We start from the raw sequence: 72,089 nt of genomic DNA, 5'->3' as shown, positions 1-72,089 counted from the left end.
CACAAAAATAATAGTTGTAGATTTAGTACATTTGCTCACAAATACATTTTTCTGTAAATCTGGATTGAAATTACCAAAAAAAATGTTTTTGGACTGCAGCTCCTATAGAATTGAAAATCACTCTCAGTGCCCAAAGATGTTATAAAAGAAAGAACAATAAGGATGATAATGATTCATGTTAACACATCTTTCATCAAAAGCATTCTGATAACGTTTTAGGCTCCATGTAGGGATAACACAGGGTGTTTCTGGTCGTCACTGTCTTGGGGTGACTACTACAACTGTTTAATGATTTAATGCCTGGTGATTACAGCATAGGGAAGCACTAAAGGATCTAGTCTCCAAAAGCAATGCTGAGGAGCATAAAGTAATTCTGGGCAGTATTACATATATTCTAGGACCTAGGAATACTGTTTTCAGTATCATTGGACTCTTTAAAAAGCATCAAGTCAATGTCGTGCATGAGAGGGGTTTCCTTTGCCCCTCTTGCCCCCTAACATGCTAGAGTTTTGTTTGTTTTGAACTCAAAGGATGACAGTTTCCTTCCGAAGAGGCATCTCATGTGAGTTTGCATTTAGGCTTGGGACTTAAGTGGCAGACACACACCAAATATCCAACTCAATGGGTGCTGAGAGGATTAGAAGAATGTAGAAGATGTAGCATTATTATTATTATTTTAATTAAGTGTAATTGCCTTATTAATCCTCATTTGCATAATACTTGGTAAAGCACTTAGCTAATACATAGCTATATTTGCAATTTATTCATCCAGAATATTCCTATTCAGCATTTAAATAGCACCTATTGGTTTATGATGCTAATATACTAGATTCATGTTTCTGTTAAGGCTTAAATGAAAGAAGTTGAAAGCCAAGTCCATTATATTACCTTCTTTATATAGAACCTTTCATCATGAAGGATTCCAAATTGCTTTACAAAGTACAGTGAAACCTTTTACAATGAATTCCTAAGGGGACAGCTATAGCAGTGTTAGCTGCGGCATTTCATTGTATGAGCATTGTATTCAGCATTATGGGATTGATGGGGAAGGGGTAGATTTTAAAATCTTACAGCCCTTGGGAACTCAGATTTTGTTATCTGCCAAGGTGTCTACAGTCCAGAGCAAAGGAAAAATTAAACTCTACTATTGATCTATTGTTAAATGAGATGTTAGTCTTAAAATATAAAGAAAGTATGCACAAGGAATATATTTAATGCAAAAAACCCTTCCTTAATACAATAAGTGAGGAATATGTCATATGCAAAGAACATGCTCATAAATACCAAGTATCTGATAATTAATACATTTCTCAAGAACACAATTTTCTTTCTTTTGAATAGTTTGTTGAAGTATAATATTCAGGAAAGTGCACAAGCTACAAAATGACAACTCAGTGAATTTTCAAAAAGTGAGCTCATCTGTGACCGTTGTCCTCTTGGAGAAATTGAATGTTGTCAGGACCCTACAGGTCCCCATATCCTCCCAGTTATTACCCAATATCCTAAAGGGAACTGCTCCCCTGACTTATAACACAGTAGATCAGTTTTGCCAATTTTTAAACTGTATGCAGATGAAGTTACATAGTATATATTCTTTTTTAATAGTATATACTCATTTATGTTGGCTTCTTTTGCTCATTATTATGTCTATGCATTTATCTACATACGTAGCAATAGTGCATTCACTTTGATCGCTGTGTGGTAGTCCATTTATGAATATTGTAGAGGAGGGAAAATTATGTTTTTCCTCCACCCCTTTAAGTTCTCTACTGGGACCTCTACAAAAGACAGATTAACCAGAAAAAAGTATACAAATTTGTTTAACGTAAGTTTTACGTGACACAGAAGCCTTCATTAAAAAATGAAGATCCAAAGTAAATCTGAGTATTTTTATGGTAGGGTTGATGTAGAGTGGAAAGTTGTGGAAAAATGTGATAGAACAAAGATAATGAAGTAAGTGTGGTAGGCTGTGGGAAACTTAGCAAGGCCTGTTCATTCAGATTTCTCTTTGTGTCTCTCTATTTTTGAAGATAAGGATGTTCCTTTCCTTGGAAAGTGAAGGGCACTTCTCCCATGAGGATTTTATGACCTGCTTCAGGGAAAGGACAGAAAGTCCTTCCTGCACATGCCATTTCTCAAATTTCTTAGTTTGAAATATTTAGTAGACCAAGGTGCTATATTTTGCAGTACTGTGTTCTGAACCCCATCAATACTATAATTTATGGGATTCCTGGGTGGCGCAGCGGTCTGGCGCCTGTCTTTGGCCCAGGGCGTGATCCTGGAGACCCGGGATCGAATCCCACATTGGGCTCCCGGTGCATGGAGCCTGCTTCTCCCTCTGCCTGTGTCTCTGCCTCTCTCTCTCTGTATCTGTCATAAATAAATAAAATATTTTTAAAAAATACTATAATTTATTTGACAAAGGACATATACCTAGAATATATAAAGAGCTGAGGTCAATAAGGAAAAAGCAGACAACCAACAGAAAGGGTGACAAAAATTTGTATAGTCAGTTGGACAGAAGTGAAAAGGTGAAAAGTCCCATTAATTATTATAGAAATGCAAACTAAAACCAGAAAACACCACCATTCTCCTTAGCAAAAGGGCTAAATGGAAAAAGACTGACAATATCAAATGTGTGGGTGGGGGGGATGGTTCATAAATTTCTGATTGGAGTGTAAAATGGTACAACTTCTTTGCAAAACTGTTCTAGTTTTTATATTAAAAAGCAAGACATCAGGCCCTAATCAGTCACTCATGCTAAGCTTTGTATGAACAAACTGAGACATAATATAGTTTTGGCTCGCCCAGAAATGGAATCTTAACCAGTCAATCAGGAATTGCCTGATCAGCACTGGTGAGATAAGCTGCCTGATAGATCCCTGCCACCCTCTGAAGGAAAGTAGCTTTGCAATAACCAACCCACATTTTGCCTAGTGTAACTTCCTTTTTCCTGCTCCCTTCACCTCTAAAAGTCATTCATTTTGTACAGTTCTTTGGAGCTCCTACCCATCTGCTAGACCAGATGCTGCCTGATTTGAATTAATTTTTGTTCAAATATATTCTTAACATATTTAATATGCCTCTATTTATCTTATAACTGATAAAGTCAAACATACATCTATCTCATTTCCATTCCATTCTTAGATATTTACCCGAGAGAAATGAAAATACATGTTCATATAAGTACATGTGAGAGATGTTCATACAACTTTATACATAATAGTTCAATCTGGAAACAATCCAAATGACCACCAAAAGTATATTGGATAAATAATTTTTTCTTCTTTTCAATAGGTCAAAAATAGCTTTGCTAGCAAACAGAAAGAAGGCAATAACAAGCATTAGAGCAAAAATCAATGAAATAGAGATAGAAAAACAATAGAGAAAAATCAATGAAGCCAAAGTTGATTCTTCAAAAGATCAACAAATTAGATAGCTTGCTGATATGGACAAATTTTGGGGAAGAAAAAACTTCCAAATTTATTCAAGAAGAAGTAGAAAGAGATTGAATTAGTATCAAAAAAACCTTCCACAGGAGCAACCAGATGGCTCAGTCAGTGAACCATCTACCTTTGGCTTAGGGAAAGATACCAGTATTCTTAAATGGAGACTCTCTTTGGGCTCCCTGCTCAGTGGGGAGCCTGCTTCTTCCTCCCTTCATCCTGCTGCTCTCCCTTCTTGTGTACTTGCTCTCTCTTTCTATCAAATAAATAAATAAAATCTTGAAAACAAACAAACAAAACCTCCCACAAAGAAAAGCCCAAGACCAGATGGCTTCACTGCCAAATTCTATTCAACATTTAAGGAAAAATTAATACTAATTCTTCACAAACTTTTCCATATAGGAGAGAAGGGAAGACTTTTCAAGCCAGTCTGTGAGGCCAGCATTACTCTGATATTAAAATCAGATAAAGACATCATAAGAAAACCAGAGAATAATATCTCTATGAATATAGACCCAAAAATCCTTCACAAAAACACTAACAATAAAAAAGATCATAGCTATGCTCAAGTGGGATTGACCCAGAAATGCAAGGTTGGTTTAACAACTGAAAACCAATTCATGTAATACAACACATCAATAGGAAAAGGATGAGAATATACATCAATAGAATAAGGACTGAAACCCATTGAAATCCTTTCAATAAATTAAAAAAAAAAAAGCATTTTGGATGTCTGGGTAGCTCAGTGGTTGAACGTCTGCCTTTCGCTTAGGTTGTGATCCTGGGGTCCTGGGCTGGAGTCCCACATCAGGCTCCCCGCAGGGAGCCTGCTTCTCCCTCTGCCTGTGTCTCTGGCTCTCTCTCTCTGTGTCTCTCATGAATAAATAAATAAATTCTTTATAAAAAAAAGCATTTGACAAAATTCAACACTCTTTCCTGATAAAAATACATAACAAACTAGGAACAGAAAGGAATTCCCGCAATCAGATAAAAGACATCTATGAAGGAACACCCAGGTGGTTTAGTGGTTAGCGCCTGCCTTTGGCCTGGGGCATGATCCTGGAGTGCTGACTGTCCCTGCATCTCTCTCTCTCTGTCTCTCATGAATAAATAAAATCTTTTAAAAAGAGACATCTATGAAAAACTCAGAGTCAACATCATACTTAATGGTGTAAGACTGAATGTTTTCCCCCTAAGATCAAGAACAAGTCAAGGATGTCCACCCTCACCACTTTTATTCAACGTTGTATTGAAGGATGCAGACAGGGCAATTAGGCAAAACAATGATATAAAAGGTATCCAAATTGGATACAAAGAAGTATAATTATCTCTATTTGCAGATGACATAATCTTGTATATAGAAAATCCTAAAAACTCCTCTAAAGAAACTATTAGAACTAATAAATAACCTCAGCAAAGTTGCAGAATGCGAGATCAACACACAAAACTCAATTGTATTGCTGCATGGAAGCAATAAACCAACCAAAATGATATTGAGAAACAATTATATTTACAATAGCATCAAAAAGAATAAAATACTTAGGAATAAATTTAACAAAACTTATTGTTTAGCAAATTTAATGAAAATATGAGTGAAAAATCCATATTCTGGAAACTACAGGATATTGTAGTTAAAAGAAATTAAAGAAGACCTAAATAAATGAAATCATATGTCCATGGATCAAGAAACATAATATTTGGATGGCAGTATCCCCAAAATTGATTCACAGATTCAACACAATCCTTTTCAAAATCCCAGCTGACTTCTTGGCAGATGTTGACAAACTGATCCATATGAAACTGACTCATAAAAACATTCAAGGGGCCCACAACAGTCAAAACAATCTTGAAAATGAAGGACAAATTGTAGTACTCACAGATCCCAATTTCAAATTTTCCTACAAAGCTATAGTAATCAAGATAGTGTGGTATTAGTATAAGGAAAGAGATACAAATTAATGAATAAAACTGATAAACCAGAGATAAAGCTTTATGGAAACAAAATAACATAAATAAGAATTTATTTCAATTGATTTTTGATAAGGTTTGCCAAAACAATTAAATGAGAAAAAGAATAGTTTCTTCAGCAAATGGTACTCCACATGCAAAAGAATGAAATGGGATCCCTACTTCACATCATATACAAAAATTAACTCAAAATGGATCAGGACTAAGTGTAACAGCTATGACTATAAAACTCTTAGAATAAAACATAGGGGTAAATCTTTATGACCTTGTATTAGGCAGTGCTTTCTTATATATTACACTGAAGTGCAAGCAATAAAAGAAAAAATAGATCAACTGGGCATTACTAAAATTAAAAACTTTTGTGTCAAAAGACACCATCAAGGAAGTGAAAAGATAACCTACAGAATGGGAGAAAAATATGGCCCTTCATATATCTGATAAGGGACTTGTATCTAGAAAATGTAAAAATCTATTACAATTCCATTAAAAAAAAGACAATCCAATTGAAAAGGCAAGGAATTTGAATAGACATTCCTCCTAAGAAGATGTGCAAATGTCCACAAGCATACAAAGAAATGCTTAACATCATTAGCTACTCAGAAAATACAAATCAAAACCACAATGAGATACCCCTTTACATCAAGTAGGATGACTAGAATAAAAAAGAGACAATAATTTCTGTTGGTGAGGATGTAGAAAACTTAGAGCCCTTATACATTGCTGGTAAGAATGTTAAACAGTTCACCCAACTTTGGAAAGGAGTCATCATGTGGTTAGACAGAATTATCACATGATCTGGCAACTACACTCATAGATATATTACCAAGATAAATGAAAATATACGTTCATTCATAGATTTGTAAATGAAGGTTCACAGTAGCATTATTCATAGTAGCCAAAAAACAGAAACAATGCAAATGTGCCTCAATTGATGAATGAATAAATAAAATGTGATATATCCACACAATGGAATATTATTCAGCAATAAATAGAAGTACTAATGCATGCTATAACTTATATAAACCTTGAAAAACATTATGCTACATAAAAGAAACCAGCCATAATAAGCTCATATACTATATGATTCCATTTACATGAAAGGTCCAGGATAAGCAAAGTTATAGTGACAGAAAATAGAGGATGAATGAGGGGAGTGCTTTTGGAGAATGACAGGTAAGGAGTATGAAGTTTTTGGAGGGTAATAAAAATATTCTCAAGTTGATTGTGGTGATGGATGCACAATTCTGTGAATATACTAAAGCCTTTGAATTGTACACCTTAAATGGGTGAGTTGTATAGTATGTGAATTATATCTCAATAAAGCTGTTAAAAAATAGCTTTGTTTCCAAATTACAAAATCAATACACATTCTTTGTAGAAAACTTATAAAAGATTGAAAATACAAAAGGATAAAATAAAAGTCAACCATAATTCCACAGATAACAAGAGTTAACTTTCTCTGTGTATCAAGGACATTCTTGTGCTCTTCTAAAGAAAGGAACAAAGTCCTGAACGTACAAACTAACAAGAACCTTACTGGCTTTACCAGTTCCCCTAAATCATTGGCATGTGATCTTGTTCTCACAAAGCCCTAATATTGTAGAAATATGTTCATTCTCTGATGCAGCTTAAAAGTGAAGCCATTTTCACTTTAGCAAGTGAGTTTGAAAGTGAAATCTCTTGGGGCTTTGGTGGAGTGAAACACCCAAGGATAAGTTTTCATGGGAGGTAGAGGACTAGAAAAGCCCATAATACCTTCTGGGCACCTAGAAGGCATTATGGGCTTAGGAAAGAAGAAAACAAAAATAGAAAAGTGAAGTAGAAGGCTAGGGGACAAGGACACATCTTTGAACACAAGCCTTACCCATCTTGATGATTTTGCATAGGACTAGTCCAGGATCTGACAAGAGGCATGCCAATAACCATGTCTAGCGGAGCTTAGCATTTACGTGATTGCTAACAATAACCTCTACCCTTCAGATGATATGACAGATTATGTTTTCCAGAGATGGCCACATCTACACATTTATCCTATCCCACATGCTCTTTTTACAGTGTAGCTAACACGTCTCCACCAAGAAATGGAGATCTATAGTCTCTCACCTAGACTCTTGGAGTAATTGCCCTAACCTATGGTGAAAGTGATGCTATGCTATATGACCTCTGAGGCCAAGTCAGAGAATGAATACAACTTCCACCTGGCTTCTTCTCTCAAGACACTTGATTCTGGAACCTACCTGCCATGTTTTAAGGAAGCCCAGTCCACAATAAAAAGCCACACGTGGGTCTTCTAACCCTGAGTCCCAGCTATACCAATAGATATGAGTGAAGAGCCTTTAGATGATTCTATCTTTTAGATTTCCAGCCTTCCAGCTGAAGCCACCAACACTGAGGAAGAGAAAAAGACATCCCTGCAATATCTGTCTTGATTCTTCAAAAGGGCCCATAAAGTTAAAAGGTGAGGCAAGTGTCAAGGACATTAGACAGATTATTCTTTCTCCTTCCTAAATTTAATGCCATTTTTATTCCAGTTTCCAACACTCGCTAACTGTAATGGTGAATCAGAACCATATAACCATCCAAACTACAAAACCACCCAAAGAATCCCACCATCCTTCTTCTGGAATGTTTTGCTTGCTGTCATATTATGCTACCCATGTTAGGTGTCCTATGTTGAGTAATGGTCTTGGTTATGAAATGATAAGGTGACCAAATGCTAAGGTGCATGCTTTGATTTGAGATCCAGCTGAGAACCATGACTTTTATACTAGTCAGTAGCTTGTATATATGTTCTGTAATGTACTTGTTAAATCCCCTTCCAGATCCTTGACAAACGGTCTTTGATCAGAAATATGGCTCAATAGAACCTTCTAGAAAGACATGCAAGAAGCATATTTTCCTTTGGGGAGTTAGTTAGTCTGGAGGGAAAAGAAACATTTTTACTTTTTATCCATTTTTATCGTTTGCATTTTTTGTAAGCATGTATTGCTTTTGTTAACAACGATGAAAACAAAACAAACCAAAAAAGAAGTTAATTTTTTAAAAAGATTTTATTTATTTATTCATGAGAGACAGAGAGAGAGGCAGAGACACAGGCAGAGGGAGAAGCAAGCTCCCTGCTCCAGAAGTTAATTTTTAAAAAAGGACATTGCTTTTGTAAGATGTTCACCTTCATCTGGATAGAATTTTCTTTTTTCCCCTTTTTTAGAGAAAGAGAGTAGGTACGTACAGGGGCAGAGGGAGAGAATTTTTTTCTTTTCTTTTTTTTTTTTTAAGATTTATTTATTTGAGAGAAAGCACATGTGAGCAGGAAGTAGGGGCAGAGGGAGAGAGAGGGAGAGAAAATCCTGAAGCAGACTCCTTGCTGAGCACAGAGCTCATGTGGGGCTCTATCTCACAACCCTGACTTTGTGACCTGAGCCAAAATCAAGTGTCAGACAGATTTTCAACTGATTGGGGCACCCAGGCACCCCTGGAGAGAATTTCTTAATTTCTTTTGAATTTACATCTGTGCTACAAGTGTAACAAAGGGGGACATCTGGGTGGCTCAATGTTTGAGTATCTGCCTTTGGCTCAGCACCTGATCTTGAAGTCCTGGTATCAAGTCCTGCATCAGGCTCCCCACAAGGAGCCTGCTTCTCCCTCTGATTATGTCTCTGCCTCTCTCTGTGTGTCTCTCATGAATAAATAAATAAAATCTTAAAAAAAAAAAAAAAAAAAACAAGGGTAACAAAAGGAAGTTCACAATCCTTGGCATTTGCCATTGTTAAAGGAAGTTCTCTTTCTAAATCCCCACCTAGATTCTCCAGGAAATTGTGATGCCATAAGTACTTGGGGAAAACCTATTAGTTTGCAAAGACTACCACACTTTGATCCAAGGCCTTAAAATCCCTTGTGTAGTTCACTCAATTTTAATAATTATTGAGTCAAAGGGCCAGCATATCTCTGTTTCAACTTAAACCTTGGTCTTGTTCTTCTCTTTAGATGTTTTTGTTTTGTTTTAAAACCTTTTAAAAAAAATTTATACTGCTGATCCTTATAAGCTTCCTTAAATCCTTGCTAAAAGCAGTCCAAGTATATGTAAATGAACAAATTAAATAATGTAACAACTGAAGGTAAACAGCTTTATCTGGAGCTAAATGGAATTTAAGAGTTGATCTAATCCAACTCCCTTATTTTACCAATGAGTACAGGGAGACTCAGCATTGTTTAAAAAATTTTTTTTTAATTTTTAAATTTTATTTAAATTCAAATTAATTAACATATAGTGTAGTGCTGATTTCAGGAAAAGACTCAGTATTGTTAAGGAAGGCAAAAAACCATCCTTATTTGCCTGGCACTGAGAAATTTCTAGGGACATGGGACTTCCAGGGCTAAAATCAGGACTAGTTAGTCATCCTGCTGGGTTAAGTGATTTTCCTTAAGTTACACGGCAGTTAAATGGCAGGAATGGCACCAGAGCCCAAGCATTTGGCCCTGTAATACAACACTCTTCCCTTATTAAATGGCCTTTTAAAATACAATTTTAGGAAAGCAAGAGATAAAAATGTGCATCTAGGAATAATTTGAGGTCCATTCCTTAATTTTTATGTTTAATTTTTTTTCTTTCTCTTCTAGGTTTCAAAACTAAACCTTTTGGGTTTTCATAGGGAGTTGTACTTGACCTTTTCTCCTGTGCACAGTTGTGTCCATAGCTAGAAAGTTCTAAACTCTCCCTGAAGATAAACCCCTCATCCTCACAGCTTCCTTCAGACAGGTGCAGCTGAGGATGAGCTTCTTCAGAATGAGAAAAGAAATTTCCCTTCGTCTCACTTCTCCAAGCCTCCCTGTTTCCCAGAGCAGAAGCTGACAGAGAACTTAGACTCACAATGGAGCTATACAAAGTCACGTGATCTCCTATGTCTTTTTTCCAATATAATACTGCTCATTTTGAAGAAATAAAACTAAAAATATCTCCTTCCACTTGTTTTACTTCCTCAGCCCGATTAAGAGACTGAAAATTACCTTCAGTGATACTCTGAGCTAAACAACAGCTTTTACAACTTACTGTGGAAGCAGATTCTGGAAAAATTTTACATTCTCAGCTTATACCTTATTGGTCCAACATCCAATAATTTAAACCAGTGTTAAGCAAAACTTTGCACATTTAAAAATGGAAATCTAATTCGTTTTCCTGCCAGTTTGGAGAAGGAAATGAAAAGAAAAGTGCAAGATAACTAGGGGAACAGAGACTATTCTAACTCCTCCTCGGTTACAGGGCTCCTCTGGGTACAGAGCACAGTGATCCTGTGTCCAAGCTGATGACCAGAAATACACAGGAATCCTTAGCAATGGCACCTCTGGCCTCTGTAAGGAGGCCGGGCAGTGTCCTGCTCCTACCATGGCTGGCTGGGTGCCTTGGCTACTTTCCAAATTTTATAGCTTTAATAGAAGGTACAAACAATATTGTGTATTCTCAAAAACATTCTTTTGATTTCTAATTTTAACATTATCTTATGAGGACCTGTGCAGAAGGAGAAAATAACTTAGTATGGTATATTCTGATCAGATGGGGGCTAGTGTCATGGGAGGTGAAAGAATTCAAAGGCAGGGATCCCTGGGTGGTGCAGCGGTTTGGCGCCTGCCTTTGGCCCAGGGCGCGATCCTGGAGACCCGGGATCGAATCCCACGTCGGGCTCCTGGTGCATGGAGCCTGCTTCTCCCTCTGCCTATGTCTCTGCCTCTCTCTCTCTCTCTCTCTCTCTGTGACTACCATAAATAAATAAAAAATATTAAAAAAAAAAAGTTTAAAAAAAAAAAGAATTCAAAGGCAGAACAAAGATAGAAGTTTATTGAATATATTGCAAGGGAGCTGTGGGCAGGACAGCAGAGAAGAGAATGTCTACCACGTAGTGGTGGTGAGGGGCTATAGTTATAGGGTAGAGTGAGGAGATATGGGAACTATGGAATTTCCCCCTTTTTGGTAATCTTAGGAACTGTGCCTGGTTGTAAACAGCCCATTGGTCAGTTAGGGCCTATGGCTGTTTCTAAATGGGTTCCTTAACAAGCTTGTTTGCGTCAGCTTGGTGGTTGCTGGAGGCCCTTGTGCCTTTCTCAAGTTTCTATGGCTCAAGCCTATTGCCTCTAGACTTAGTACTCAGCCTTGTTGCCTGGTAGCCAAAGCATTCACCCTGCCCCAAAATTTCTTCCCCTCCCCCTCCTCCCTTTCCTTCTTCTTTCCTTTTTCTTGCTCTCACCCTCTCTTCCTTCTTTTCTGAGAAGTGTGTTATCCATGTGGTGACAAGCCATATTTAGATTTTATTGGTCCTCAATCCCTGATTCTATTACTGCATCCATCCTGAAGTTGTCTTATCAGGGACATGGCCTATTAAACACCCTACCAGGTACCGTCTAAGGACCAGCACGCATCAACACTATCTGGCAGCTTGCTAGAACTTCAGAATCTCAGATTCCACCCTAGACTCCCTAGACTTACTGAGTCAGAGTCTGCATTTTTATAAAGATCCCCAGGTAATTAATATGTACTTTAAAGTTTAAGAAATACCACCTAATATAGTTGAATCCCATTGACTTTGAGTTTTCTGCTCTTCTCAATTGAACAAATTCTATCACAGGCTCCCTCACCTGGTGACTCTGAGCTTCTCTGGTTCTGTGGTCTTGATTAGCCACTATTTGTTTCACCACAACTAACACCCAACCCCTCTTTCTTCCTACCATTGTCCATTTAGACAACCATCTGGAGATGTCTCATTTTCCCTGCTGACCTCTTAATCTATTTCTTAAACATCCAACAGATATGTAAGCTGGACCAATTCCAAATGGTTTTTAGAGCAGCGAGAGGGAGTTTTGTACTGACTAGCAAAAGACAACTTTACTATTTGTTTATTGCAAGGGTCAGAAGGGTAGCTCTTAGCACACCAACCCAACTCTTTGCAAGTGGTTTCTTGCTCAGGCCACCAGAGGTGTAGAGTTTCTGAAATACTTGGGACAGGAAGATTCATTAGTTAGCTCCATTGTTGTGTCTGAGCTTCAGAGGCAACTTTTTAGGCAGAAGGATATGAAAGGATCCCACTCTCCTCATTTATTTGGGGGGAGGGATGGGAATCCCGTCAGAAAACTTATTGATCAAGACAGCACCTGACATATGGCATATGCTTAATGAATGGCATATCATTGGTGTTCTCTTTAATATAGCCATGGCAATAATGTCCTTTTCAAGAGGGTATGGCCTATTTGACCATCAGTTAATACTGTTTCTCAGAAACAGGCAGCTAAAGCTGTGCAACCCACCATGTGTCCAATTTAAGGAGTAAATTGTGATTTTCACATTGGACTCCAGACATCACTTAAGGGTTTCCTGAAGATGCTCTTGGCCTGGGATGCCCTCTGCCTGAGATTCAGACATTCAATTCTCCCCTGGCTCTGCAACTGATCCAGTGGCCTGGGGACAGTCACTCTGCCTCTTTGCCCTTCAGTCTCTCCCACTATCAAAAAGAGAACTGAACAGCATGACTGCTCAAGTACCCTCCAACATTCTAGGAACCCACACCTCTGCTCTGCTTGGTTTTTATAGCGTTTTGCTCAACAGTCCTCCTTAGAAGTTATTGCATCTTAGAACACTCCGAGTGAAAAGTGGAGCCCAGGAAAGTGAGGGGACCTACCCTGAGGTCTGAACATAAGAGAGACAAACAGACCTCTGGAAAAGTTCTGGTGTTGGCCATGGGATTGCATTTATCTCTGGTGATTCTCTGGGACCAGAAACAAGCCCATAGACAAGTTCAAATATCGGCCATATGTTTATCCTATTTAATGAAATCTAATTTTTTTTTTTAAGATTTTATTTATTTATTCATGATAGTCACACAGAGAGAGAGAGAGGCAGAGACACAGGCAGAGGGAGAAGCAGGCTCCATGCAGGGAGCCCGACGTGGGATTCGATCCCGGGTCTCCAGGATCGCGCCCCGGGCCAAAGGCAGGCGCCAAACCGCTGCGCCACCCAGGGATCCCCTGAAATCTAATTTTTAAATACAAAGTCTAGATTAGGATGTGGTTTTCTTGGCCTAAAAGGAGTTTTTTACTTTAACTATAGTTTATATCATTCACCTAAATATTTGAAATAGGACATTCAGCTACCTCCCTAGATCTTAAGATGCTGCCTCAATTGAATGGTGTTTTTTTTTTTTCACTGTATTTGCGTAATAAAACCAGTTAGTAGAACAGCCAGTGAGTTTGCTCTGGGGGGCTATTCATCAAGGTTATAATGGAAGGAAGAGCACCTGGTAACATTGCAAAAGCAGACTTCATTTCCCTTTGTAATTACAACTGTAAAATAACTTCCAAAAACCCAAATTGCTATTGAGAACCAGATAAGGCAATTCTCACGTCTCTACCTCAGTGAGTGACAGCCTCATTTCTGCCTAATTGAGCAGCAGTCAATTGCTTTTTGTAGCGAGGTGGTAGCAAGGGCTTGTTTGTCACTTGGGTGAACTAGTTATGATGGTGGGAGCGGCAGTAGCCTCCCTCAACCTGCTGGGGCTCATCTGGTAATTCCACCCTAGGCTCTACAGACGGACTCGGTAAATAGTGCTCCTAGTGAGCGCTACTGTAACTTGCCATTTCTTAAGGAAAGCAGAAAATAATCACAGAGAGCAACTGCATTACAGTGTTCTAACAGCAGTCGATTACAAACAGCAAGAATTCCATAAATGTTCCCTCTTAGGCTGATATGAACAGATTGATTTTTTTTTCATTTGCTGAAAAATCTCAGCATTAAATTTAATCGATATTAGCATATGACATGGGTAGATTAGACAATTGTTGGCCTTCACACAGACTATAAAATGCTGTCAATTACCCTCCTACATTCTCTTTCTCATTAAAAAAAAAAAAAAAGCTATTACTACAGAATAAGTGGTTCTAGGCCAAGGATGGCAGCTGTTTTAATTTTTGTCTTAATCTTAAAATTCTGGTCAGACTGTCATTCAAAAATCAAACTCAGAGTTAACCATATGTAGAGAACTATTTAAGTTAGAACACAACATGCATGTATGTGCTTCTTAAATAAAAAACAATGCCTAAATGTTTATTATTAATCTCCTTGAATCCCAGCTGTGCTGTGTTCCAGCTCTAGGTCCTTGGCAAGCTCCTTGGCCTGGCCACAACTAAGTCTCTTCGTTTGTAAAGGGGCAGGAATAGCTCCTGTCTCAGACTGAGCCTGGGAATTAGATAATATTTTTATGTCCAGAAAGTTCACAGTACACTGCCTGATGTTACTGTAGTTCTCACTCTATCTAGTTTGCTGTTATTGTTACCACGCATTTCCACTCACTAAAAACTCTTAATTGCAATCATTGAGTCAGGTGATGCCTAGGAAGATAAATGTATTCTTTGGTCTCCCTAATTTGGTTTAGCGCGGGATGGAGCCTGCAGACTGTAGACCGTTCCTCTGAGGAGCTTGCCTGGAGGAGCAGGAATGAACAGGAGTGAGGTCACTAAGATGGTGCAGGGATCGGCCACCTTCTCCAGTGGGGGCCTTAGTCTAGGGCAGGGACACGTAAGCCCAGAAGCAGGGAGAAGAGGATTGGAGGAAGCGAATACTGTGAGGGAGGGGAGGTCTGCTGAAGGAGCTTGAGGGGGGTTCTCAACCTGGGTAGGTGCCAATCAGAATCTCCAAGGGTCCTTTCCAACCTGTTCCACCCAGATTGCTGGGGCTGGGACCCAGGCACCCATATTTTGCAGGCTCCCCAGAGGACTCCAGTGTGTGGCCAGGGTTGAGAACCACTGCACACTGAAGGACGAAGGTGAGGAAGAGGCCATGTGTTGAGTCCAAGTGGAGGAATTCCAAACCGCTGCTGCTGCTGTGGGGAGTTCCCCAGGGAGTGACTAAGGTGGTGAATAAGTAAGTGCTCAGCCCTAATGATGGACCATCTGAGATTAAATAGCGTGACTTTGGAGAAGACTTCATGGTCAATGTTTCTTGGCTGCCTCATTTGAGATTCCTTTGGTTTGTGAAAGGTAGAAACACACCCTGGCCAACGTATGAGAGAGCAGGAGTTTATTGGAAGACGTGGGGGTGAATCAACAGGGGGCAAGAGAAGTGAGGAAGCCCGGGCAATGCTAGTGAGAGTCAGGGGCCCTCTCCCCAAAGTTCTGCCACTCTAGGCTCAACACACAAGAGCTCCCTTTGAAGGTCAACTTCCTGGGAGAGAGAAGAATGGGCCGACAGGGGCCAGTAGACTGTTCCTAGACCAATCAGCTGCAGCCAGGGCACAGGGGCCCACAGTGGCTGGCAGCTCACCCCATGTATTAGGCGCAGTTCCAAAGAATGGGGAGCATAGTGAGCCTGACAGACACACCAAGAGGGGTCCTGACTCCATCTTCTCTAACACTTGACGTCCTAGCAGTGGGAGTAGAGAAGACTAACTCCAAGGGTGTCCAGGACTGTACCTCGTGAAGGCAGGCAGAGCAGACTGACTGCCGTCGATCTGGAGCAAGGGAAGCCGTACAGCTGGAGAGGAGCTGTGAGAACAAGGAGCAGTGCTTGCAATGGGAGCAAACACCCACGTAGTGATTATGAGCCCCTACTACTCTACACATTTTACACACCTTTCTAAGCTCACTTCATCTTCACAACAACCCTCCGAAATGGTACCATGATTATCCCCATTTTTCAGATGAGGAAACTGAGGTACATTGTAATTAGATGACTTACCCAAGGTCACACAAACCCAGAAAGTCAGGATCCAGTGTTCTTATATGTTGTGAATCACCACACTTGTCTGAAGAGTGAGGAAGTCCTGGTGATGCTTATTGAGCGTGCAGCACAGAAAAACAGAGTGGTAATGATATGATGGGGAACTGAAACTGAATTTAGAACCTTGGAGGGAAGACAGATCTGAGAGATGGAGAACCCATTGTTAAGAAAGTAGACATGAAAATATTTATTTAAAATGACTCCGTCGGGATGCCTGGGTGGCTCAGTGGTTGAGGGTCTGCCTTTGGCTCAGGGCGTGATCCTGGGCTCCTGGGATCAAGACCCGCATAAGGCTCCCCGCAGGGGGCCTGCTTCTCCCTCTGCCTATGTCTCTACCTCTGTCTCTGCATCTCTCAAGAATAAATAAAATCTTTTTAAAAAATAAATAAAATGACTCCATCAAGTGACCCTTATTATAGCCATCCTGTAATTATCCTATCATCGTCTAGATAGTGATCTCACCATTCCATGGCTGAACTCTTTTTTGTTGTTGACATTTTGTCCTTCATAAGACCGGGGGCTCCTTGAGGGCAGGGATCACTTTGGTTGGTGCTCCAGAAATGTTCTTTGGTGGATCTGAATTGAAAGTTTATTTCCTTCTATTTCCTTTTGCTGGTCTGGAATAGTTAGCCCAGTGTGAGAGATACTTACTAACCAAGAAATCCTTCCCTCCATGCTTCATCTTCTATTTGCGCTGTCCAACTGTTCCTGCAATGATTCACTGCCATTGACACTGTGATTTAATTATGCAAAATGTGACAGATCATTTGAAAGTTGTTAGTTGCTGAAGAAGCACATTTGTGATGTGGAAAAACAAAAAGCCTTTGCATTTTGCTAAGTTTCATATCTTCTACGAACATGTTTTAGTGAGAAAGAACTTAAATTCTAAATGATTACCCTGCAGATTTATGAAATATCTCCACTAGATGTGAGAATGAGAATGTGCTCAGCGGTCTCCAGCAGTGAGAAAGAAAATTATATCCTTGGAGACCTTGCCTCTATTACCGGTGCAAGGTAAGTAAATACCTTGCCTCCCATCAGCCCCCAGACCGCATCCATCCTTTTGTCTTTTCCACACCTCAGTGGAACTGTAAGGTAATCCTGCCTGCCCTCAGGTTACCTGTGCTGGGAGGTGTGCACTCTGGGACTCAAGCACCTCCGGGGATAACACGGCCAGAGCTAAGTTGATACACGCTAAGGGAACTGGTCCATGTCTCGGTCTGTTGACAGAGCCATCTTCTGATATGCAATGACACAATCGGCTGTGCCAGGATGCTCTGTTCCTCAAAATGCTATGACCAATGGTATCAGCATCACCTGAGACACGCAGGATCTTAGGCCCTGCTCCAGACCTCTGGAAGCAAAATCTGCATTTTAACAAGATCCCAGGGATTCATATGCACATTAAAGTCTGAGAAGCACTGAGAGAAAGCACTGATCCATCAAAAGTTCTTTAAAGGAAGATTCTGGGCCCAGTGCAGTGAGTGAGAACTCAGTTATCTATTGTATTGGAGTGAGGGGCTTATACATGCCAAGGCACACACTTATGAAACTACTGGGGCTTCTCAAGAATGAAGAATAGCTGTCATGTAGTGGAAAAACAAAGGAAGTCTCTTTTGTTCCCTTCTTCAGTGGCTGTTTACTGAGTACCTGCCATGTGCCAAGTATTGTTCTACACACTTGGGGTATAGTGACGAGCAAGACACACTGGTGCCTGCCCTCACAGAGCTTACCTTCCCAGGGACACAATAAATGAGCAGTTATCAAATCAAAGGTGAATAGGGTCTCTTTGGTTATTGGATACTAGAAACTTAACCCATTCTTAGCTAAAAATTAAGATAGCCACATGATTTTTCATTTGTTCTTCCTCATTTTTTTCTCTCTCCCTATCTGAGAATGGAAATAGGCATGATTTTTAGTCATTATCATTCTTGAGAGCAAGGCTACTTTCCAGGTGTGTTAGAAATCTAAATCAGGAATTTATAACAGTTCTTTCCTACCTTTAATGTTTCCCAGCTTTTTAAAAAAAGATTTTATTTATTTATTCATGAGAGACACAGAAGCAAAGACATAGGCAGAGGGAGAAGCAGGCTCCCTGTGGGGAGCTGATGTGGGACTTGATCCCAGGACCCCGGGATCACAACCCGAGTTCAGCCACTGAGCCACCCAGGCGCCACCTGTTTCTCAGCTTTATGGCTTTATTTAAGGTCCATTACTTGCCCTAGTTTAGTATCCTGCAGAATATAAACAGGTGACCACTGTCACTTGTACCATCTCAGAATTTCCTTCTGTAATAGTTGGATGTCTGACAATCACAAGCAAGGAGACATTTACTTTAAAACATCCTTTCCTTTTTTTTTTTTCATTACCTTCCAGATATGAGGACTCTGAAATATGATGCCTGAATTGAACCAACACATTTTTAGTGCTAAAAGTATGTCACCTTTTTCTTGGGTGAGAAGGCATGGAAGCCACCTTTTTACGAAGGTGGTAAAGGAATCATCTAGCTTTGGGGGAGCTCCTAATACCCTTACATGGACTCTTTTTCTGTGTAAACTGGCTGGTGAATGGGGTTTCTCTTGTCTGCAACTGAGAACTCTGACACAGCTATCTCTTCAGTTGGGTTTTAAAAAATCTTATATTAATAACTCTCAATCTTTTTGGTTTTGAGATCCCTTTGCTTAAAAATTGAGTCTTCCAAAGGATTTTTCTTTATGTACATTATATTTATCAATATTTACTGTATTAAATCTTAAGATTTAAAAATATATCTATTAATTCCTTTAAAAATAACAACCCATTTCATATCAACATTAATAACACATTTATATAAAAATTACCACAATTTCTAAAATGAAGTATTAGTGGGAAGAATAACACTAGTCTTTTTATTTCAGTAAGCCTTTTTGATGTCTGGATAAACAGAAGTCAGCTCCATTTCATATCTTCTACATTAATCTGCTGCAATACATGGTTTGGTTGAAGTACATTAAAAACCTAGATTTACATAGATATTAATAGCCTTTCAGATAATTGTGGACATTCTTTTTTGCTACTACACCAAAACTTGACAAGCAGCACTTTCTTCAATATTTGCAATATGGAATCTAAAAACCATATCAAAGAACTTTTCATATGCCATTACATTAAAGTTCATTACTGTCTCTGTTTGATGAGATCTTTCACCCATGCATGATTTTTAAACATCACATATTGGTCATTTGGAAAATATACACTCAACATTTCATTATATAATAGTTAAAAACCATATCCATTATTATTATTTCTTATCTTATCAGAAAACTCTTTTTAAATATTGTAAAGTCATCAACCTCCAGGAGAAAACACAGGTTTTTCTAAAATTCTAATTTTCACCTGAGAGACCACATGTTATTCTTGGCAACAAATACTGTCACTTGTTTTCCTTGAAGTAAGTTTCAGTTTGTTCACTTTCAAGAAGTCTGTAAAAGTCCCAAGTCGGACTAATCATAGCTTCTTTGTTTGTTGTTCTTTCAAGTTAAAAATGGTATTCCATGAAAAAAGTAGTTACTTCATCTTACAACTAATTGTACAAGTGCTTTTCCTCAAGACAACCATCCTACCCATTATGCAGAAGTGCTCTATGTGAACTTTCCATTTCATCACACAGAATAGTCAAAGGATATGGACTCAAGAGTTGAGATTTACTAAAGTCAATAATTTTCACTGTGTCATCAATGACATCCTTAAGAAAAACCAGCTTTTTTTCTGTAAGTGCATGATGGTGGTGGTCAAAAATATAATGACTATTCATGTAATGTGGTGCCACTCCCTGGATACCTATTATTACTTTTGTATCATCAGTGCAAATGTCAACATAGTACAAAAGGCAAATAAGAGCTTAATATTACTAGGGAAATAATTCTGACTTTGCATATCCCTTGAATAAAAGGGCTTGGGGATCCCTAGGAGTTACAAACTACATTTTGAAAACTGCTGATCTATATAAAATGCTTAACACAACATAAGTGAGGTAGTAAGGGCTTAATAAATAACTATTATTAGCTTGTAAATGAAGGATGAACACAAAAAAAGCCAAGAACACTTGAGAATATTCTTCTCCTTTCCCCTGCATATAAGTGATTAATGATATAGATTGAATTGTATCCCCCAAAAATTCATATGTTGAAGCCCTAGTCCTCAATGTGACTATATTTGGAGAGGGGACCTTTAAAGAAGTAATTAAGATGAGGTCATAAGGATGAGGCTCTAATCCAATAGGACTGATGTCCTCATAAGAGGAGTTAGGGACCCCCGGGTGCACATGCGCTGAAGAAAGGCCATCTGAGGACATGATGAGAAAGTGGTTGTCTGTAAGCCAGGAAGAAAGTTCCTATGAGACACTGGCCCTGCCAGTGCCTTGATCTTGGATTTCAGGTATCCAGAATTTGAGAAAATTAATTTCTATTGTTTAGCCACTCAGTTTGTGGTATTGCATTATGGCAGCCTGAGCTAAGACAGTTAAGCGCAAGATATTTGGTAGTCATCATGGAACAAGCTTCCAGGGGATCCCTGGGTGGCGCAGCGGTTTGGCGCCTGCCTTTGGCCCAGGGCGCGATCCTGGAGACCCGGGATCGAATCCCACATCGGGCTCCCGGTGCTTGGAGCCTGCTTCTCCCTCTGCCTGTGTCTCTGCCTCTCTCTCTTTCTCTCTGTGACTATCATAAATAATAAATAAAAGAATAAAAAAATAAAAATAAAATAAAAATAAAAAAAATGGAACAAGCTTCCAGCCCGAACCAGTCTATCTGTATAGTCCCGCACTCAATTGCTTTAATACATAGTAGAGCTTCTCTTTGCCAACCTGCTAAGTTAACTGACATTATATCACTTAGAATTCTTTTAGTCATAAGTAACAGGAAAGTGTCTCAAGCCAAAGGAAATCCAACCAAAAATATCTGAAACTGAAATAACAAGAAGTCTGAAGGTGGGATGTCTCCTGGATTGATACCTCAGAGGCTCGGACTCAAGGATTTTTCCATCTTTCTACCATTCAGCCCCATATGGTGGCAAAGTGGGTGTAGAAGTCTCATGCTTCAGAAACAGACTCTAAATCTCCAGCAAATAAAGATGTTTTGGAATTCTCTTACAATATTAATGGAAATGCAAACTGGTGCAGCCACTCTGGAAAACAGTAAGAAGCTTCCTCAAAAAGTTATAAATAGAACTACCCTACAACCCAGCAATTATACTACTAGGTATTTATCCAAAGGATACAAACATAGTGATTTGAAGAGGCACCTGCACTCCAATATTTATAGCAGCATTGTCCTCAATAGCCAAAATATGGAAGAAGCCCAGATGTCCATCAACAGATGAATGGATAAAGAAGATGTGGTATATATAATGGAATATTACTCAACTGTCAAAAAGTATGAAATCTTGACATTTCTAATGATGTGGATGGAACTAGAGGGTATTATGCTAGTGAAATAAGTCACTCAGAAAGATAAATACCATATGATTCTACTCATATGTGGCATTTAGGCAACAAAACAGATGAACATAGAGGAAAGGAAGGAAAAATAAAATAAGACAAAAACAGAGAGGGAAGCAAACCATAAGAGACTCTTTACTCTAGAGAACAAACTGAGGGTTGCTGGTGGGGAGGAGGGTGGAGGGATGGGGTAATAGGGTGATAGGCATTAAGGAGGGCACTTGATGTAATGAGCATTGGATGTTGTATGCAACTGATGAATCACTAAGTTCTACCCCTAAAACGAATATACCATATGTTATCTAAATTGAATTTAAATAAATTTTTTTTAAAAAAGATGTTCTTATCCAGGCGTCTCTTTTATAAGCAAGAAAATCCTTTTCCCTTACCCTGCCCATGCACAATCCCAACTTCTACTCAGGTTTCATAGGCCAGGGCTGGGAAACATGGCTGTGTTGATGCCAATTATGGGCAAGAGGACTGAAACCATGACTATCAAACATGACTCCCTTCCCAGGATCTAGTATGGGTCCAATATCATCTGATAGATAATCCAAAGGGAAAAATAAAGGGCTGTTTTGTTGGCTTCCTCTGGTTTCTGGTGTATATTTATGATTAAGCTATAATAAGCTTGTAATTATGTTTTAATGTCTGCACTTTGGACCCTTTCAGATGCTTGAGCAATGACTACAGTGTGACTCAAGGCACATTGCCAACAGTGAGTTCAGATGACCTTGCCTTTTTATAGCTGCTACAGGAAGGAGGCACTCTCCTGGTCAGGGCCCATTCTTCTGTCCCTGAAGCCTCTTCGTCTTCCAACTTGCACCCTTGAGCAAGAAAGTACAGATGTTATGATTCAAACTGTAGCAGCTGTTGTCTCTCTGTCCCATTCACATCCTTCTGACCTCACCATGTTCACGTGCTCCAAGAACAAGGACAATGTCCTACTGCCAGTACCCCTGTCTCCAAGCCCCCGAGCTCTTTCTGGAATGACAAAGCTCTCTGCCCCTAATTAACAACCCCTCTTCCAGTTGCCTCCAACCAATCACTGGCTAGAGTTAGTATCTCAATACCCTGGTTCAGCAGCTGTCTGCCATCTGGTGGGTTAGTTCTGGGATGTGTGTCCTGGATTCAGCTCTAGTCATTCCCTTTGACAGTTGGTTTAATTACTCACCCTTTATTGGCCACCTTCCCTGTACTGCCTCCCTTCTCCCCTACTAAGTGTTCCCTATCCCTCCCCAAGAAAGTACTTGCATCTGAATCCTTGCCTCTGTGTCTGCTTCTGGGAAGACTCAAACTAAGACACAGACTGTCCTATATTATATAAACCAAGCTGGGCTCGGAGTCTAGTGAATGCCTAACCTAAGTTTCAACTCCATCCTGAACCATGAAAGGTAAGAGGAATTTGAACCAAACTGGGCATATGGGCATAAACATCTCTTGGGTGCTGGAGTCAGAATTAGTTTTGAATGTGTTGTTCTAATTTTATAAGATCTCTTTTAAGAAAGTTGTCTTACCAAAGTGTCTTCATGAAACAAGCCTGCCAGGAAGTCAGGGACCTATATTTTACTTTGGAGTAAGACAAATAAAATCACTTCATGTTTACAAGGACAAATAAATATAGTGCAAGCTTAGTATGTATGAAAACTGAACACAGAGAAGAAATCAAAGATGGGAGTGGTTTAACAGCTCTGTCTTTAGGAACATGGACTCTGGCTCATGTCTGACCTACAGAAAGATTTTTAGAGAGTGTTCCTCTGGCTTTTGACTAATTAAGTGCAAGAAAAAGGCTGAAGTCAATAATAGAATGTTGTAAATGCAGAAGGAAGAAAATCTTTAAAACCTCTTTCTATGATTTTTGTCCAATTTTCCATTTCTACCCATTGTTTTCTGTGTCTCACTAAGCTAAGCATACTCATTGTTAGGCATTTTTTACCGCAGTACTTCACTCTCTGAAGTGTGTTGCCATCTTTTTTTTTTTTTTTATCAGTTTTTCTTCACAGCAGTAGTAGGGTAGGTCAATATAATTTTTCCTGTTTGAGGAACGGAAAAAGCAAGGCAAGCAAGAGGGGAAATGCCATTGGCTCAGGTCGAACAGGAAGCTACCACCAAGAGATATTCACTGACCAGTCAGCCTGTAGCTGAGGAACCTCTGGGCCCTACCTCTGCAAACAAGTTCAAACAAGGCCAGTTACCTGGCAGAAAAACTACTAAATTGGAAAATAGAAAGCTTTTCTAAAAAAACACAAAAAACTATCGCTATATTAGTGACATGGATATTACTTAGACACATGGGATGCCAAATTAATTTTCTCTTTGATGATCCCTAGCTTCATCTCTCTGCCTATCCAGTTTGTCCCCAGAACAAACCCCACCTCTTTGAGGAGGTTCTCTGAGGCTATGTCAGCTTTCAAGAATTGGTCTCTCCTGTCTGCCTCTGACAATACTTTGTAATCATCATATCACAAGTGTTTTTTTCTGGGCAGTACTGTTCACCTAGTCCCTTGCATGACCTCTGGTACACAATAAAAGCTCAATATGTTTTTTTTTTCAATATGTATTATTAAATGAATAAATGGGACATGGTGGGGAGGGTCCAACCCCAATCCTAGGCTCAACTAACCAGCAAAGGCAGACAAAGTTTCAAGGGCAGTTAAGATATTCCTTGAAGAAAAACTAGAGTGCCATAATCACAAAGGGTCTTCCGGGGACCACAAAACCGTGTCACTTCCTGTACATTCCTGACAAGATTAGTTCTATCTTTGAGATTCTGATTGTTCCTCACTGTTATAGAACTTGAATATATTACAGCTGAAGGCTCTCAAAGAAGCCAGTTCACTCTTTTGACCATCCAACAGAGAGCTCTATTACACTTTGGGGCTGTGGGAGGAAAAAGCAAGCAAAGGCTGCATTGCAGAAGCCAACCGTTCTATGCACGCGAGCATGTCCCTGTTTTCATAGCTCACTTACATCCAACAGACTCAAACTCCTTTCTTTCCTTGACTCTTGGGTTCACATTTGGCCACTCTTAGTTTGTTCATTCACAAGTATTTCTTGAATAGCTATCATGGGCCAGGCACAAAACCAGGACCTGGATATATACAGCATATTTTCTTCCACATCAACAATGTTTCAGGTATTCTTCAAAGTTTCTGGTCTAAAAAAATAAAAACAAAAACAAAAACACAAAGTTTCTGGTCTACTGAGCATGACTTATATCATTACAGGGCTGTTATATATTCTTTATGGTTATTATGTAGTTTTATTATAGGTGTTAATGACTAAGTATAAATGGTGCTCCATTTGAACTTGACCTAATCCTCCTGCATTATTAGCGGACACTCCCTGTTGCCCTAGCAGAGGAGAGGCAGCAGCAAAAGCAGGTCCCCATGTTGGTTCTTGATTCCTGTGGCTGTGACGGGACAGTGTACTGAGCGATCAGGAAAGCCACCACTTTCAGCAGCAGCCTGCTAAATTCAGTCCAGATTCAACAGTTTCTTAGCTGGTCCTTCCTCCCCTCTCCATCACCTGCATTTCCCTGGGGTGGGGGCGGGGGGGTTCCCTCTCATTCACTCAGCACACTCACATGGAATAAGATAAAGAAAACACCAAGCTTGGTGCTTCTCCTCACTGAATGCTTCGTTACAACCCAACAGGAAAGAAGTTTCAACTAAACAAATGCTCGCTTTCCTTTTCTTCCCCCACCCATCAGTCTCTGTCAGCTTGATCGAGAAAATATGGCTGTTAATAGCCTACCGTGGAACAAACATTTGCATAACTGTTACCTCAGAGCCCATAACTCTGAGCTAATTGGCTGATGGTGATTAAAATGATTAAGTGATTGTAATTTATATGATTAACCAATTAAACCATTCTCCAGTGATTGGCTCAGGGTAGGCCTCGAGATGTGCGCACATCTCTCAGCGTGAAGGCAGAGCTGAGCAGTGTTAAATGTTCTTTCAAATGCTGACTTGTTCCTCTGACCAGCGGGGGGAAAGTGTTTTACACTGGATAGTTGAATTTTATCATGTTAAATGAGTGGCTACCAAAAAACTCAGTGCCTGGCATAAAAGAAGTGGGAGGCAAGTGATGATTCTTTGAAGGGACAAAGTGGATCATGACTATTACTTGAAAGTAGCCCACATTCTACTAAAATGAAAGAAAGGCATGGTTAGAACTTAGAACTTGGGAGCCAGGTGGGCTGGTTCTAGCCCTGGCTCTGCCACTCACCGGCCGTGTTGTGTGATCAAGGTAGCTGACCTTTTTAAGCCTGTCGATTCCTCTCCTATAAATAATATTCTTACGAGTCTTTTAAGGTTATTATGAGGATCAGATTAGATTATGCATATTATACTTCCAATAAATATTAGCTGCTAGTGTTATTATTACTTTTGTTATGATTTATTATTCCTCCACTGGAATATAAACTCCAAAGACATTCTCATTTTTCTATCTCTGGTGTTCAGCATGGTGCCTGGCACATCACAGGTACCAAAAATATGTTTGATGATTGAAATGATAATACTGAACACAGAGCACTAAACTCACACTGGGTATTTTTCTAAATGCTTTACATTCATTAACATGGGTAATCCCTGCAACAACTTCATGAAATAGGTTCTGTTATCATCTTCTGTATTTTGGAGGTGAGGGAACTAGAGGTACGTAAACTTGCTCAAGATCCCACTGCTGGTAGAGGTGGGTTTGAAAGTGAGGCTGAGGGACGCCTGGGAGGCTCAGTGGTTGAGCATCTGGCTTCAGCTCAGGGCGTGATCCTGGGGTCCTGGGATTGAGTCCTGCATCGGGCTCCCCGCAGGGAGCCTGCTTCTCCCTCTGATTATGTCTCTGCCTCTTTCTGTGTGTCTCTCATGAATAAATAAATAAAATCTTAAAAAAAAAAAGTGAGGATGATGTTAAGGCACCTCTATAACTAACAAGTAGGAGGATATTTAGACATTTCCCCCAAACAAGGTAAAATGTCAATGCCAAACGGGAATAAGAAAATAATATGGTTCCTTCCAAGGGGCACCTGGGTGGCTCAGTCAGTTAAGCATCTGACTTGGTTTCAGCTCAGGTCATGATCTCAGAGTGGTGGTATCAAGCATGGAATTGGGCTTGGGCTGGGTGTGGAGCTTGCTTAAGATTCTCTCTCCCTCCCTCTGCCCCTCCTCTTGCTTGCTGTCTCTCTAAAAAAACTAATAATAATAATAATAAATCTTTAAAACAAAAGTAAAGAAAAGAATATGGTTCCTTCTATCTAGTGAAAAGAAACAAGCTGGGTTCATTTACCTGATGACACATTTTGGGGACCTGACAAATTTGGCAAATGGAATAAGCAAGAAATAACTTGAGTTCTCAGTACCAACCAGACAGATAGGTTACAAAGCACAAATTGAACATACTCTGTTAATCTGTTAGGTAAACTCAAGTTCACTGTGATTCAGCATATGTCCCACCCCAAAACCCCACCCCAGGTGCCTTCTACCAACAACCATTTTACTCTCCCTGTGCCCTGGGCCAAACACATCCTCTTTCTCCCAAGACAGCCCTTTCTGGAATATCAGAAAGACCCTACTGGTGGCTAGACAGTTGGCTATTGGTGTTCAGGCTATGAGTTGCTAGAAAGTGGAAAGAGAGGCAGGGAGTTGGTGTCCCTATTCTGTGAGCTGTGGCCAAAGGTAGCTACATGTGTTTTTCTTTCAGGCTTCTTCTGGTTATTTACATCAGTGTAATAAAGTCAGTGAGTATTTTACTTCTATTTAAAAAATAACATTTAGGCACCTGGGTGGCTCAATGGTTGAGAGTCTACCTTTGGCTCTGGTCGTGATCCCGGATCCTGGGATTGAGTCCCATATCAGGCTTCCCACAGGGAGCCTGTTTCTCCCCCTGCCTATGTTTCTGCCTCTCTCTGTGTGTCTCTCATGAATAAATAAATAAAACCTTAAAAAAAAAAAAAAGAATAACATTCAGTTACGTCCTAGCTCTTACCAAGGATGAGGGGTATGGTACTGCCACTGCTACTTACTGCCATACACGAGGGTGTGCAGAGAGCTGGGATGTCCCCAGAACCCCACTTTATCAATTCCACAGCCATGTGACTCAATTCACTTTCTTCATCTGACTCTTCATCTCCTCTTCTTTTTATCCTTTTTATCCTTCATCTCCTCTTCTTTTTATCCTTTTTATCCTTCTTTTTATCCTTCCCACTATCATTCTTCCAAGTCCCTCCCTTCACCCTTTCCTCACTCCTTTCTCCCAATTCTGAAATGTGGATACTTCACACACCTATTTTCATGGGACAAACTATAGTTCATTGTGATGAATATGGCCATGCAGTAGTGATTGGTGCATGTGTGCCATCTTTAAGAACTCCCATGGTGTGGCAGCTGCAAAGTTCACTGTTGAACTGGTGTCAGAATTAATTCCACTTCCTTTTAGCATCGATTCTTGGTGTTATGTTGGTGTGACTTTACCTAAGTTGTTATTTAAAACAATTTTTTTCTTTTTTTTAAGGATTTTATTTATTTATTCATGAAAAACAATTTTTTCTTATAACATCAATGCATTTTCATATTAGAAATCGTATAGAATACTGAAAAGACAAGACAATAAAAATCACTGGCATGTTTCCTCATATTTTTCTTTCCTTGAAATCTTCCCCTACTACAAAAAAGTGGAAAAATATTTTTAAACTTAAAAGATGATGCTCCATGTGTATGCAAGTGCACAAGAGGAGGTGTGGGTTTTGGAGAAAGCCCTTTGTGATTCACTGGGCTTGAAGATATTTGACAAGTTCAAATTATGGCTGGATCCCCATAGCACTAACCTCTGGATCCCTGATCTTTCACAGTGTCTAGCAAAGCCCATCTGTGGCTTTTGCATGAGAGAGAAACTCAAGCTCTGGACTTGGCAGGTCAAAGCTATTCAATTCATCTCTAAATCTTTACAAATCCAAGAATTTCCCTGAAGTCATCATTCACTCTGAACTTTTCCATTGCTTTTTGTAAAGGAGAGGAAAGAAATTCACTTTGGTTAAACATCAGCTCCTATGAAACCAGGCATTGAAAGGGGGCAGAGTCCATAATTGATTTTCTGACAGGTTATAAAATATTAAAAGATGGGAAAGTTTTAAAACTAATTTTTAGGTATCCATCTGAAGCCATGTCCAGTTGGCCTGCAGGATCAATGAAACAACATTACATAGAAATGCTGAACTCATACTCTCCTGGCTAATCTATATTTCAAAGATGAGACTGAGCTCTTAAATGACCTACTCACAGAGTGAGCTGATCCCCAGCTTAAGCCTCCCATTTGGAACATTGGTTGCAAAGATTAACTATTTCAAGGAAGTGAAAGACCACATATCCCTGAAGCCCTGGCAGGATGAGGAGGTGGGAGAGAATTCACCCAAACCATGTAAAACAAGGCAAGCAAACCCACAAGATCTTTTTGTTGATTTAATGTCAACTTTTTATTTTATGTATTATGGATTTCCTTTTACTTTGCGGGGAGGCCTGGGAGACAGCGTTTATCATCCTGGATATTCCCTCGAGGTGGCATGAAAATATGTCTGACCTTATGTGCACACGAGGCCTCTCCTAGGAAGAACTAAGGTGTCTGTTAGTTTGCCAGCAGGAAGTCCCACCTGAGGAGCACAGGGTACCAGGAGCAAAATGTGAACTAGGCATGTGGCCTTAGGGGCTTCCAGTCCTGTCTGTAAGCAACCTTGAAGCAAAGGGAAAAATGGTAAATTTGGATGTGGATTCCATCTCACCATTCCGAACCACTGTCTCTTTTCCTTCTTTCAGAGGCTCAGCTTCCCTGAAATGCATTCCACTCTGTAAATGTCTTAACTTAAAGCCGTCAAAAGGTTCTCCAAGACTTCTAGGCATCTCACTGACCTCTCTGTGACCTTGAGGACCCCTTACACTTGGGCATAGCAAGTGTGTTTATTTCCTCCTTTCTTCCAACCTCCAGCTGTTCCTTCCCTACCTCTTACCTGACCACTCTCCCATCCTGGCCCCATGACCATGAGCCCCTTGAAAGCAGAGATTGGGCTTAGTTCATTCTTATTCCTAGAACCTACTGTAGCACCTGGTACCATGACCATCTGACACATATTTCATTTTTTATTTTATTTTGGGGCTCCCCATCTAGAACACAAGTTCAGTGAATGCAAAGCTTTTTGCCAGATTTGTTTACATCTCAATCCCCAGTATCTAGAAAAATGCCCGGCACATAGTAGGTGCTCAACAAACATTTGTTGGATGGATGGATGGATGGATGGATGGATGGATGGACAGACAGCCAGATGAGCTGAGACAATGCAGTAGCAGAAGTGTGATCAAGGTGCTATGGGAATGTATGTCTTGAAACAATGTTTTGAAAGGGTTAAGAAGAATATTGGGAAAAACTTAGTTGAAGAGAAGCAATTAGAGCTAGACTTGAAAAGATAAGTAAATCTTTGCTACCCAGAAATGAGGAGATGTGTAGAGAGTAGAGTGAGGTAGAGAGTAGAGTGTGGTCAGGGCAAGAAGGCACAATTTTGCTTGGGACACACAGACCAAATGGGGAGGCTGAGGCCTGAGGTTGAAGCAGTGCACTGTGGAGACTAGCTAGAAAGGTTGAGGCCAGGATGTGAGGGGTCTGGAATATTGTGATGGGCATTAGCATTTTATTCTGTAAGACTATTGAAGGCTTTTAAAGAGAAGTATAATAGCATTGGGTCTCATTATAGAAACCGTGTGGAAGAGGCATAGGGTGTGGCAGGGAGCGGATTGGTGGCAGGCAGGCCAGAGAGGGACTTGCTATGTATGGGCAGGTTGGCAAGAGATGGGTGGGGGGCAACCTAGAGTCCCACCATTTACACCTGGATCACAGGAGGGGCTCGCCAGAGAGTGGCTGAAGGTGTGCCGCTGAACGGTGCTCAGGTTTATCTTAAATACATGTATTTTCAAACTTAATTCAGTTCACATTAGGGCACTGGTTCTTAACTGGGGTGACTTTGCCCTGGGGTGACATCTTTGATTCTTGCAGCTTGGGGGATTGGATACCACTGGCATCTGCTAAGGAGAGGCCAGGGATGCTGCTAAACATCCTACAATGCACCACTGCCCCCAAAACAAAGACTTATCCTGCCCAAAATGCGACGAGGATAATACAACTGATATTTAAATTAATAGATTAGAGGTAGTGGGTCCAGGATATGTGTGTTTTTGCTCTGCTGCAGGCAAGACCTTAATCCAAGAATGAGTCCTTTGAGTCATTTAGATGCCCAGAGGACTTCAGAGTTGGACTGACAGAGGCATTGGCTCCTGTAATTTGACCTCGAATGCCTTACTTGCAATTCCATGGCTGCCAACAGAGGCTCTATTCAAGAGATAACATAGGAAAGGGGCCCACCAACATGGTGCCTGTCACACAGTGGCATTCCGTAAGTGCCAGTCCTGGTAACGTGTCCTGATATTTCTTCCTGATTCCAATTCTAGTTGTTCCAAGAAGCACTTCTCCCATGTGTCTACTCAAGTGTCGCCTTCTCTGTGTGATCTTTCCTGGCTGTCCTATCTCAAACTAAAGCCCACCCCATACATACTTCCTATCTTCCTTCTCTACAATATGTTTCCCCATCTGACCTGCTCATATTTTGCATATGTGTTTATGGTGTGTTTCTCTCTACTAGAATGTGAGCTCTAACAGGGCAAGGGGCTCTGTCTGTCTGGTTATTGCCATGTCTCGGCACCCAGAACAGAGCCTGGCAGAAAGCAAATGCTCGATCAATATTTGTTGGATAAATGAAACAAATCCCAGTTTCCAATAGCCAGAGAGAGTTGCTCTGACATGCTACGTGAGGGTTTGCATTTTTCGATGACTAATATACAATGAATGTTTTGTGAGCAGAAGGAAAAAAATTCCACAAACTGCTGGGGCTAATTTTTCTCTTGAAATGAGGCAAATTGTTGTGGCCTGTAGGGCTCCAAAATCTTCTGTATGTGAAGGAAAGACGTTCAAGGCCAATCTTGCTCACTCTCCCTGCTCTGTCAGCAGACCCCTCTGCAGGAAGGTGGGCCGTCAGGCCCTATCAGCGCTGCTGGGCTCATAATCAGATTTTAATGACTGTCTACTTCCCTTCCTACATGTTTATAGTCCTCGGCACTCTGATTAGGTTTTTGGTCTCACAAGATAGTTAAAAGCCCACAATTTGCGCTGGGTGTTTTATTTTTTCTGAGTTAAGTGAGTAGGTAAATGTCCCTTTGATCTTCCTGCAGTGGATGAGAGCTGTTTGGGTTTTTAAGGCCCTCGCCAATTATATGAAATGGACTGCAGAACTGGGTTTGAGGCTGGCCTTCTGGGTGGCTCCAAGGTCCCTCAACGGTTTTTATTCTTTCTCCTCCCATCTCTCCCACATCCCCAGTGCTGAAAGAACTGAGGAAAAGGAAGCAGCAGGCAGTGCTGAAAGAAAAGTGAGCTTTCTGAGCCCATGGTCCAGGAGGTCAGCAGTGTATCTCTCACCTTTGAGCGGGTAGGTTGCCAGTGGTGGGGAAAGCGCACAGCTTAACCTGCCAACCCGATGGAGTTTGGTAAGCAGCTCCTCCAACCAGGAGTCAACAGTCCTAACCATCTGCTGGGCAGGACTTACAGCTGAAATGATCTCTTGTCATTGCACGTATTCCAGCAATTATGCGTGCTGGAGGGATGAGGAACTCTGGGCCTAAGTAAGAAGAGAGGGGATCACAGGAGCCACACACAATTCTTCCAAGCTCCCCGTGTGTCAGGATTGAAATATGAACGCTGTGCTGGCTGGTGACTTCTTTGTGGCACGCACACATTATCTCCCCTGTGCCACAACTAAGTCACATGCAGTAACACTTCATTATTTTCATTAAGCTTATTGCAAGAGTAATCATCATTGCCATCGGTATCAATCATCAGCAATTTTCCCGATTATGGCCGTAAGCGATGACAGTCCATGTTGACAATAAATGATCACGCCTCTGGCTTCAATTGACACTTCATTGGACTTTGCAAGGTTGCTCCGAACACTCCTGGGCTTGCTATGTAAAGAACTATTTATCTATGACAAAACCTGGGTCTATCCGATATTTGTTTTTGCTTCCCAAATGGGTAAGTTCATAATATTTGCAAAATTCATCCTTTAGTAGATGACAGCCACGGAGTCCAAAACATATTTGGAAAGAAGTTATATGCTCTTAGCTCAGGGCTGTGGCATCACGGCCATTCCCCAACCTATCCTAAATGTGTATGCGTTGAGTTATGGCTCTTTCTTCCAAATGGACATGGGAAATGAAGTTGTTTCGATTGCAAAATGGCTCTTGGCTGTTTCCTATTTCTAAGTGGGAGCAGGAGGAAAGGAATTGGAGGGCAAACAGCTCCACTTCCCTTTATCACTGAGTCTTTCTGGCATCCAACATGATTGAAATTCTTCAACATTTAAATAAGACTTCTGAACAACAATAGCCTAGTTGCTTATTATTCTTGTTACTGCACTTCTATGGTTTAAAGCACTCCCTGGTCTCAAGCATTTGTGCTACAAATAATTTTAATTGAGCCGAGAAACCCTTGACATTTTAGAAATTACCTTCTATTTATAAGACTTTAAGAGGAACCTTCCTGGCTGTCCTGACCTCTGTACGATTTGGCCTTTTTTCCTCTACTTTGAGTTTAGTTTTTTATTTTCATTGAACCAAATTACTTTCATTCCTAATTTAATTTTGCAGTAGCAAATAAAAAGCCAACTTGATGTATCTGTAAAATCCCACACAGGCTATGAAATATGCAGGTTCCTTAGACTCGCACATATGAGGGAGCATCTGAAGTCCATTCCATTAAGGTTGACAAAATGAGTTCTGGGAATATTACTAATGACGAGGTTCTAAAAAATGGAGGCTGTATCAGATCTTAAAATATCCTTTGGGGTTTGTGAAAGTTTTCTGAACAGTGAAAATTTTAGTTTTTGTTATGTATTTTCTCCAACTATCAAAAATCCTATTGATGTAGACCTTGTTGAGATGAATTTCATTTTGATACAAATAATAAAATATTGTATATTTGTACAGTATTGTCACATTTATCGTCTCATTTCATCTTCAAAGAAACTCATTCATTCATTCATTATTTATATGTTCCAGGCTCTATTCTAGACACTCTGGGTGCAGCAGTGAACAAAACAGCTCATGGAACTTCCTTTTGAGGAGGGAGACAAGTAAAAAACAAATAAATGAACAAACATGTGTCTTTTGATGTTCAATGTTGAATGGTGCTAATTGTAATTGTAATAAAAACTAAAAACTAAGCAGGGAAGGGGAATAGGGACTACTAGGGTAAGAAGGCCTCACTGTAAGATGACGTTTGACAGAGATGTGGAGTTGCTAAGGGCAGGAACAGTCTTGCAGGCAGAGAGAACAGCACGTACAATGGCCCAAGTCAAGAACAGAAGGGAGCATTGAGTGTAGAGCAGAGTGAGCCAGGGGATTGGTGGTCAGAGTAGAAGCAAGAATTCCATCATGGGTCACCTGGGAGGCTCAGCGGTTAAGCATCTGCCTTTGGCTCAGCACATGATCCTGGAGTTCTAGGATCAAGTCCCGCGTCGGACTCCCTGCAGAGCCTGCTTCTCCCTCTGCCTATGTCTCTACCTCTCTCTCTGTCTCTCATGAATAAATAAATAAAATCTTTAAAAAAAACAAAAGGAATCCCATCATGGAGGACCTTGAAGGCCAATATGAAGACTTGGCTTTTCCCCTGATGACATGAGGGATCCAAAGGATTTTGAGCAGAGCAGTGACTTAGTCTGACTTATGTTTGGAAGGACCAGTCTTATGGTAGCATGACAATAGGTGGCAGAGGGGCAAAAGCAGGAGGGAGACTTGTTGGGAGACCATGGCATTCACTGAGAAAATATAAGTGGGTCAAACCAAGGTGGCAGCAAGGGAGGTGTCAAGAAGCAATCAGTTTCTGGATATGAAAATGAAGAAAGGAGGATATTATTTATTCTCATTTTAGAGGGAGAAAACTCAGTCTCAGAGTAACTGACTTTCTCAAGAATATGGAGCAAGTGTGTGACAAAGTGGGGTTTGAAACCAGACCTGTTGGTGTGAGTCCCTCCATGGCACCCTGTGCAGACCACCTGCCACCGAATACAGCCCAAATATCCATCCATCTTGGAGTTTCTGCCTCAGAGCTGTGGTCATGTTCTCATTAACATAATAAATAAGGAATCAGGAAGAGCAAGGGTACTCCAGTTCCCTGGATACCTGAACAACTAATGCTACCTGACATTAGTAGAAGGTAGAGCCTAATAAATGGCTGGGAGGAGGAGGAGGAGAGCATTTGCTTCAAGGGGAGGAGAGGCACTCATTAGCAACCTAGTTGCTTACATGGTTCACGTTCTTGTTTCAAGCAGGCACCTGCACTGTCAGGGGCCTTTCCGGAAACGAACACTACTACTATTGCTATTGGGGCCCTATGGCTTTTTTTTTTTTTTAACTGAAGTGAGATTCATATAACAAAATCAACCATCTTAACATTAAAGTGAACCATTCAGTTCACTTTAATATATTCAAAATGCTGTATAGCTATCATGTCTATCTAGCTCCAAAGCATTCCCATCATCTCAGAATGAATCCACATTATGCAGTTACTCTCCCTACTTCTCTTCCCCCAGCCCCTGGCAAACACCAATCTAGTTTCTGTTTCTATAAATTTACCCATTCTAGATATTTCCTATAAATGGAATCATAGGGCAGCCTAGGTGGCTCAGTGGTTTAGCACCACATTCGGCCCAGGGTGTGATCCTAGAGACCCAGGATCAAGTCCCATGTCAGGCTCCCTGCATGGAGCCTGCTTCTCGCTCTGCCTGTGTCTCTGCCTCTCTCTCTCTCTCTATGTCTCTCATGAATAAATGAATAAAATCTTTATAAATAAATAAATAAATAAATAAAATCGTATAATGTGAGGCCTTTTTGTGTCTGCTTTCATTTAGTGTAATGCTTGTGAGGTTCATCCATGTTAGAGCATGTACCAGCATTTCATCCCTTCTTATGGCTAAATAATATTTTGTTGAATGTGTATGCCACCAAGTGTTTATCCACTCGTCCACTGATGGACATTTGCATTGTTTCTGCCATTTAGCTATTGTGAATAATACTGCTACAAACACGCATGTATACATACTAGTTTGAGTACCTGTTTTCAGTTCTGTGAGGAACATGCCTGGGAGCAGGAGCTGGGTGTTCTGTTCAACCTTTTCAGGAACCATAACTGTTTGCTACAGTAGCTGAATCCCTTCCATTCCCACCATCAGTGTACAAAGACACCAATTTCTCCACTTCCTAGCCAACACTTGCTATTTTCCCTTTGTAAAAAATTATAGCCATTCTGGTGGCTGTGAAGTGGCATCTCACTGTGATTTTGATTTACACTTCCCTAATGACTAATGACGGTGGACTTGGTGACCATGGATTGGTATATCTTCTTTAGACAAATGTTTATTCAAGTTCTCTATTCACCTGTTAATTGGGTTGTTCATCTTTTTGTTGTTGGGTTGTAAGAATTCCTTATATATACTGGATCCTAGACTCTTACCAGACATATGATTTACAAACATTTTCTCCTTTTCTGTTGGTTGTCTTTTCACTTTCATGATAATGTCCTATGATGTATGAAAGGCCTAAATTTTGATGAGGTCCAGCTTATCTATTTGCTGTTGCTATTGTTGCTTGTGCTTCTATCCCCTGGCTTATTTAAAACAATGTTGGGGCAGCCCGAGTGGCTCAGTGGTTTAGCACCACCTTCAGCCCAGGGCCTGATCCTGGAGACCTGGGATCGAGTCCCACATCAGGCTCCCTGCATGGAGCCTGCTTCTTTCTCTGCCTGTGTCTCTGCCTCTCTCTCTCTCTCTCTCTCTCTCTCTCTTTCTCTCTCTCTCTGTCTCTCATGAATAAATAAATAAAATCTTAAAAAAAAGCAATGTTAATGGTGGTAACCATAACAATAGTAGTGATAATAGTGAACACTGACACAGAGGGAGGGAACCATAGGAGAGCACCTGTGCTTTCCTATTTTAGGCCGAGATGTAGAGCAGACATGGAACTTCCTAAGCTCAACTGTAGACCTCAAAGTATTCCTCTTATAATCTCTGTTATGATATTGTTAAGCTGCCATCACAAGAGACCCGCAAATATAATGGCTTGAAGCAGAGAGAAATGCATTTCCCCGTCTCATGCCACAGGTAGGGTGGCTTAGCAGGGTCAGAGCCTTGGGCTGCTTCCAACGTCTTATTTACCATCCTTAACACATGGCTTCCATTTTGTGGTCTGAGATGATTGTTCCAACCACCACTGCCACATCAGCATTCCACTCAGCAGGAAGGGGAAAAGAAAAGGGGAGTTTGTGTCCTTTCCCTTTGAGCCTATGTCCCAGAATTTGCACACATCACTTCTGCTTACTCCCATTAGCCAGAAATTAGTCACATGGCCACACTTAAAGGAGGCTGGGAAGTGTGGTTTTTAATTCAGCACCCATGTGCTCAGCTGAAAGCTCTGTAATTACAGAAGAAAAGAAAATACATATTGGGGAACAAATATCCAGTCTCTGACATAGAACCTCAACTTTAGTAATTATCAGATTAGTATTGTGAGCAATGTTGCTAAAATTAGAATGGAAACCAGACTTCATTTTCACCCGTAGTTATTTTCCCATCCATTAAACGGGTCTCTGTTAAGGTTTCTTCAGACTACTTGGGAAGGAGGACCAAAGCTTCGTGCTAGGATAAGTCGTCAGGGAAAGGACTCAGTAAGTATAGGGAAAAGGAGAAGTAAGGAATTCACCAGTGAGCTGCCTAAAGAAGCACATAGATGATGAGATAATGGAGAGGAGTCATGTGTTTGTATCAGTGTCTCTGTGCTGTGGAAGATTTTTATGAGCAGAGATTTCTATCTGGAAGACAAACCACCACCACCAACAAAAACTCAAACAGATGTTATTTTGGTCCTTTAGAATTTTTAAGTGTTTTCACCAACTTTTTTTCATTGGGTCATTGTAACCTTAAATACCAGGAATGGGACACAGTACTACTTCCATTTCATCTCCATGATAAAAAGGAATCTCAAAGGTTAGGATGTTTTTTAGCTGTTTGGTAGCAGAGGCAGGATTCAAACAGCTCTCCATCACCCCATCTTGCACTTATTCAAGGATTTCCCATATGCTTTCCTCCCAGCCATACGCATGCATGAATGTAGCTAACAAGTCGCACCACTTACAGGCTAACGCCTGACATGCCTTCCAGGACAGCCTAAGGATCTTACCTGTAGGCCTACCCTCTATCCACACCTGCATTAAATTAGAAAAAGTCTTGGCAAGCTCCTGGAGTGTCACTTCCCTCACCTGCCTTTCTGGCTGGCTACCAGGGTGGTCTGGACAATGAGACAGTGGACCAGGGGAAGGGTGACACTGGCATGAGTGGTTTTGGCCAACATGCCATGGGAAACCTCTGTGCCTTCTTGAGGCCTTGCACTCATGCAGAACACTGTATCCAGGGCCCCAGTCAGGGCTCGGCATCAGGGCAGTGGAGAGTCAGAGGTAGGCCCATGCTGGTTCTTCTCCCTTAAGCAAGTCCATCCCCATTTCAGAAGACATCTTTGAGGCACTGGACACTTCACATTGACTGCATGGAAAATTACAGTGAAATAATACACCTTGTCTCATTTTTTCCTAACAAGTTCTTGAGGGTTTTAATGACCATGTCAGGAGGTTATGGCCTGGGACTCTTATCTAGACTCAAAGTGCTTCGAGGAAAAGACAAGAGATTTGAAGGTGGAAGTCCAGCTGCTAAGCTGCTAACTGGCCACATAACCTTGGGCAAGTCACACATAAGCTCACTGAGCCTCAGCTTCCTCATCTGAGAAATGAGAGTGAATAGGCACCATGAACAATAGCAAATATCTCTTAGGAAGTGGAAGCATCAAATAAGAAAATAGGTAGGAAATCACTTTGTAAAAGTGATGTGCAAATGCTAATTATTATTACAGTATAAGCCTATTCTTTAAATGTCAGGACAAAACAGGGTTAGGAGGAGATATAAGTGACAGAGAAGTTCAAGGACAGCCCTGAGAGCACTGACTATGTACTTGAGTCCTGATTTGCTGACTTTTCTTTTTTCTGGGCTTGTGTCAATGTCAATCATGAGTGAGAAACGTTAGGCTGCTTGGTTAGTGATTCATAGTCTCATCTCTCTTAGAGAAAAACGCATTTTTTCAAAATGCTTTATACAACTTTTCACAAAGATTTCATTCCTATAAATGTCAGGAAATGTTCTTTCTTTTAAATATAGTAGTAGAATCTCCTTTGTTAATTCTCAGGCAAATAGGCTTAGGACTCCAATTTCAAGATATGAAAAACTTTAAAGAGGCAAAAACATAGAGCCTGGGAAAACCAGCTATTGTACAAATCACAGCAATTTAAAAACAATTTTGCCCATCTAGGGATTTCTGTTACATGGCTGTCTCTCATATTATTTTTAGTATATGTTTTTAAATTGTTTTTCTCAGCAGTTTTGTATCATATCAAGGACTAGGGCTACACTCACTTTAAGCAGTTCTGAAAATGAGTCATCTACTCAGATATGTGAAGAGAGGGGATTATAGACCAAACTCTTTTTTAAAAAAATATTTTATTTATTCATGAAAGACACACAGAGAGAGGCAGAGACACAAAAGGAGAAGCAGGCTTCCCATGGGGAACCCGATGTGGGATTTGATTCCAGGGCCAGAATCACACCCTGAGCCAAAGGCAAACACCCAACGGCTGAGCCACCCAGGCATCCCATAGACCAAACTCTTAACAGTCGTTACCTCTGAGTGGGGTTGGAGCAGAACTGAGGAAGCGAGGAATCTATTGTAACTCTGTTACATGAGCATGTAATGTGGTAAAATTATAAATAATGTGCAATAATAATAGAAATTAATTGTTTCAGAAAATATTCTATTTCTCTAGATGAGTCCCCATATTACCTGGCAAAAAAAATACTAACTTAGAGCTCCATTTTATTTGCCCACCTCCATTCTCTGCCTTCACCTCTCTTCCTCCACAATGCATTGGTCTGACAAATCATTTGCCAATTACTGGAAATTTTGAGGAGGAAAGCAAATTCAATTTTGGCATGAGTGGCTATATTGACAAATCTGAATCCACAGACTGCAGATTCCTCAAGAATCAGGGGCATTTATGTTTCATTCTTTAAACATTCATTCATGTAAGTCATTCATTCATCCATTTAATAAATGCTTATCGAGTGCCAAGGACACCGTTTTCTCTGCATAAAAATACAGCAGCTAACAGATGCATATTTCTGCCTACAATGAACTTTCTTTTCCTAGGCTTGATGCATAGCCTTAAAACTTGTTAAATGAGAGAATTTGTTAATAAAAAATTATTATTATTTTTTAAAGGTTTTATTTATTTATTCACGAGAAACACAGAGAGGCAGAGACACAGGCAGAGGGAGGAGCAGGCTCCATGCAGGGAGCCTGACGTGGGACTCGATCCTGGTTCTCCAGGATCAGGCCCTGGGCTGAAGGCAGTGCTAAACCGCCAAGCCACCCGGGCTGCCCTGTTAATAAAAAATTATTAAGCACTAACTAGAGCCCTGGCATTATTTTAAGGATTGAAGCTATAGCAGTGAGCCTGACAAATCTTATATTCTAGTGAGGGAAAGACAGACATAAACCAGATGAGTCAATACATCACTGTCAGACAATAAGGTGTATACAGCTTGGCCATTGGTGCCAATATACTTCCTGTGCATACAACTACAGCTTCCCAAATGGGAAAATTTACAGACATTGCCTGCTGGTTTAGGTCTTTGAATTTATCATGACAAATGGAACTAAAATTCCATTGACATCATGTGTGGCATTGGGTCAAATCTCCCATTCTTTTGTTCCGTCCTCCCACAAAGCTAGCTTGCCTAGGAGGCTCTCGGGCAATATATTAGTTTTCCATTGCTGCCATAACAAATTACTACAAAGGTAGTGGCTTAAACAATACAAATGTATTATCTTACAGTTCTGGATGTTAGAAGTATGAAATGGGTTTCACTGGGCTAAAATCAAGATATTGGTAGGACTGCATTCTTTCTAGAAGCTCCAGAGAAGAATACATTTCTTTGCCTTTTTTAGATTCTAGATGAGGGTTCATATTCCTTGCCTCATGACATTTCTTCCACCTGCAATGCCAGCAACATTAGGATGAGACCTCCTCACTCTGCCATCTCTTTATTTCTCCCTTTTCCATGTTTAAGGACTTGGTAACTACACTAGCCCTACCTGGATAACCCAGGGTAATCTCTGCATCACAAGACAGCTGACTAGCAACCACATTTCCATCAGCAATGTTAGTTCCCCTTTGCCTTGTAACCTAACATACACACAGGTTCCAAGTATTAGGACACGGACATCTTTGGGAGACCATTATTCTGCCTACCACAGATAGGCTAGAAAGGAAGGAGCTACTTTTACATCTTCAGCCCCATCCCCAATTTCTAGCACAACACTGAATGTCTAGAGAACATTGACTGGTTTATATATGATGCTGGTAAACAGAACAGAAAATACCACGTGCTCCAGACAGCAGGAACCTGTATTTATTTACGGAGCCTGGCTAGCAGCTGTATGAGACAGAAAGCTCAGTAACTCCCACAGGCAAACTCAAAAACTTCTTGCAGAAAGGTCTTTAATCATCTGCTCTGTGTTTTCTCAGAACTGCTAAAGTAGAAGGAAAATTCCTTTTAGCAACAATCTCATATTTCTTATCTTCATATTCTTCCCTTTTGCATAGTACTTTACAGTTTATAGAGCACTTTCACATACTCTCACTTGACCCTCATGAAAATTCTGTTGGGGGAAGGGTGGGGAGTCCAATTATTCCCATTTTGGCACTTAGGAAACTGAACTTCAGAGGGAAGGCATGGCCTGTTCAAGATTGTGAAGCCACGACTTGACCAGGTTTTCTGATGCCAAAGCTTACACTCTCTCCATTACAATGTGTTATTCCCCATTGGTCATTTCTTCTGGTTCAAGACTTTAGAGTCCCTGGACCAAGTTCCATCCTTGCTACACAATCATCACTGCCATTGCCACCATCATCCTCATTATCTTTACTGTCATCATTGTCATCCTCCTCATCTCATCATCATCATCATCATCATCATCATCATCACTGCTATGAATGTCTTCAAAGTTATTCATCAGAAGAAATTTCCTTCAAGTTTTAGGAATTACCTTTGGCTCTGTCTATGATGGGGGAACCATGGCCTCCCTTTCTGATTTGAGCTATCAATACAACATGTCAGGAAACCAGTCATTCTGATTTCTGTCCCTGTGAGTAATCCCTTTAGGTCCCCACATGGTTGAAAAAACTTGGAGTGATCCTTAACCAAGATCACCAATACTGGCGGCATCAATGTGCATCCCCGACATGACTATTCTAATTATCTATGGCTGCAAAACAAAGCACCCTGAAACTCCATGGCTTAAAACAATGCCCATATTTGCTCATGATTCTGCAGTTCCATTAGTGCTCAGCAGGGTGATTCTTCCCTCAGTCCTGTTAGTAGTCACTCATTTGAGAATGAGAATTTAAAAAGACAAATAGTACCTTGGTATTATTATGAAAATAGTTTTGACCTTACATACCACCTGGAGGGGTGCAAGGGTCTTTGGAATGCACTTTCAAAACCACTATCCTACCTGTTTGGGGTTCTCCATTTTCAGACTAGACCACAACTTGTCTGGGAGGAGACATACCAGTGAACTCCAGAGAAACTCTCCCAAGTCCTCAGGGTGCTGGAAAATTTTTCTAATTGTTGAACTATGTGCAAGAGTAATCAGTGCCCAGCCTGTTTGACATCACTAAATTCACTTTCCAATCTCCAGAGCTTCTTAGCCTCCCACAATGCTCTTACATGTAGACTCCAGCTAGCACACTATTCCAAGGCAGTATTTCTATCATTTTGTTACAAAGTATGTGGGATTTATCTTTGGTCAATTTTTTTCACATCAGAATTAAGAATTTTCACCATCCGGCCTGAGCTTCGCTCATGCTATATCTTCCATGACATTTTCCATATTTTCAAAATATCTCAGCAGCATCACCATTATGTTTATTAAATGGAGGAGGGGTCAAACATGCAGCTCTTATTAAAACCCACAGCAGTCACACTGCTTTGAAAATTTAGTGGTTAGCTAATATAAAAGTCATAAAAGGTTTGGGGTTCTGGGGACTTCCATAAACTTAAAATTTTAGGTGCCCTGAGATGCAATTTCTGAGCAATTTCTTTGATCTCTGGCTGCCCTGGTAAATCATTTATTAGGGCAGCCTTTTTAAACAGAATCCTCTCAACCTCTCCCACAAGATATATAAAATAACATACTCTGCAAACAGTCATCAACCCCCTGCACTTACTGTATTCACTGATTACAAACCGATGGAGAAGTTAGGAGTTTTTTTGCAGTCAAATCTTTTTATTCTCAGAAATTTGCAGAAGAGACAGTGATGAAGTGCTACATGATGACAGATTGTACCTGCCCGAAATTTCCAGAATGGGACATGCCATCCCAAAATACTTCAGTAAGGTTTGTTTTTAAAAGCTCTAATAGAGTTCTAAGCCTTACTGGGTCAACATTCAAGCCAGGTTGCTCATGCCAGTTCCTTGTAGCCTCCTTGTGGTTTCCTCCCTTCTCTCCCTAACCTGCTCAATCATTCTATCTGGCATGATTTTTAGGGACTTCAAGTGGAGTGGGGAGCAGTCATCAGATCTCCACAACTACCCTGCTTTCACTCCTGTCTGTCTATTGGTCTCTCTTTCTCTCTCTCTCTCTCTCTCTCTCTCTCTCTCTCTCACACACACACACACACACACACACACACAAAGGTACACTTGCTTCCCTGCTTTCTCTGAAGACTTGAGAGAAGTCAAAAGTAACTGCCATCAGGAAAAGATCTGGCAACTTCTGTAAGTGTTGGGATACTTTCTAAGTGCCTAACACAACATGAGAAGAAGGGTTTGTGGGTAGAAGTCCTCACGAAGGTTTGCAAATGACAAATTTTCAAGTCTCTACCACCATTATATGCAAGGCCCAAAGTTTCCAGTGGTTGTGAATTAAAAAAAAACATTGCTTAAGTCATACCAAAAAGATGACTCTCATGACCTATTTAAGTAACAATTCATGCTTCAAGATTAGGGAGAAAGATCTATCCCTGAATTTGTAAACCTTGAAGAGGAAAAACTTTTCTAAGTGAGACAAGAAGCCATAAAGAAAAAGACTGATAAATCTGACTATAACAAAATCTAGAATTTCTGCACAATAAGCCATATAAACTAAATCAGAAGACAAATGACTAATTCTAAAAAATATCTGCAATATAGATGAAAAAGGACTAATTTTTCTAAAATTCAAAAGCTCTTATTAATCAATAGGGTAGGAAAATGAATAAGGAAGCTAATCAAGCAGTTAATGAAAATATATATATAAATGGCAAATAAACATATTAAAAATTCACAAATAAAAACAAACAAAACCACAATGAGATATTGTTATGGATAGAATGTTTGTATCTTCCCAAAATTCATATATCAAAGGCTTAATCCCTTGTGTGATGGTATTTGGAGACAGGGTTTTGAGAGATGATTAAATTTAGATGAAATTGTAACAGTGGGGTCTTCCCTTCATGATGGGATGAGTGCCAATACAAGAAGAGACACCAAAAAGCTTTCTTTTTCTCTGTCACATTAGAACATAGGGAGGGGTAGTTGTTTGGCTGTCTCCAAGCCAGAAAGAGATCCCTCACCAGAACCCAACCACAAAGGCATCATGATCTGGGTCTTCCATCCTCCAGAACTATGAGCAATAAATGTCTCTTGCTTGAAGTACCTGGTTTGTAATATTTTGTTACAGCAATTCAGACTAAAAGATACACCATTTTCATCTGTAAAATTATAAGCTATTTTAAATGCTTAATGAGGGCAGCCTGGGTGGCTTAGCGGTTGGGCAGCCTGGGTGGCTCAGCAGTTTGGCACCGCCTGCAGCCCAGAATGTGATCCTGGAGACCTGGGATCGAGTCCCATGTTGGGCTCCCTGCATGGAGCCTGCTTCTCCCTCTGCCTGTGTCTCTGCCTCTCTCTCTCTCTCTTTCTCTCTCTCATGAATAAATAAAATCTTTAAAAAAATGTCTAATGATACCTCGGGTTGGCAGATGTGAAGTGAAATAAACATTCTTACCCTCTTTTCTGCAACCAGTTTGATGAGACACATGGCAATATATATCAGCTTCTAGAATCCATATATCTTTTGATTCAGCAGTCCCCAGCTCCAAGAATTTATACTGTAGATCTACTTGTATATATACACAACGATATATATACAAAGATGATTATTGATGTGCTGTGTAACACCAAAAACTGGAAGAAGCATAAATATAAATCATTAAGGAATAAATGAAATAGTCTGTCCTAAGATGAGTTACTCTACATTCTTTTAAAAAGAATGTGGTAGTTGTAGAATTGAAAAGGTGGATACACAAATGTTTATCATATGATTCTTCAAAAAAAAACTTTTTTAGGGGCGCCTGGGTCGCTCAGTCAGTTATGCATCTGCCTTCTTAAGTCATGATCACAGGGTCCTGGGATTGAGCCCCAAGTCAGGCTCCCTGCTCAGCAGGGAGTCTGCTTGTCCCTCTCCCTCTGCCTCTCCCCTGCTCTTTCTTTCTCTCTCTCAAACAAATAAATAAATCTTTGATATTTTTTTAAAGAGAGAGAAAGAGAGCATGCATGCATAAGCCTATGGAGAAGGGGGCAGAGGGAGAGAGAGAAAAACTCTAGCAGACTCTGTCCTTGGCGCAGAATCCCACACAGGGCTGATCTCCCTGGGCTCGATCTCCTGACCCTAAGATCACAATCTGAATTGAATCCAAGAATCGGACGCTCAATTGCCTGAGTCACCCAAGCACCCCTAAAAAATTTTAAGTAAATGTAGGGCTTGAACTCATGACCCTAAAACCTTGACTGACTGAGTCAGCCAGGTGCCCCCATCATATGATTCTTTACACTTTGCTGTTTCTTAGAAAATCTTCATGATAGGGATGCCCAGGTGGCTCAGCAGTTGAGTGCCTGCCTTCGGCCCAGGGTGTGATCCTGGGGTTCCGGGATTGAGTCCCACATTGAGCTCCCTGCATGAAGCCTGCTTCTCCCTCTGCCTGTGTCTCTGCCTCTCTCTCTCTCTCTCTCTCTCTGTCTCTCGTGAATAAATATGTAAAATCTTTAAAAAAAAAAAAAAGAAAGTCTTCATGATAAAAAGTTGGGCAGTAAGGTAAAAATATAGTAGACTTGTAGGTGCTGTCATGAAAACCAAGATAGACTAAGTGTAAAAAATAAATTGTAGAACAATGTATATTGTATTATTCAGATTTTTCCAACTTTTGACATATCATTTATGGATGTATCCAAAATTAATTCCCTAATTTCTTGTTTTCATTATTACAAATAATTCCATAATGAACATATTTGTTTTTTTAAACATATTTGTTTATCATCTTTTTATACATCTCTCTTATTTTAGAGCAAAATCATAAAAGCTTACAACTGGGTGGGGCTTATGGACATTATTAAGGCTATAGATTTATATTCTTTTAAATATTTCTGGAAATGTTGTTCTAATTTGTTTTTTACCAGGAATTCCACAATTTAATAAACATATATTGCATCTATATTATTGAAAATACTGGAGAGAACACTTTCCCCAAATTCCCAAGGAGTTCCGAACACTTTTCTCAAGTCACCGGTATAATACTACTTACCGAGTGCTACGTGCTACGGTAAGCCAGGCTCTGTGCTGGGTGTTTTACAGGCCATGTCCACTGCCAAATCCTGACTCACTACTAGAGGCTGTGTTGGAGTTATTCTGGAGAACTGATTCTTAAAGGGGAAGCTAATCTCTCTGTCCCTTCCAATTTGCCATTCCAACTATCATTTCAAAAAGAAAAGAAAAAGATGAGTTCATTCCTTCCCATACATCCAGCCCCCCTCTTTGAAATGAGGGCTTCTTTCCCCATGATTAACATTTCAGCACTTCTGAGGCTTTCTGCTGGAGAAGCAGCCATTCTTCCACCTAATTGGAATGAAGGAGGAAAGTCAGCGAGGGCCTAACTCCAGATGGATTGGTAAACTGAGAATGAGTGAAATTGCAGAATGTCCCTAATAGGCAGGAAAAAGGATGTGGCTCCTCTCAGGATAATGCAAGTGCATGAGGCATGTATTTAGAATTAGCTCTACAATAATTTTTATCTAAGGAACTGGTACGCTTTCTTTCTGAATAAAAGAAATGGGAAACCCAGAGCCAAAGCTGGTGTTAATCTCCGCAGCTCTATTAACGTCCATAATTTGTAACTGTCTTTCTTCTTCTTTTTCTTCCTTTTGATAATCTATTTTAATTTCTAGTTTGCTACATGTTGTATAGATGCCCTTTCATATTGTTTGCTTCAGATCATTTTTAGAAGGGAGCCTAAGATATAATGGAGGTGTTCCTGGCCACTATGTGCTGGCTTTGGTGGCCATGCATTTGCATGCTTCTTCATCCATTCATTCATTCAGCAGAGATTTATAAGCACAAGGGGAGCAGGGTAGAGTAGTAGGAAAAGACAAAGGTCCCAGAATCAAACAGTCTCCACCACTTCTAACCTGTGACCTCTAGCAGGTCACCTATTTTCTCTGTGTCTCAGTTTCCACATCTGGAAAATGGTGACATTCTTAATTATTAATCTTAATAGTGAAGATTCAGATAATACAGGAAAAGCACTTGCAACAATGTCCAGCACACAATATCTCAATAATATTTGCCTTCATGATCATCACTATTAGTATTTATTAGATGCTGTTATGGACTGAATTGTGTTCCTCCCCAAAACTTTTATGCTGAAGTTCTTACCCCCAATAACTCAGAATGTCATTGTATTTGGGGACAGGATGTTTAAAGAGGTCATTAATTTAAAATTAAGCCTTCGGGGTGGCCCCAAATCTGATACAGTCAGTGTCCTTATAAGAGAAGGAAGTCTGGGCATAAACATAATGGAGGGAAGACCATGTGAAAACACAAGGAGAGATGGCCACCTACAAGCCAAGGAAGGGAGCTTAGATGGAAACAAACCTGTCAACACCTTGATCTCAAGACCCCCAGAACCTTCAGACAATACGTTTTTGTTGTTTAAGTCACCAGATCTGTGGCACTTTGTTACGGCAATCCTAGGACACTTACACAGATGCCTACTATGTGCCTAGTAGTGTGGGTTCCTAGACCTGGGACGTACAGCAGTAAAGATGACAAAGTCTCTGCCTCTAGGGAGGCTACATCCTAGTGAAAGTAATAAACATGTAAGCAAATCTATGAACAACATAATTTTAAGAAATGGTGAATGCTATGAAGAAGATAGTAAGGATGATGTGAAGGTATGACCTGGGGTGCTGGTACATTTATTTAGACCAGATGGTTGAACAACCAGGGAGAGCCTGTCATGGACTGACAAGAGGAAACTGGCATGGGAACACCAGCTTCAGAATATTCTGGGAAGAAGTGCTTGATCTGTTTGAGGGTCAAAGAGGTGGACACAGTGCTATGGCCAGAAGACAATGAAGAAGGGGATGCAAACTGGAGAGGAGGTCAGGGAGAAACTGGGCCAGGTCACGTAGGGCCTGCAGGCCAACGAAGGACATTTGGGTTTATATTTTAAAGCTTGCTCTGATGAGAGGATAATGGAGAGGAGGCTGGAGTGGAAGCTGGGAAAGCAGTCAGAAAGATGGTACACTTGGACTAAGAGAGAGAGGTGGAGACAGAAAAAAAGAAGATGGGTGGATGGATGCCAGACATATTTTGAAGGAAAAGTTTATAGGACTTGCTCATGGACTGGATACAAGGTAGAGGGCAGGTGAACATTAGAAGAGGGATTAAGAAGACACTAGGTTTTTAACTCAACAACTGCATGGAAAGTGGTACCATTTGCTGATTTGGGGAAGCCAGCGGGGGTTGGGGTGGATTCTAGAGCTATCCCATGGCCAGACCATGATTGACCTATTAGATGTGGCCTATTACACATTCAAGTGCAAATCAAGGAGGCTGTTAATATCATATCAGACTTAGATTGAGGAGACAATCTAAGGGAGATTGAGGAGCAGAGACACACATTTGCGAGTCAGCCCTGGGAATGGCTGGGATCACCTACGAAGGCTCCAGAGCAGAAAGCCTGGGACTAGAACAGAGACTTTACGCACTACAACTTTAAAAGCATAAGAAGGAGACTAAAAAAGAGCCATCAGTGAGGTAGGAAGAAGAGCAGAGAAGGGCATAGCACATGGGTGGAGAGGGAAGGACAGGCGACAGCTGCACACAGTGACACCACGCTCACACGTAAAAGGTACTAAGCACGTCAGAGAAGGCATGTGTGCTCCCAAAGGACTCACACACACATGTGCACACGTTGTGGGGGCTGTCTGCCAGTGTATATAGTTATAGAATCTGATGCTTCCAGGGTTTGAGGCTCCTTTTAAAATTACATTTTACACATCAGTAAACTTGTAATGCAGGAACTGCTTTCTTAGAGTTATTTATATCCTTGGGTTGCAGAAGGATTTGTCAGGAAATAATATGAATGTTATTTATCTGACTGTTCAGCTTTATTGACTGCTACATTTCACATCCTTCAGTTCTTTTTGGCAGAGGAGTAAATAACACTGCTATTAACCTCTAACACCAGTATAAAAATAGGCAGTTATTAAGGGGTAAATATTACTTTGACGATTATTGCCCCGGTCTGCTTTCTCTGGGAGATGTAATAAATAAGGCCTCTCGTGGGATCCACAAAGTTCCCAATTTTGTTGAGGAAGCTGGCAGCTCTTGTGGCCACAGGCTGTGATTTGGAGCCATGTGGAGCAGATAGAAAAACCCCATGAAGTATTGCTCATTCCTGAAGGAAATCAAGGCAACCTTAATGTTCCACTGTAGCTGTGTATCCAGGAGCTGAAGGTGAAGGATCCAAAGGTTTCTACCAGAAGAGATTTAGAGAAGACTGAGCTCCTTGCTAAGAGCATTGGGAGCTGGGCTTGGGAGCAGGTAAGCCTATGGAAGCTGGGGCTTTGTTATCTCAACCTGTTGAACTCAAGCTATGGCTGTAGGAGCTTAGGCTCCATGGTCGCTCTTTATTAATGAACAGGTTAACTACATGGAGTACCCCCATTTGGGAGGTAAAGAAATGAAAAGTTAGTTATGGTAATAGGTAAAGAAAGACCCTTGGACCAGAAGCCAAGAGCACTAAACTATAGTTTCAACCCCAGCCTTCATTTGCGTAATGATCCTGAGAAAGTTATTTGTTTCTTCATCTTATAAGTAATAGGACAGAACTACATGGCTTCCTAAGACCCTTCTGGTCCTGAAATGTTTTGACAATCACCTGGTTAGGCCTGGTTGGATGAGTCCACCAGGTCTGGGAAAATCCTAGTTAACAGTGAGCCATTGCCTAATGATGCCTGCCCACACGGTGGACATGATTGTGTGCCCCAGCCAGCAAAGCCACTAGTCATCCTACAGGAAGCCCCAGCATGCTCCAGCAGGCCCCTGTCCGTAGCTTAGATGCTACATGCTTATCTTTGCCGTTCTGGCAAGGGCTGCTGGAACACTGGCAAACATTGCATGTTTTCCTTTGCTCTCCAAGACTAAATATTCTTAGCTTCGTAGATGAGTTTTGATCTTGTTCTATCCTCTGATTACAAATGTAAAAACACGGAGATCCTTTCCTCCTTGAAAAGCATTGAAATTCAGACTGCATGATTAAAATTAGTTGGAATGCTTCATGCAGAATGAGAGGTATATGTGGACCTCTCATACTTCATATCATGCAGGAGGCTAACTTCTGAAAAGGTGGCTTGATGTGAATGTATTCTAGGAACTCACTGCTTAAGGAAAATTTTGTAAAATGAAAGGTTCAGCATTAATTTAATTTGTATTTCAGGTTTGGGTTTTCACACATCAGTGGTGATTTGCAGTAAGGTACATTTCTGCTTTCTTGCATCTAAACTATGCTAAAATAGTTGAACACTGTGCCAAGTACTCAAGCTACTTGCCTCCATAAGACAAAACTTTGGAGGATGTAACCATCTTGGCATCTCCAGTCCACTTAGAAAATGGATGATGCTTATTCAAGTGAGCTTTACTTATGAAACAATAGAAATATGCACAAAAAAGAGTGAAGAATATATTGTTATAGACCCATTTGGAATAAATGTCAGCAGAATGGTTTGGATATCCACACCTCATTTAATTTTCCAAGAATTCACTATTTCATACTGCAATGTTAATAGATACTGCACCAATATTTCCTGAAGGCTATACATTGTGGCAAGAGGACATTGAAAATCATTATGAGGGCCACTTCAAGTAGCTAGTAGCCCCTCAAATAACCCTCCAAAAAACACATTTTTGCAAAAGAAAGGATAATTTTGTGTTAAACAGTAACATAGGGCATAGACACATATCATATCCTATACATATACAATGAGATAGGAGCAATTGGAGAGAAAAAAAATAGAACTTGTAAAAAATGGTGAGAAGAGATCACAGAGGTCGGTATAGCCATGGGAGGGAGAGGTCCTTCCCTGAGCATGGAACTCTTCACTGATGAGGAAGCTGCTCACCCATGCCCAGTCACATAAGGTCTACTTTAGGATGAGACAGCCAGTCTGGGGAAAGTCAAAAGTTCCTGCACTAACACACTGCCAAGGAGTCCAGCCCTCCCCTCACAGCAGAGTCCACTGGTCTGGGATCACCCGAAGAGTCCTGTGGCTGTGCAGATTGGGGTTGTAGTGCTCCTTAGCACTAACTCTTTCCAAGAACCCTTTGCTCCTGGCCACCCTCCTTTTTCTATTGGACCTGTTCTATCTTTCTTAACAACAAAATGAAGCTTGGTATGGCCATGGTTCTTACTTGGAAATGAGCAGGGATTCAGACAGGGCACCCTGATGGGTGGTCCCCTGGATGCTTTTCGGTAGTAGGTAATGGGAGCCTTGTGAGAGTTGTTCTAAAGGAAGTTAAACCATGATACCTGGAGCTATACAGAATAGTTTGGGACAAGTGATTCTAAAGACAATGTGGTGTCTTTTACCTAGAAATGTCAGCTAGCAGGATTCCCCATTGGAATCACTGTGTGTCTTGTGGTTGAGGGCAGGGGGTGGGGTTTCAGTAACAGAGCTAATTAAAGGTGGAAATGTTTGTGACCCTGCTGGAGCCCCTCCCTAAGACTCCACCCCCATAAGAACTATCACAGGGCCATTGGACATATTTAAGAGGTGCTGTACTCTTGTGAGAACTCATTCAAACAAGAGCTAGTAGAGCTTGAGTTATTGTTGTTATGTAATTCCATTTGTACTCCAGTATGAGACTTGGGGAAATCAAGTCCCCCAGATGCAAGTCACATGCCCGCCTAGATGCACCAGTGCACATGATTTAAATCCAATGTCATTGCCTCCATGTGGCCTTTGGCCTGGCAGCATCAACACCATCTGGGAGGTTGTTAGAAGTGCAGAAGCTCAGGCTCTGCTCTAGACCTACTGAATCAGGACCTGAACTTCACAAAACTCCACGTACATTAACATTAGAGAAGCACTTCCCCAGAGCAGTGGTTCTTAGTTTTGGCCAAATACCAGAATTATCAAGGGGGCTTTAAAAAACTACTGGTGCCTGGGTCCTATTCCTAGAGATTCTGATGGTGTGGCCTGGCCTCTGGGATTTTTTGAAAAGCACCCTATATGATTTTAATGTGCAGCCAGGAAAGAGAACTAAAGGAAGACCTCTTTCAGAATCTATGCCAATGGCTTTTTGCCAAGTAACCTATAATGGAAGCCCCTTGGCCAATGGATGCGTGCTTGACTACCTACTGTCCTATGTATTTTCAGTTTGTTGGGTGTATTCATATTAACATGTTTGCTTTTACTAAATTTTGGTTGTGATCTGTGATCACAATTACAAGTACAGTTTGGTTTACACAACAGAAATAGTATGAAAAGTCATGTGCAATAACATGTTTGTAGCTTGAACCATATGTTCACACAGATATATTAACATTTCAAAAGTCTTTTATCTAAACCTATGCCCTCCATTAATTAGTATTATAACAAAAGATATACTTGTTATCTAAAGAATCCTTTTTGTAAAGCAAAGCACCTATTTCTACTGTAACCATCTCACCTATTTTTTCCAAGATTACATTCTCATACATCAGGCTTCTTTGATGTTAGGGGTTAACAGACATATCACATACATTATAGTCTCATATTTCATGACCTTGTCTTGTGGCTAAGCATTTAGTTCCCATATCTGAACCTCAAACTCAACCAGAATTAATTATTCCTTTCTCTCTGTATCCCTGCCAATGTCCCTCTGTTAGAATAACTTCTTCATTTACTCTGCTACTGATTACTTCTGTGGTCTCTTTCCCTCCCAGTAGACTTTATGCTCCTGGAGGAATGAAAAGATGTGTGATCAATGACACGTCCACTTGAGGTGCTCAATAAATGTTTGCTGAGCATGCAGGTGAATGGATGTGCAAATGAACTAAGCCAGAGGGAGATGCATAATGTCCTTAATACTTCCTTTGGCTGGTCAGGGAGGCAACATTGCCTTAGTCAAGCACTAGGTAGGGTTGGGTAAGCACATATCCCCAAGCTTCCCCCTGCCTCCCATCTTCTTTCCCTGATGAATTTCTACTGTCATTTGCCTGTGGGCTCACGCTCCACTGTCTAATGCTTGTTGGGCCTCAGGTGCCTAGGTTTTCCCTGAGTTCTGTTGTCTACAGCTGTGTTGTCACCTTCTTTTTACAGGAAAGAATGGCCTCTCCCACTCCAAGTAAACATTCAATCTTTTCTCATATCCCTCCAAAAAAGGCACACAAATAGGGGAGGCTCATGTGAACCAAAATAAACATGCTAGACAAGATTTGCAGTGCAAAATTGACATGGCCAGGACATCATCTGACTTGACCAAGCAGTATTGGGCCATCAATAAGGAGGGAGCCACTTAAAGACAATGCTGGCATTATTGTCAAGATGTTATCTCACCCAAATTTGACCCTGAAGTGAAGTTAATGCTTTGAATTGTCTTAAACAATACTTACTGATGGGAGGAGGGAAAGAGAGAAGAAGGAAGGAAGGAAGGAAGGAAGGAAGGAAGGAAGGAAGGAAGGAAGGAAGGAAGGAAGGAAGGAAGGAAGGAAGGAAAGGATAAAGAGAGGGAGGGATTTACTCTTATATTCAGAAAGTATTTTTTTCCATGAACCAAATGCTGAATTACAAGGAAAATACTAGGAAATATTCTGATGCTGGGTTAGTATACAAAAAATATAAAGAACTGATACAACTCTTATAGCAGCATTATCAGCAATAGCCAAACTATGGAAAGAGCCCAAATATCCATTGACTGATGAATGGATAAAGAAGATATGGGATATATATACAATGGAATATTACTTAGCCATCAGAAAGAATGAAATCTTGCCATTTGCAATGACGTGGATGGAGCTAGAGTGCATTATGCTAAATGAAAAAAGTCAAAGCAAGACAAATGCCACATTATTTCACTCATATGTGGCATTCAAGAAACAATACAGATGAAGATATAGGAAGGGGAAAAAAACAGAGAGAGGGAAGCAAACCATAAGAGACTTAACGATAGAGAATAAACAGAGTTGCTGGGGGGAGATGGGTGGAGGATGGGCTAAATGGGTGATGCGTATTAAGGACAGAACTTGTTATGATGAGCACTGGGTGTTATATGTAAGTGATGAATCACTAAATTCTACTCCTGAAACCAAGATTACGCTTGGTTTCCCAGTTACCCAGTCATCCCAAAATAAAATTTTTATAAAAAAAAGAGAACTGATACAACTCAACACCAAAAAACAAATCATTCAATTGAAAATAGAAGACATGAACAGAGATTCTTTAAAGATATATAGACGGCCAACAGACAAAGATGCTTAACATCAAGCATCAGCAAGAAAATGCAAATCAAAACCACAATGAGATATCACTCACATCTGTCAGAATAGCTAAAATCAAAAACTCAAGAAACAACAGGTGTAGGTAAGGATATGGAGGAAAAGGAACCCTTGTTGGGTTGGTGGGAATGTAAACTGGTGCAGCCACTGTAGGAAACAGTATGGAGGTTCCTCAAAAAGTTAAAAATAGAACTACCATATAATCCATACTACAGGGTATTTACCCAAAAAATACATAAACACTAATTCAAAGAGACACATGCACCCCTATGCTTATTGCAGCATTATTTACAATAGTCAAATTATGAAAGCAGCCCAAGTGTCCATCAGTAGATGAATGAGTAAAAAAGTGGTGTATATATGGAATGGAATATTATTCAGCCATAAAAAGGAATGAGATCTTGCCATTTGCAACAACATGGATGGAGCTAGTGAGCATAATGCTAAGTGAAATGAGGCAGAGAAGACAAATACCATATGATTTCACTCATGTGTGGAATTTAAGACACAAAACAAATGAGTGAAGGAAAAAAAGAAAGAGACAAACCAAAAAACAGATTCTTAACTCTAGAGAGCAGACTGATGGTTACCAGAGGGGAGATCCATAGGGGCATGGGTGATATAGGTAAAGGGGATAAAGAGTACACTTATCGTGATGAGCACCAGTAATCTATAGAATTGTTGAGCCACAATATTGTACACCTGAAACTAATACCACATTGTATGTTAACTATACAAGAATTAAAATAAAAAAAAAACAAAGAAAAAAGAGTATTTTCTCTTTTTTGCTGAATGGAATCATGGAATAATGAGCAGAATAAGTTATTTTTCTAAATAGTTGAGAGAAAATATAATGTCACCAAACAGGGTTGCTTCCCACAGAGAAAATACTTTTATTAGGTTACAGAGAGGAGGATGGTAGGGTAGGGTCATCCTAACCTGACTTTACTGAAGGGATTACAAAACCAAAGGAAAAAATACAACTTTCTAGTTAGGGAAATGGAAACTTTAGTATCCATGTTTCCTCCAATGTCTCATTCCATCACTGGTCTTTTTCTTGTCAATAATTTTTAAAATTTAGCTAATGACTAGATTTTCCACTCACAATTACACATTTTCTTACCTCAGAGGGAACTTTATTTCATAGTTGATGATATGTTCCTCCCATCAAACAAGGACAAGCTCCTATTTTTTCGCTGCTTTAGGGTTTTCTGTTCCATCCACAAGAAGTATCAGAGGGTCAGGTCAGACTCTTTAGGAAAGCACAGACAAGGTTTAAACAGTCACGACTGGACATTGAGAAATGAGAGAAATGCCTAAAGAAAAATCTAGACCATCTTTCAATGGCCATACTCCTGTTAGATAAGGACATCTAGTCAAGGCAGCATGCATCTCTCACATCTGTGCTTCTCGAGGAGGGATTATGTGTGCTGTGTCTCATCTCCTACTCTCCCACACTGTGTGTGTGACAGAGTAGCAGGATCACAGGAAGCCACTGGATAAAACTCATGAGTCTCAGAGCACTAATTTACCTAGGATGTGGAAGAGAATTGAAGTAAATGGACCCCATCCACACTTAGGTCCCTCCAACCCATTCTGTACATGGGTCTTGTCAAAGTGTGTATATGATCCCATCACACTTTCATTTAAGCCTCCCTTGCTTTTTGTGTACCAACCTACAGGATCACACTCCTTTGTCATCTCCAGCCTCAACCTGTATTCCATCTCATGGTCTTTCTTTCAGTTTATCAAACACCCCTTGTCTCCCCTGCCTCAGGGCTTTTGCTCCTGAGGCTCCTTCTGCAGAGAATGTTCTTCTCTCCCCCTGGTTGCCTCCTATTCCTCAGGTCTTTATTGAAGTGTCACTTCCACAAGGGAACTCTTCCTAACCCCCCCACATCAGGTCAGATACCTCAGTTACCTGCACATATAGCACCCACATATTGATAGCACCCTGTATTTCTTTCTCCCAACACTTATGATGCTTGAAATTCATGGGTTCACCAATTAATTCATTTCATTTATATGTGTACTGTTTATTCTGTTCACCAGATTGTAAGCATCATAAGGACAGAGCCCATTCCATCTTGTTCAACATTATCAACATAGGATAGTACTTGGCAATTTAGTAGGCCACTCAGCAAATACTGTTGTTGTTTAATAAATAAGCAAATAAAGTAGCATCTTAACCTTTTTTAAAAAGATATATTTATTTGAGGGAGAGAATGTGAGTTAGGAGAGGGGCAGAGGGAGACAGAGAGAGAGAAACTCAAGCAGACTCCCAGCCGAGCATGAGCTCCACCCATGACTCCATCTCACGACTCTGAGACCATGATCTGAGTGGAAACCAGGATCCCACACTGACTGAGCCACCCAGGTGCCCCACGTAGCATCTTTATGTTAATGTTAACCTCCAACAGAACACTAACCCACTTGAGACAGCAGTCCCACGCCTCAGGCTATATATATTAGGCCCCAGCTATGTGGCCAAGAAAGAAAAAGCAACCATGATAGTAAGAGAAAATCAGAGCTGTCGGGATGAATCAGAGCTTTTGTACACAGCACAAAAGATTCAAGTAGTAGAAAGAATCATGGAAAAATAATGGCTTTTGAAAAGTAAAATGAAGAAGGAAGAAGGGGAAGAGAACTATCAAGGTGGAATTGGTGAGGAGCTTAGCACTCTAAGCTTCTATTGATGCAACTGAGCTACCCAGCAGCTCTGGCAGGGACTGTAGGATGAGTGAAGGGAAAAGGTGGCCCTGAGGTAGCAGAGGGACAGTTAGGAGCCTCCGGCATTGGCACAACAAATTCATCCATCCAGGTTAGCTCAGGTGAAGCCGAGAACCACGTTTATATGGCAGAGAAAATGGGGACTTTTCTAGTCCTGGGAATAAAGAACTGCTTGCAAGAGATGAGAAGAGGAGGAAAGAATAGAAAGGCCTGTAGAGACACCTGACTTTAAAGAAAGAATATCATCAATGAAACTGATTTATTTAACTGAGAGGCCAGCCAGAGCATCAATGTTAAAAGGCCATTTGTTTTTCCATATCGCAAAATGCAAATCACTAACTTTGCAATATGAATGCTTTATTATACTTTAAAAATTCTGAATTCTTTAGGCTATTCTTTTTCTGTTCCAAAAAAGCTATTTTAAAAGCTCACGTTAGAATATTTTATAACTCTTTTATCCTTCCTGAACATCTGTGAACTGGAAAGAATATAGTATATTACAGAAACAATCCATTTAAAGAAAAACAATTAAAATGAAAACTACTTCCATTTCTGTGACATAAAACTCTAATTCTCTCCCCTTTGCAATTTTATTACCACCCTGACATGATATAGTCACAGCTTTACTTACACACAATGTTAATTTCACTCATACTCCACTTAATCTTCAAAACATTGCAGAATAACATTTTTCTTTAGTAATTTATCATTTGCTGTGATAAGGCAATGTGTTTAGAGGATGTTAGAATTTTTTTAAGTTTGCATTTATCTCAGTGCTGAAATGTGCTCTGAATGCTATTAAAATATATCATTTATACACTTTCACATTTAACTATATTAACTATACCTTAACTAGACATTTATTAAGAGCAGCATATTTATTTCCCATTCAGGACTTTTTAAATCTGTGGAGTCAGCTCTATGGAAATGAGCAATTTTTGCCAGCCTTACACTGTGTTATAGGTTAAACTGAGCAGAAACCCCAGGGCTCCATTGTGGTGGGGTACACAATTACACATCTTTTCTGGGCTTCCTTAAATCGTTTCCCAGTACAGGACCTCTCATCATTCCACCTGCCGCCCGTGATACGTTCTGAACTCTAAATAAGCTCATTACAGTTCTCACTCATTCATTTATCATTTAACAAATATCTTCTGTGTATGGGTATTCCAGGATGAACATGTTTTTTTTTGTTTTAAGATCTTTCCCTTGAGATTAATAAGAAAGCATAATTTTCTCTTGTTAATTTAATTTTTATTTCTATCAAAATATAGCATATGCACATAGCTTAGAAAGCTTTACAGGCTTATAATTTAAAAACTACATTTCTTGTCCTATCTCTTCCATATCCATAATCCTGCTTTTCAGAGGTCATCACTTTAAAAAAAGATTTTATCTATTTATTTAATACAGAGAGCGAGAGAACGAGAGAGAACACTCTGCAGAGTGGCAAGCAGAGGGAGAGGAGAAGCAGACTCCTCACTTAGCAGGGAGCCCAATGCGGGGCTCAATTCCAGGACCCTGGGATCATGACCTGAGCTGAAGGTAGATGCTTAACCAACTAAGACATCCAGGCACCCCAGAGGTCATCACTTTTAATTTCTAGCCATTTCTTCTTGTATTTTTATCTCCATAACTCTAAATAACATGTTTTCTTACTGCTATTTTCTTATTTTTCAGCTTTAGCTAATATCTACTGATTCCCAACTATGGAAGATAATGGGTTTTTTCTTCTAATGCTATAATTTCCCCATATACACCAAACACTTGCCCTCCCCTTCAGCCTCTCAATGTCATATTATGATAAATAAGTATTATTCACTATTGAATCTTAGTAGTAAATTTTAATTCGATTTCCATTTTTGTATAACTTTCTGTTTTCCCTGGAGTTAATAATTGCTTTTCTAATTTATTTACTTTCCATGTTCTCATAACTAATTGAACCCTAAATCCTCTGATAGGAATGTAAAATCTCCTCTCTATATGTTCAAATACATCATGTTGTTTTGTCACTTTCTTCTTGGAGTCTTGTCCTTCTACAATCTGGACTGCTTACTCCCTATATCTGCCAACCATCTGTTAGGTTTGCTCTCATCCTGGAAATTTCCTTTACCTCTTTCTTCAATCCTAGGTCTTTTTCTTTCTCCATTTCTGTTCTGTTTTGCTGGGGGTCCTCTAGCAACTTCCTGAGAAAGGTGCATGGGAAATACAAGATGCCTTTAAATAAATCCTGAGCCTTTCTATGACTCCATGGCACAAAGAGCTTGTTTCTCATTATAATCTTTATTTCATCTGCCAATTATTACAATATAAACCATAGACCGTGAGCTTAGCTCACATACAACTTCAATGAATGTAATATTTTCTTTTTATGTTTAAAGATTTTATTTATTTATTCATGAGAGACACAGAGAGAGACAGAAACATAGGCAGAGAGAGAAGCAGGTTCCCTGTAGGGAGCCTGTTGCAGGACCCTATCCTAGACCCTGGGATCACGACCGGAGCCAAAGGCAGATGCTCAACCACTGAGCCATCCAAGCACCCCTGAATGTAATAATTTCAAAAGAAAAATTCAATCCATTCTGATTTGAAACCCCACTTATTTAATAAGCAAAGTCACAATTTTCTTAGCATAATAGTGTCCTGCTGCATTGCCACTTGTTCATTTTTGAAAGCTGAGATTTTGGAGGGGCGGGGGAAGATAGGTGTGGAAGATAGGTGTGGCTAGGCCTCTAAATTCTAGTATCACCCATAAAGAGGTAGAGCCAGAGAAGGATTGAGGAAGAAGAGCCGCAAGAGTTACAGGAATTTTGGCCAGATGCCAATGAGCCCTCTACTAAAACAATGATATGCTAATGGCATGTGAGAATTTGATGGATGATGCTAAGGGTCAAATAAAAGTGAATTGACACAGGCAGTACACAATATGGAGGAACCAGCAGGCAGCAAGAGAAGGGAAAAAGATCTACATGAGAGACTTAGCAGCCACAGACTAGAAGAAGGAGCCAGAAAAGGAAAGGACTCCATATGCTCTTGGGACTCTCCCACAATGACTCTTAAATGTTGAGCTAGAATTGGCTTCTGGAATGAAGCCATTATTATTAGGTCAGTATAAATCTTTTTATTTTTATTTTTTTAGAGATTTTATTTATTTATTCATGAGAGAGACATAGGTAGAGGGAGAAGCAGGCTTCCTGTGGTGAACCTGAAATGGGACTCCATCCCAGGACCCTGGGATCATGACCTGAGCCAAAGGCAGATGCTCAACCACTGAGCCACCCAAGTGCCCTCGTGTAAATTTTTTTAGAGAGGACAGTAAGATGTTGTAAAATTACTTAAAATGTTTGTCTCTTATTATATCCCTCTATCCTTTGGGATTGTTTTTTAAGGAACTGAAGGTAAAGTTTCATAAAAATATGAGTCAGAGAAATGAAATGAATCTTGGGGAATCACCTAGCTCAAGCCTGTTTTCTATATATTAGGAAACTAAGGTTGAGGTTAACCTGGCCCATGTTAACACAGCAATCTTGTCTAGTTATTTGCAGCTCAATGCTGGACAAGTAGGGTCTGACTGACCTATGGTATCCCTCCCACCTAACACTCACAGAGTCTAGCCCATTATAGGTGCTTCATAATACTCCTTGAGTGAGAAATGACAACTCCCCATTTTTCTGTAGCATTATTCCTCAGAGGTCTGTCTTGTGAAAGGCTGCTATTCCCTCTAACTCATTTCTAGCACACAAAGTAATAATGGCTATGGATAGCAAACTGAATGTCTGTAGTGGGAAAGTTGGAATTTAAGGAAATATGTCATGTCAATCAGAAACACAGAGCCCTCTGCAGCACCAAGGCCCCAGGGATCCATGGCATACCTTCCACACTCACAGATGAGACTTCATAGAGTACCACAGTGCCCCTGTGAAAGTTGTTCACCCACAGAGCTGACAAGTGACATGTAGCTTTAGGTTTATGATTACTTCTTGATGACTCCACTCATCCTTCTGTTAAGTGGAAATCTGTTTTTTCTAAGTCCTGGGAGTTATTTAAATGTTTAATACAGTGTTTTTGAGAACTGAAGAGAAACTGACATTATTGCTAATGATATAGCATTAGTTAGTCCTTGGTTTTCCATTTGGTCCAGACCTCCACGCCAATCTTTGACAACTAGTAAGGCGTGGTCAAGTGAGATACATACCAAAGGGCAGATGTCTGCATATAAACATGCTGAAATATCACACCTACCCTCTTATTAGAGTATTATTAGAGTATTATTTTACTCTATCCACATCTAGAGAAATCAAGGCTTAGCAAAGTTAAAAGCTTTTCTGAAGGCCATGTAAAAGCCCAGGCTCAAACTAAGGACTGTCTGACTACAGCATCTTTTCCATACTCCATTCATTTCCACTAGTGAGATTTCAGTCGGACTGATAAAATAATCAGGACCAAGCAGGTGGCTTTGGGGTCAGAAGAAAGATTTACTGACCTGTAGTAAAGGCTGGTCTTTAGAATTGTGATATCTGTACTGAGCTTTTCTTGGATGTCTTTCTGACCATATATATCACTATGTAATCTATACAGTGGTCTTTTAACGGACAGAGCTCTTACCTGTAATAATTTTCTTCGAACTCATATGCTCTAAGAAATGTCAATAAACTCAGTTGAAGTAATTTCTTACCCATGGTACATGCATTTGCGCAGAAGGACCCTAGATCTTGGGAACAAGAGAAGAACACCCTGTAAAGTCTGCACAGAGCAGCCATTACATGCAAAATGGACGTTTGAAAAAGAAAACATTTGACCCTTCCATTGATTGAACTTTCTTTCAAAGTGCCCTTCAGGGAGTACTGAGCTGGTTGCCAGGAAACAGAGATTCTTTTCTGGAATCAATTCTTGCCGTTCTAAGTGTTTCTGAGTATGTCACTTAGAATCTTGGTTCCCAATTTACAATGGGAATATTCTCCTTACCGAGCTTCCTCAATCTAGAAATGTCAAGATTCGGAATATATCTGTAAAGAGTTATGGAGTTATTTTGAATGTTTGAAATGACAATCTCTTTAAATTGTACATTATAATAAAGCTATTTTCAAACATGTCATTTAGGAGTCACTGAGTGAGTAATTGAAATAATGAAAAAGAATTTTCTACATTGGTCCTGTATAAAGTATAAACCTTCCCTTGGTGTTAGGACATAAACACTGTGGTGATACATTTTGAAGAAACCTGGAGTTTTGGAACAAACTTGGGTGAGCAGACCCAAGTTGTAGCCCAGCTCCTTCACCCACTAATGCTATGATGTAGGGCAAGTGTCTCCATGCCCTGGGGCTGGGGATTTTCACTTGTAAAGAGACAATTAGATGAAGTAATCTCATAATGCTTGCTTTTATTCTGTAATTGTGCCATCTCTTCCAGATCACCCAAAAGCATACAATGACTTTAGCCTCAATTATTTTATACTCCACTGAGGGAGTTGAAGAACAAACAAGTAAATGAATAAATAGGATAATTACACACTGTGATAAGTGCCAGGAAGAAGTAAACTAATAATAGTGATTGAGTGCAATGATGGAGGGGTGCTAATTCTGAAGGGCAGAAAAGTATGGAGGGCAAGAGGAAGTCTTCTAATTTCCTCATTTTTTTTACAGCAGGGTGTCAAAATATATTGCTTGAAGTTGACAAGTCAAGAAGACTTTCAGTGTATCATTAAAAGTTACTGGGGTATCATTAGAATAACAAACACTAGAATATCAATCTTCAAAATTACTGGAAGATAAGTACATCACTCAGCATAGAGCTTAAAGCAAGAGAAGGTAGGCCATATAGCAAAAGACAAAAAAAGAGGGTAAAATAATAAATCATGTAATAAGTTGATAGAACTAAGATCAAAAGGAATTTATCAGTAAATATAAATGAGAAAGCTTTTCTATTTCAAAGAAAAAGGCTTAAACTGGATAAGAAATTATAATGACCATATAACACATTCAAGAAATGCGTCTGTAAAAAATTACTTAGAAAGGTTGAATGTAAAAGGCTCAGCCAAGACATGCAAATTAACTACAAGGAAAAAATAGGAAGAATCATAATACCAACCAAAGGTAAATTTTAGATAGCACTATACTGACTGGCTTAGTCAGTAGAGCATGTGGCTCTTAATCTTGGGTTGCACGTTGGGTGTAGAGATTGCTTACATAAATAAACTTTAAAACATTTTTAAAAAAGACACTTTGTAATGGTACACATATAATTCAGTGAATTTTCATGCAGCAAGTAGCATTGCTTCAAAATGCATAAAAGAAAACTGCAGTAAATACATAAATAAATAGAAAGGTGATTGTGGGAAAATTTAAATCACTTTTCTCAGCCCATGCCAGATCAAGTAGACAAGAAAGCAAGTAAGGCTATTGCAAATCTACACCTCATAGTTAGAGTCATGGAGCCCATGTGTGTGTATGCATGTGCGTGACTATCTCATATCTACATTGGTATGTATGTATCTATACTTCTAAACTCTGAATATAGAGAATATGCCTACTATTTAATAATTCTTGAAATATTGATTAAAATGACTATATTTACAAAGGTTAAGCTACAAAGAAAAATCTCAATATATTAAAAAAACAGGAATATTACATATTAGAATCTCTGATCTCAGTACAAATAACTGAAAATTAATTTTTTAATCAAAGACAAAAAATCTTGGGGTGTCTGCTCAGTTGGTTAAGCATCCGACTCTGGAATTCAGCTCAGGTGGTGATCTCAAGATCATGAGATCAAGCCCCATGTCAGGCTCTCTGCTCAACACAGAGTCTGCTTGTCCCTCTCCCTCTTCTCCCTGCCCCCACCCACCCCTGCCTCAAATAAATAAATAAAATATATTTTTTAAAGATTTTATTTATTTGTTCGTGAGAAACACACACAGAGAGAGAGAGAGAGAGAGAGAGAGAGAGGCAGAGATATAGGCAAAGGGAGAAGCAGATTCCCCATGGGGACTCTGATGCAAGACTTGATCCCAGGACCCCAGGATCACCACCCAGGCCAAAAGTAGATGTTCAACCACTGAACCACCCAGGCACCCTAAATAAAATCTTAAAAGACAAAAAAATCTTAGTCACTTGGAAATTGAAAAGCTCTCTCTTAATTCTTGGTCCAGGAAATAATAATATGGTATCTAGAAAATATTGATAATGCAAGAATTATATATCAGAACCTTGGAGATACTGCCTTTTACAGCATAGTTTGACTTACTAGTATTACTGATCAGGAAAGAATGAAAATAAGGGCAAAGTCAGCAAGTTAGAAAATAATAATAAAATACATCCAATAAGGCACAAGGAACTAATAAAAAAATAGTAGAACTAATAAATAGATCCAAGAGATGGTTCTTGGGAGAAATAAAATAAAGCAAAGCAAACAAAGAGAAAAATAAATCATTAGCCAACCTAGTCAATTAAAAAGGTGGGACTAAATACACAAATATATAAAATTAGAAGTAACCACATAATAGCAGGAAACGGTATAATAAAATGGAGAAACAATAAATAAATCCAAGAGCTAGTTCTCTGAAAACAAAAGAAAACAATAAACTTACTGCTTAATTCAATTAAGAAAAAAGTGAACAAACAATACAAAATGAAAATAGTAAGTAGGGAACTAATAAATATATATAAAAATTAAAAGAATTCTGAGATACTCTTTGCTCAGCTCTGCTAAAATGGAGCTGAAAATCTGGATGAAATGTATGGATTTTCTTTTTTAAAAAAATCTTATTTATTGATTTGAGAGAGAGAGAGTATGAGTGGGGAGAGGAGCAGAGGGAGAAGCAGACTCCCCACTGAATGAGAAGCCCAATGCAGAGCTCAATCCCAGGACCTTAAGATCAAGACTTGAGCTAAAGTCAGATGCTTAACAAACGGAGCCACCCAGGTGCCCCTGAAATGGATAGTTTTCTAGAAACATATAATTGACTAAAAGTTGTAGAAAATCTAAATGACTAATTATTATGAAGAAATAGAATAAATTATCAAAAATTCATCCTCTTTAAGCAGAATCAGACACTTTTATAGCTGTGAAGAATGTCTTTTACCAAATCTTTACAGAAAAAATAATTCCAGGGCGGCCCAACTGTTCCAGGCCACAGTAAAAGAAGAAAAACACTCAAATTAGATTTGAAACAAGCAAGATATTTATTTCAAAACCTGGCAAAGATGATACACACATATATAAAAAGAAAAACTATAATCTAAATTAATCTATTAATATCAAGGCAAAACAATTTTAAATAAATTTTTAGCAGACAGAATCAAACCGAACATTAAGAGAATACTGCCTCCTGATAAAAAATTTAAAGATAGTTAATGAGCATAGCTGTTGAAAGTTTAGATCCTGGAGCCAAACTGCCTATGTTCAGTTCCCAGCTCTGTTATTCAGCAGGAATAGGACCTTGGACACACAATTATTTAACTTCTTGAAGTCTCAGCTTTCTCATTTATAACATGAAGTTAATAATAGTGTATTGAGAGGATTCAATGAATTAATGCATGTAAAGCACTTAGAATAGTGTCTGGCATATAGTAAACATTGAATCAGTATTAGCTATTTGTTATTCAATATTGGAAAAAACAATTGCTATTATTCACCGTATTAATAGAACAAAAGAGAAAAATCATCATAATCACTTCCATTGATGTCAGAAAGTCATGAAAACCATCTTACATCCATTTTTAATTTTTATACAACTTTTAACAAAATATTATAGATGAACACTTTCCTAATATCTTAACTCAATAAAATAACATGATTATTAACTAAAGCCCTGAACCATATTGAATGGGGAAACTGTAGAAGCCTTCGTATCTAAATCAGAAGATCAAGGTATCTATTAGACCCACTGACATTTGATCATGTTCTATATGTATTTCCATTGTAAATAGAACAGGAGGAGAACGAAATAAAAATTGAAAATACGGGAAAAGACGAGGTGAAAATTATTTACAGATTACACAAAAGATGCTCAATCGAAAAATTATTATAAACCAAAAGAATTTAGAAAATTCATGGATATGAAAATATCCAAAAATATACACAAGTCAGAAAACAAAATGGGAAAAATATCCATTCACAAAAAGGACCAAAAAATACCTAAGAATGAACTTAACAAAAGTATTCGCATTATATATGAAGAAAACTTTAAAATGCTACTAAAGGACACAAAAGAAAACCTGAATAAATGGAAATGCTATTCTTTTATTGGATAGGAAGACAATAAACATAAAGAAGTTCAATTCTCCTTAAATTAATCTATAAATTTAATGCAGTCTCAGTAGAAATACCAGCAGGATAATTTCCAAATCCAGACAGACTAATTTTCAAGTTTCTATGGAAAAGTTAATAGGCAAGTATATCTAGAAATTTCTGAAAAAGAAGAGTAATGGAGGATACTAGTCTTACCAGATATTAAAATGCACTATAAAGTTACACTATTTCTTATAATGAGATTCTGGCAAATGAATATGTCGGTCAATGGAATGAATATAGATCACACAAATAACCTGCTCGAGCTCAAATGGGAATTTAGACTATTATTATAGTGACATTGCATAACAGAATAGAAAAAAAATGGATTATTTAGTAAGTAGTGTCGGAACAAGTGAGGAGTCATTGGGAAGCAAAATGAAAGTAGATCAATATCTCCTTATATCAAAGTAAATATTTTTTAAAACCCACAAAACCATAAACCACAAAATTACTAGAAGAAAACAAGGAAGAACTTTAAAAAAAATCTTGGATTGGGAAGCCCTTTTTTAGGCATGACATAAAACTCAAAAGTTACTAATAAAAAACATGATTACATTTAACTACAGAAAAATTAGAAGTTCCTCCATGACATAAAACAACTTAAATCAAAATCAACACTTCAACTAAATCCAAAGTGAAATGACAAGTTGGGGAACAGTACTTAAAATTTACGACATATATGGCAGACAAAGGCTAATTCCTGATATATATAAATAGCATGTAAAACTATAGAAAAAAAATTCAACAACTAGTAGAAAAATAGGTAAATGATTATAAACAGACTTCAAAGAAAAAGAAACACAAATACACATATGAAAAGTTATTCACTGAGGAGCACCTGCCTGGCTCAGTCCGTAGGGTATCTGACACTTGGTCTCAGGGTTGTGAGTTCAAGCCCCATACGAAGTATAGAGATTACTTAAAAATAAAATCAAATAATTTTTTAAAAAGTTGTTCAATGATATAAAGAGAGGTATGAATCGTAGATTTAGTTAATAATAGCATTAGTTTTGGGGCACCTGGGTGGCTCAGTGGGTTAAGCATCTGCCTTTGGTTCAGGTCATCATCCCGAGTCCTGGGATCAAGCCTCACATTGGGCTCTATGCTCTGCAAGGAGTCTGCTTCTCCCTCCCCCTCTGCCCTTCTCCCCACTCATGCTCTCTCATGCACTCTCTCTCAAATAAATAAATAAATAAATAAATAAATAAATAAATAAAATCTTTAAATGAAATAAAATAATGAAGCATTAGTTTCGCTTATCAGGCAAAACATTAAAGTTGTCAACACACTATAGCATATGGTAAAATACTGGCACTTTTGGATATTGTTGAAGGAAATGAAAACTGTTGTAACCTCTACTGAATGTAATCTGCCAAATTAAAAACACACAAAGCCTTTGACCCAGCAACTCTGCTTTAGGAAATTTTATATTTGTCAACATAATCAAAGGTGTGTCTACAGCATTATCTGGAGGCACAAAACTGGAAACAGCCAAAAGACCATAAATAGAGAACTGATTAATAATTTATGGTATATTCTTACAAGAAGTGTATGTGCTATTGTGAAGGAATCCCCAACATAAGTCTTTAAGTAAAAAAAAGAAAAGAGGGCAGCCCAGGTGGCCCAGCGGTTTAGCGCTGCCTTCAGCCTAGGGCGTGATCCTGGAGACCTGATCTCTGGGAAAGGGTAGTTTTTTAATCCCCCTGATGTAGGGACTGACATGTCGAGTCCCATGTCAGGCTTCCTGCAGGGAGCCTGCTTCTCCCTCTGCCTGTGTCTCTGCCTCTCTCCCTCTCTCTCTCTGTGTCTCTCATGAATAAATAAATAAAATCTTTTTAAAAAAATGCCATTCTCTTAAAAAAAGAAAAGGAAAAGAAAAGAAAAGAAAAAAAGAAAGAAAAGAAAAGAAGAAAAGAAAAGAAAGAAAGAAAAAAAAAGAAAAGAAAGCGTGACGTGACTGTGTGCCTGTGTTTGCATGTACATAGATGTATGTTTGGACACCTTCTAGTAGGCACATATGAAAGTTTCGTTTGAGGTTTCGTTTGAGGTTAATGCTAGGGAATCACCCCAGAGCCAAGGATGGGAAGGAAATTCACTTTCCATTGTATAACATACTGTGCTATGTAAAAAAATTTTTACCATGTGCAAGTATTATTTTAATATAATAAATGTTAACTCTTCTAACATTGAAATGAAAGGAAAAAATTAAGATTCAAGAGTGACTTTATAAGGGACTTGACTTACTGTATATGAAGAATGGTCCTACCATGGACAGTGGCTAGCCATTCTCAATTTCCATAGAAGACATCTTCTCTAACAAGAGGAAATAGCAGTTTAAAAGGAACATATATTTTGGATTGGACAAAATGAATAATTTCCTAATGGAGTTGGAAGAGAACTATAAAATCCTCTGAAGGGCTTTGGAAAGAAGGTTTGAGCCTGGAGTAGACAGTGAGTGACTGGGGGAGGGGAAGACCCTGGTAGCCTAGGGAGGCTTCTTTCCACCCCAGGATGCTGTGACCCTCTTCCCAGGAGCAACACCTCTCTGCTAGCTGACAGTTTAATGAGCATTTTACCCAAGGCATTCACATGGGTAGGAAATCCTGTTAGATTTACAAGTGCCCATTAGTAAAAAGATCTCTAGAGCCGCTGTGTAAGGTTTCTGTTTGGGACTTCCTTGTGCTTCCCAGGTTGAATATCCAATGCAGAGAGAGCAGCACCTCTGGAAATTTGGTTCTTCTCTTGTATATTATAAACAGCCAGGGTAGCAAAATCTTGAGGCTCCTCATAGTTGACAAACCACGCACCATAACACTCTCCCACAAGAAGCTCTAGCCTGTAGGGTAAAAATGAGATTCCTTCCATGGACAAATGACACAGGACACTTCAATAAATAGAGGAGCATATATACTACTAATTAGCACACTAATCCAGAGCACAGAGAAAGCCAACTGAGTTTGGACAACTGCTATTTTCTCTTTGCTAGAAAACACACTTCGTCATTTATCTCCTGTTTGGGTCAGTGGTTCTCAGAGTGTGGTCCCTGCACCAGGATCTTCAGCCTCACCTGGAAACTTGCTTGAGATGCAAATTATCCCAGACCTCCTGGTGTCTGGCCAGGCAATCTGTACTTTGACAACAAGCTCTCGTAGGGCTTCTGATATGCTGAAGTTTGAGAACCACTGCTCTAGGTTTCTGGAAGACCACCCACCTACAGGAATGAGAGAACTGGTTTGCTCTGCATTCCTCCTTCCAAGAGAACTCAAGATGACACAGCCTGATGTCTCTGGACAAGTTTTTAAATTTCAGCCTCTAGGTGCCTCTTCAGGTCTGGGTATTAATTGAGCATATGTATTACCTCCCCTAAGAGGATCATCCTCTGATAATGCTAGTTATCCCACAGAAGGTCTGGACATGGGGCATCTGGGTGGCTCAGTGGTTGAGCATTCGCCTTTGGTTCCGGTCATGATCCCAGGGTCTTGGGATCGAGTCTTACATCAGGCTCCCCACAGGGAGCCTGCTTCTCCCTCTACCTCTGTTTCTGCCTCTCTCTGTGTGTCTCTCATGAATAAATAAATAAAATCCTTAAAAAAGGAGATGAAGAAGGAGGAGGAGGAGGAAGAGGAGGAGGAGGCAGCCTGGACATTCCAGCTCTTGTGCGCTGGTGTGAACACATTCCTGAAGGCCAAGGGAGATAAGGCTGGCCCTATGTTCCTGTGCAAGCATGATAGCCAGATACTGGAAGTCCACCTCATCCTTCAAATATATACATGCCAGTGATTGTAGGGTACTAAACCTCACCTCTGGACACTGGAACCTTTGTAGATCAAAATCTTCTATTAGGATGATGATGATGCCCTCAATGAAATCATCCAAAGCCTGGCAAGATGAGCTTTGTAACTGTCCCTTATATTACTTTAATGCTTTGCAGGCTCCAAAGTGTGTTTTCATCTTTTTTCCCTTTGATGCTGGGCCCTAGACAATCCAGAGAAGCCCATGTAGTGGACCATGTCAGGTGCTGCTCCAGCATCATTTACCCACTCTTCTTTCTAATAGGAGTTCAGTTTTTGCTCCAGCACCCTTCTCTTCCCCCTGAAGTCCCTCTCCTCTGCCCTTGACACCCTCTGACCCTTAGCTCCAGAGGTGAATCTAGTTCATCTAAGGCAATCCCTCCCCTCTGCAACTCAATTCAGGCTACTGAGATTCAATAAAATGTTTTCCAGGCAATTTCTTGCTCATCTTACTCTTCTAGGAAATCTTCCAGAGACAAGCCTATGTGTCTCTGCTGGGTGCTCTATGCCCCCATGTCAGGTTGTGAACTGCTGCCCTTGATTCTCCATTAACCCAAGGCTGGCTTGACACAGGAGATTCTGGGAAAGGAGATCAGAGCCACTGAGCTAACTCCGCCCTACCTCTGTGCTTCCTGTTCTAGTAGTCCGTAAGTATTCTGATTGTTGAGGATAATTTGACTTGGGTTTTCTCTTACTTTAAAAACATTTTAAAAGATATTTTATTTATTTATTTGAGATCAAGAGAGAGAAAGAGCATAAGCAGGGGGAGCAGTAGATGGACAGGGACAAGCAGACTCCCTGCTGAGCAGGAAGCCAGATGCAGGGCTCCATCCCAAGACCCCGGGATCATGACCTGAGCTGAAGGCAGACGCTTAACCAACAAAGCCACTCAAGTGCCTGGGATTTTCTGTTACTTATTGCTAAAAACACCCAACTGATAGAATGAGGATTATTATCCATTTGCACATATGGGGAACCTGAGGCACAGAGGTGGGGTTTTGTTTTTTGGGGTGGTGTTGTAACTTTGCATTAAATGAGAGAAGTCAGAGTGGAAGTTGATGCTCTGCTGCCCACTGGAGAGCAAGTCACTTGGCTGAGAGGGTGTTTCCTGGGTGCCAGGGGGTGGAGAACAGGGAGAAGAGTGGTGCAAATGGGGTGTCAGGGCAGGCCATGGGCAAACTCTACCTACACCGCGGTTTTGTCTAGGGGTGCTCAGATGTGGGGACTGAAGGTAGGAATATAAGAAAGAAGAAATGCCGGAGAAGGGAAATGATAGTCCTGCCACATGATGGCAATTAAAAAAAATACAACGTGTTTTTTAGCACTAGGGCAAGAATCCAGCCTCTATGAAAAAGTTAACAAGTCTCTGACTGGCCTCTTTAACGGCATTCTGTTAGCTTACTGTTACCTACAGAGAGAAGTGGCCTGTGTTGTGCCGGAAGCACCGGAGGCCAGTCTGCCCAGCTCTCTCACTTCGTGACTCAACGCTGCTGCCACTGAGCCCCCCGGGAGTGTAACATCCAGCTCTGCAGTGC

At 39.9% G+C, this 72,089-nt stretch overlaps 2 long non-coding RNA genes across 6 annotated transcripts; one reads left to right on the top strand and one right to left on the bottom strand.

Annotated features, from left to right (window-relative positions):
- Positions 1-15,451: 15,451 nt before the first annotated feature.
- LOC112670633 (uncharacterized) lies at positions 15,452-62,329 on the bottom strand. 5 transcript variants are annotated; one of them, XR_003143094.2, is made up of 7 exons: positions 62,078-62,329; positions 55,866-55,994; positions 44,935-45,113; positions 24,614-24,800; positions 23,161-23,212; positions 22,377-22,470; positions 15,452-16,779 (listed from the first exon to the last, which is right to left on the bottom strand). It is a non-coding gene; the product is annotated as an uncharacterized LOC112670633 (long non-coding RNA). The 5 variants fall into 5 exon arrangements; XR_007402064.1 differs by lacking the exon at positions 23,161-23,212 and having other exon boundaries at positions 15,452-15,932; positions 16,126-16,779; XR_007402063.1 differs by lacking the exon at positions 23,161-23,212.
- On the top strand, positions 22,886-33,891 carry LOC112670634 (uncharacterized). The gene is made up of 3 exons (XR_003143096.2): positions 22,886-23,037; positions 32,055-32,162; positions 33,790-33,891. It is a non-coding gene; the product is annotated as an uncharacterized LOC112670634 (long non-coding RNA).
- Positions 62,330-72,089: the final 9,760 nt, after the last annotated feature.

This window comes from Canis lupus, chromosome 14 (assembly GCF_003254725.2).
Source record: "Canis lupus dingo isolate Sandy chromosome 14, ASM325472v2, whole genome shotgun sequence".
Classification (NCBI taxonomy): domain Eukaryota; kingdom Metazoa; phylum Chordata; class Mammalia; order Carnivora; family Canidae; genus Canis; species Canis lupus.
The sequence above is the reverse complement of the archived record's forward strand: the minus strand, read 5'-3'. Positions and strand labels throughout refer to the sequence as shown.